Source organism: Malania oleifera, chromosome 3 (genome assembly GCF_029873635.1).
Source record: "Malania oleifera isolate guangnan ecotype guangnan chromosome 3, ASM2987363v1, whole genome shotgun sequence".
Classification (NCBI taxonomy): Eukaryota; Viridiplantae; Streptophyta; class Magnoliopsida; order Santalales; family Ximeniaceae; genus Malania; species Malania oleifera.
The window spans coordinates 34,443,963-34,516,051 of record NC_080419.1 but is presented as its reverse complement, the minus strand read 5'-3'; the positions used below and the strand labels follow the sequence as shown (position 1 = coordinate 34,516,051).

The 72,089-nt window shown below is 35.6% G+C and overlaps 2 protein-coding genes across 2 annotated transcripts; one reads left to right on the top strand and one right to left on the bottom strand.

Annotated features, from left to right (window-relative positions):
- The first annotated feature begins 33,711 nt into the window (after window positions 1-33,711).
- Window positions 33,712-36,284, top strand: LOC131150886 (putative protein phosphatase 2C-like protein 44). The gene is made up of 5 exons (XM_058101942.1): window positions 33,712-33,962; window positions 34,212-34,469; window positions 34,638-34,914; window positions 35,711-35,853; window positions 35,983-36,284. The coding sequence occupies exons 1-5, from the start codon at window positions 33,930-33,932 to the stop codon at window positions 36,118-36,120; spliced, it is 849 nt and encodes a 282-aa protein (XP_057957925.1). The 5' UTR covers window positions 33,712-33,929; the 3' UTR covers window positions 36,121-36,284.
- Window positions 36,285-36,515: 231 nt separating this feature from the next.
- LOC131150885 (COP1-interacting protein 7) lies at window positions 36,516-53,330 on the bottom strand. The gene is made up of 13 exons (XM_058101941.1): window positions 52,844-53,330; window positions 51,657-51,836; window positions 50,559-50,679; window positions 50,306-50,345; window positions 50,078-50,130; window positions 49,938-49,993; window positions 48,951-49,103; window positions 48,595-48,833; window positions 45,666-47,293; window positions 44,572-45,537; window positions 42,388-42,790; window positions 36,933-36,995; window positions 36,516-36,802 (listed from the first exon to the last, which is right to left on the bottom strand). Exons 1-13 carry the CDS (start codon window positions 52,900-52,902, stop codon window positions 36,735-36,737), a joined length of 4,029 nt encoding a protein of 1,342 aa, XP_057957924.1. The 5' UTR covers window positions 52,903-53,330; the 3' UTR covers window positions 36,516-36,734.
- Window positions 53,331-72,089: the final 18,759 nt, after the last annotated feature.

Below are 72,089 nucleotides of genomic sequence, written 5' to 3'. Positions count from 1 at the left end.
ATATATCTGTATATCTATATATTTTGTAATTCTGTAACTGTAATTATGTATTATGTATGTCATGGCTCAATATTCTGTATAATTTGTATTTTTATATATCATGGTTCTATATTCTGTATAACATGATTCTATAAAATTATGCATAATCATGGTTTTGTATATTTCTATATAGTCATGGTAAATAAAAAAACTGTATAGTCACTTTGTAAAATACTGCACAATCATGCTCTATAAAATACTATACAATCATGCTCTGAAATATACTACATAATCATAATTCTGTAAAATACTGTATAAGCATGATTTTGTAAAATAATGTATATCATATAACTGTATTTCTGTAAAATTTTGTATAGCCGTAGCTCTATATGTAAAACTATACAAGTTATGTTTCATAACTCTCTAGGCTATATAATCATGCTTCTGTAAAACTGTATAACATATTCTATAATATTCTAATATTTCTCATGCCACACAATCCAATAAAACTCTATAAATATGTTCTGTAAAATTGTATAATTTTCATTCTCTGATCAAATACTATATTGTACTGATAAAATGTCTAATAAGGCTGGCATAATATTATTCCCCTTACCTAACTATCTAGCTCTAAATACTACTCATAATTTCACACATGCGAGGTTTATAATTTTCAACTCCCTGAAACAACACTCATATAATTCCCAATCACGTAACTGAATTTACGAAAATAATTATCACATTCATATTTTCCCCAACTCCACATATTCAACATTTCTAAACTATAATTTACTTGAGTTCCTGGAAATATACCCACTGGGGTCCTCAACTCATACCTGCAGGGTCCCAAAAACACCCTAATCCTGAAAACATAATACCCCAGTTTTACTCCAAAAAGCATCAGTATATTCCCATACAACATAGAATCTAAACTCAGATAAGTTTGGCAATACTGAAAATACCCAAATATTCAACTTACCCTGGTTTTGGGATGGTGCCCAAGTTGGCTTGACCAACAATCTACTCTAGCAGACTTGAAAAGAATCTTCCCAACAGTAGCGTGGCGGCTTCTGATCGTCGAACCGGCGAAGAATGAAATTGGAATCGTAGAGAGAAGCAGAGGAGAATGAATTCTAGAGAGAGAGAGAGAGAGAGTAATTTTTGCATGAATTTCTTGCTGAAAACCAAGTTAGGCCTATTTATAAAATGCAGATTTGTAGACGAGACACATCACCTCATCGACGAGTCGATGAAGGGAGTTTATCAATGAACTCGAATCCCTCATTGATGAATTTTAGGCTCTGCTAAACCCCTCTCGATAAGTTCTCATTGACGAGACAAGTGTCCACGTCGACGAGTGCCCTGCGTTCGTCGATGTGAGCCTGTGAGTTCCTTTTGAAAATTTCCTTTTTCTCTATTTTATTTTATTATTTAATTGCTATAATTCTTCGGGTCTTTACATTCTCCCTTCCTTATAAAATTTCGTCCTCGAAATTTGCTTTCTGTATTGAACACCATCCATTGAGGAAAACGGACAACTTATTTTATTAATTACCCTCACTTATGGGGGAGGAATACCATGGTTAAAAAAGCAGTTCTGGGAAATTATAATTATACCCATAAAAGAAAATTTTCTCCAAAAACCAAAACACTAGCTACCCTATAATCTAAAATACAACTATACATTCATCACTCTATACATATTAAAATAAAACTGTCATTATCTGAACCATACTGACTATTACTATATCCCACTAAACATGTGTGGTTATTTCTGTTTGATTTCCTCCTCAAGCTCCCATGAAGCTTCCTCTATGGCATGATTCTTCCACAAGACTTTTACTGATTGAATTTTTTTGGTACACATTTCCTATTCCTTCCTATCTTGGATCTATACTAGTGCTTCTTCATATGCCAATGAATCTCTAAGTTCTATCTCTGCATAATTGATCACGTGGGATGGGTCTTGGACATATTTCCTCAGTATGGAAACATGAAATACGTCGTGTATTCTAGACAGAGTTGGTGGTAGAGCTAGCTTGTAGGCAACTTATCCCACTCTTTTAAGTATCTCAAATGGGCCAATGTACCTAGAGCTTAGCTTACCCTTCTTCCCAAATCTCATAACTCCTTTTAGTGGAACTACCTTAAAAAATACCCAATCTCCCATGTCAAACTCTTATTCCCGACGGCAAGTATCTACATAAATTTCCTGATGACTCTGTGTTGTACTCATTCTGTCTTTAATAAGTCGGACTTTATCATACGCCTGCTGCACCAACTCTGGTCCTAATACTCACCTTTCCCCCACTTCATCCCAGTATAACAGAGAACAACACCTTCAACCATAAAAAGCTTCATACGGTGCCATCCTAATATTGCTTGATAGCTGTTATTGTACGCAAACTTGACCAATGAAAAATACTGGGTCCAATACTCCCCTGAAATCCAGCACGTACGCTCACAACATATCCTCTAATATCCAAATCTTCCTCTCAGACTGCACATCTGTTTGAGGATGAAATGTCGTGCTGAATGAATACTGAGACCCTATAGCCTCCTGCAAACTCCTCCAAAATTGTGACATGAAACGTGGGTCTCGATCTGATACTATAGACACTCGCACACCATGTGATTGTACTATCTCTTGAATATATATTTCTACCAGTCTATCCATGGAGTAGTTAACTTTGATAGGAATAAAGTGAGCGGTATTCGTCAGTCGATCTATGACCACCCATATAGCGTTTTTTCCATGCTGCACTAGTGGTGGCCCTGTCACGAAGTCCATGAAAACATTATCCCATTTCCACTTAGGGATATAAAGTGATTGTAACTGCCCTTCCAGTCATTGGTGCTCAGCCTTTATCTACTGGCACGTCAAGCACTGTTTCATGAATTCAACAATCTCCCTCTTTATGCCGCTCCATTAGAAGGATTCTCGTAGATCCCTATATATTTTCGTGCTCCCCATATGCACAGTGTAAAGGGATCTATAGGCCTCTTCTAAGATCGTCCTCCTGATCTCGGCATCTACAGGAACACATAATCTGGCACAAAACGTCAGAGCTTCGTCATCCGAAATATTGAACTCCTCCCCCTGTCCGTCCTGTACTTTATCCATCAATTATGCTAATTCTAGATCACTCCTCTAGGTAGCTTTAATTCTTTCTTGCAAAGTAGGTTGTACCACCAGGTTGGCAAAAAATGCCTGGTGATCACCCTCCATCAGCTCCACACCTAACCTCTCCAAATCCATCTGGATAGGGTGCTGAATCTCCACTGCTGGCAATATTGCTCCAACTAACTTTTGGCTCAGTGCATCAGCTACCACATTTGCTTTCCTTAGGTGGTAGCTAATAGTGTTTTCATAATCTTTAATGAATTCCAGTCATCTTCTTTGTCTCATATTCAGTTCTTTTTTAGTAAAGAAATATTTCAAACTTTTGTGGTCTGTGAAGATTTTACATTTCCAACCGTAAAGATAGTGTCTCTAGATCTTGAGGGCATACACCACTATAGCTAGCTCTAAATCACGCACAAGATAGTTCTTCTCATATTCTTTAAGTTGCCCGAATGCATAAGCAATAACTCTCCCGTGCTGCATCAACATGCACCTGAGCCCCTTCTGGGATGCATCACTGTAAATTACAAATCCATCCTTTCCTGATGGAATAGCCAACACCAGGGCAGTAACTAGCTGTTAGAATTGGTGTATTCCCAAGAGGGGGGTGAATTGGAATTTAAAACTTCTTCACCTAGGTTAATTTATCCAACAACAGTATATACACAACCTATGGTCAGTCTATACAATTTCCAAATGCGTAGATAAGTATAATGTGGAAATTAAGTTATACACATCATTCATCCATAACATACATGTGCGGTAAGTATAAACTGCAGAAATATAAACAAACACACGATATGTTATTGGGGTTCGGCCAACTGTGCCTACGTCCCCGCCTCTAACTCGCAAGCCGGAGGATTCCACTAATAGCTCACTTAAGGTTGGAGCGACACTGTTTACAACCAGGTCAAATTAACACAGGGCTGACCTCAACCTTAACCAGGACAATTAGCGGGGCTGACCTCAACCTATACGCCTTAACAGGACGACGCACCTAGCTTTCCTAACTGGGTCTAAGCTAATCCGGGACTATTCCAAGGCTAGTCTCCCTCTTCAGGCCCATGCCTGGAAATACAACAGATGTGTATTACAATCAAAAGGTACAGTGATTGTGCTTTCGTGTAAAGTAGATGTGTACCCAAATACGCGCAATCACAAACACCACAATATGATTTAAATTGTAAGCTTAGTGTGGTTCAATATTTCAACTCTCAAAGTATTTGCTATCAGTGTAATGCGTGCGTGAGAGTATCAATCAAACAACCTTTGTATCACAAGATATTTAGCAAATAAGTTCACACAAAGATGTCAAGTCTCAAGTATATCAATCAGCAAGATATCTCAAGCATGTAAGTATTAAATGATGTATATGCTTGGTTTGCAAAAGATGTGTAATCTTGTATTCAGCGAATAATATATGAGTGAAAGAATATGACAACAAAGATCATAATCACACAAACAAATATCTCTTCAAATATTTTGCAATATAAAAGCGCAATAGATATTTGGAAGTGTTTGAAAAGTTTTTGCAACCAAAAACAAATACAATCTTCTCAAGATCTTGCAATGAAGGTGCAAGCTTAGAAGATCTAACAAAGTCTTCTTAGGATAGACTTATCAACAAAGTCCCCTAAGAATCCTTAGGTTTTGCTCTCAAATAAAATCATGCCAAGCAAATAAAACAAGGAGAGCAAACCTTTCAAAACACACACTTAATCCACTTACAAATGATGTAGGCACTAATAAACAATAAGCATGAGTGAATGGCGCTAAAAAATGAGTAGTATAGGCTTTTGGATTTTCAGAGAATTTTTCCTTAATCAAAGTGGCTAATCCATGCTAATTTTCTCAAATGATCTCATATATATAGGCATGTGAGAAAATATGACCGTTGGGGACCTACTGGGTATTATTAAGAAAGTTTAATGAAGTTTAAAGCATTTTAACCCTGTTTAAAAAATATTTAACTACAGTAAAAATCAGGGCAACCCGAGAGGTCCGGTCGACCAGGACTTATATGCTTCGGTCGACCAGGGGACTTTTGAACTGAAGGCTCAGTCGACCAGGAGAGGGCGATTTCTCAATTTTCCGAGGTTTGGTCAACCAGAACATTTTGAACTACCTGGTTTGGTCGACCAGATCGCTGGGAGTTCTCCCGAGGACCCTCCGGTCGACCAGGTAGTTGGAGTACAAAAAGGGTCGATCGATCAGATGGTCAAACTTTTGACCCCAGGGGGTTTCGGTCGACCAGGGATTTTTGAACTACCTGGTTTGGTCGACCAGGGCCTTGGTCAACTGTTGACCCAAGCCTGGTTCGGTCAACCAGGCCAAAATGAACTGTGCTGGCCGGTCGACCGAAAGTGCACCAATTGTGCATTTCAATCGTGTCTTGAAACGTACAAACCATAATCGAGTGTCTAACAAACATATATGCAAATTTGTGTGTTCTAAGGTCATTTATGTCCAAAATTAAGACACCGAAAAAGTTCGGTGTCGGTCGACCGAAACCCTTAAGGTCTCTCTATGGTCACTTTTAGTTCATATTTGGTTTTGAGCTTACGAGATAAATCATACATGTTTTGTGTGTGCTTATTACAAACCAAATATCCTAATTACTATTACAAACCAATTTGACTACTAAATATATATTACAACTGAAAATCACAAACTAATCTTCAAGCCTTAAGTTTTCACATGCCATCAGTGTGTCTACTAATATAGACTTGCACATGAACTAGTTATTTATTAAATACAAGAGTATTTGTCATTATCAAAACCAGGGCGTGACCTATAAGGTCAACATTCTCTCCCTTTTTGATGATGACATACAATTGACAAAAATATAGGGTTAAGCCCAAGAAGGCTCCCCCTCACAATATGCATCCAATGTATGTTCAAACATAAGTTCTTTTAGCCATTATTTTGCCTCTTTCCATCTTCCCCTTTTGTCAACAGCAAAAAGGGCCATTTAAATTAAAATCCTAGGCAATAAGTGATTATTACATTTATGCGTGATGAATTTTGGAAAGATTTTTGAAAAATTTTGACAGAGTGCCGTTTGTAAATCGGACTTTCCAAAAAAACATCCTGTATAAACGTAACCTATTTGAGTTTAAATTTCCCAGTAATTTATCGATAATTACTCAAACAGTTCAGTATGGTCCAATACAACAACTAAATTATCAATATGATCATGAATTGGACAAGTTGTGCAACATAGATGATAAACAATATAAGCATGCAATAGGGGTATGAAGTGAACACACAATTAATTATCTTTCACAAAGTCTAAAGCAAAAAGGATTAGTTATTTGCTAAGATTTGGAAAGTTTCCATGAGAGAGCTCCCCCTAAATCTATGTATACTATGAAATGTCTAGGAAGAATCTACTTATACTGACATTAATTATGAGAGTTCATTAAGTTTCTAATACAGTATAAGTAATGAAACAAATCGGACTCAAAAAGTTAAGGCCAATTAATAGTATAGGTCCACTGAGCTTGGTGAATTATAATTCTCTTCTCAAGGATGGGGCTTAAACTCCCCGATATAGTCTTAGGCATACATAAGTGCATTAATGCTCAATAATGAATTTCATTTAAGCGCATCCATCATATGTTCATTCTTCTAGATATTACTTAGCATGCAAGAGAATTTAGGCATTAAGTTCTTATTGATTTATTCTAAGATTGGGACTTAAATTCCCATGTATATTTGCATGCATGCTTACTTGAATTAAGCTCAAGGATGATGTTCTCTTGAGTGCATTTCTTACATACTCATCCTATCAAATAAATCCAGCATGCAACAAATATTAATCATTCAGTACATATGCATGACATATTGCATTTCATTTTAAAAGAACGATAGTCAATTAAGACTATACTCAAAGTTATGCAATTTTGAAAAAAAAACATGTATGTATATAATAATAATAAGGCAAGAGGAAAAAAAAAAGTTTGTGTTGAAATTTGATCTTGCCAAAAGTTTATGTAGATAAATATATATACGTATATAATTGTAATATACATCCCCTTTTTAATGTTTGCAAAATAGTGCTGGGGGTTGCTTGCTGGAAAAATAAGATTTTAATTTAAAGCAAGCAAGCATTTGTCAATAAAGCACATACTAAAGATAACCAAAAAACCAAAACCATAATGACCCTAAGAGTTCAACAATCACATGCAAGATCATATGGCAAGTACAAATAGTTGTGGCAATATAAACATGCTTCAGATTATGATTTTCAATAAAATCTTTTCATTCAAGTGCATACCACAATGAATTCATTCAAGATCTAAGCTAAACATATGGGTAAGCAAAACAGGATAGTAATTTAATTCTAGATGCTCCCCCTATCAATTTGAATATGTGCTTAGAATATTTAACTACTTATACTAACCAAAGAATAATTTCATTATGCTTAGTAGTATAAACCATCAATCCAAATCTTTAAAATCTACTATACTGAGTATTTGTCAATTACATGTTATCATTTGATTAGTATAGTTGTCCCTATAGACCATGGATGCATCAGAAAATATATATTAAGGCATGCAATAATGTTCATGACCCAAGAACATTTCATATCAAAGCATAAGCCTTTAAGCACTAGATATAATGTTTTGGGTATTCTCAAGAGCCTTGATATTCAATAAATGAAAGTGATGCATATGGATCATTTATCACTGCCTCTATCTTGCCTGGGTCAACTGCTATACCATTCCTAGATATCACATGCCCTAGAAAAACGACCTGCCTCAGCCATAATTCACATTTCTTGAATTTCATGTACAACTTTCTTTCCCTAAATACCTATAACACTAGCCTCAGATGATGTTCATGCTCCTCAAAAATTTTCAAATATACCAGTATATCATCTATAAAAACCACAATGAACTGGTCTAAATACTGATGGAACACTCGATTCACCAAGTCCATAAATGTTGCCAATACATTCATCAGACCAAACGGCATAATGAGAAACTTGTAATGCCTATAGCGGGTCCTGAAAGTTGTCTTTGGAACGTCCTCTGTTTTAACTCTCACCTGGTGATACCCTGATCGGAGATCTTTCTTAGAGTAGAATTGAGCCCCCTGAAGCTGATCAAATAAATCATCGATTCTGGGGAGGGGATATTTATTCTTTATCGTCACTTTTTTTATTTCTCTATAATCAATGCACATCCTCATGGTCCCATCTTTCTTCTTTACGAATAAAATCGGTGCTCCCCAAAGCGACATGCTAGGCTTGATAAAACCTTTTTCTAACAACTCCTGCAACTAATCTTTTAACTCTTTTAATTCTACTGGAGCCATTCTGTAAGGTGCTTTAGATATTGGTGTCATCCTTGGAAGCAGATCAATTGCAAATTCTATTTCTCGATCAGGTGGTAAGCCATGTAACTCCTCCAGAAAAACATCTGGAAATTCTCTAACCACTAAAATATCAGTAAGCTTTAATTCTCCCTCTAGCTTCTCCTTTATATAAGCTACGAATCCCTAACAACCACCCTAAAGCAGCCTCCTCCCTGTAAAGCCAACATTAACTATGGTGGGGCGCGCACACGTGATCTCATGAATCTGAATTCCTGCTCTCTTGGGGATCTGAAAATCACTTCTTTCTGATGACAGTCAATGCTAGCATGATTAGCTGCCAGCCAATCCATACCCAATATCACGTCAAACCCCTGTAGGTCTAGTACCACAAGATGAGCTAGTAGTACTTTCCCCTGAATGACTACAGTAAAATTCTTAAATACCTTTCTACACCTCACTGCAAATCCAGTCGGCGTGACAACAGACAACTCTACATTTAATAGTTGTGCCTCAATTCCAGATAATTTAGCATAACCCATACAAATGAATGGGTGGCACCTGTGTCAAACAAAACAACAACTTTATATGATAAAGCGGTGAAAATACCTGTCACAGCGTCTACGACAGTTTCTGCATCTCTCGGCGTCAACGCGTCAACGCATAAACCTTTGCTGGACTACATTCCTTTGTTGGCCGCCACCCCTGGGTGCCTGATTATGTCTCTGGATCTCTCTAGGGGCCGGTGCTTTATTTAATGACCACTGACACTCCCGTGCTATGTGTCCAGGTCTTCCACAATTGTAGCAAACATTACTCCCCAACCGGCATGCTCCTGTATGCCTTCTACCAAAAACGGAGCAAATAAGGTATACTTACTCACCCCGATACCCGTGATCTCCTCCATCCTGTCTCTAAACTCTGCCAGATCTATCTCCCCTCCAACGGCCTCGTCTAGAACCCATCTGAAATCCCAAAGATGCAAGTCTCTTTCTCTGACTCAAGGTCCCCACATCCCTCTAGCTCGGTGGTGCTGCATCTTTTTGCTCACTCTCCTCTGCCATAGTGGCCCTGTCAACTAGCTCAGAGAAGTCCTACAACTTTAAAACCACCACTTGTTTATAAATATCCTGTCTCAAACCCCTCTCAAACATCCTAACCTTTTTCACCTCATCTAGAACAATATAAGGGGCGAAGCGCGACAGCTCAATAAACTTCACTGTGTACTGCTGGACTATAAGATTCCCCTAAGTTAATCTCAGAAATTCTGCTACCTTCGCCTCCCTGAAGGTGGCAGGAAAATAGTCATCAAATAAGATTTCTTTAAATCAACTCTAGGTCATAACTACTGGTACCTTTCTCTGTTCCTCCTGTAACCTTATAGTCGTCCGCCACCTTTCGGCCTCACCTGTAAGTTTATAGGAAGCATAAAGAACCCTCTGCTCGTCGGTGCAATGGAGGACCATCAGTATTTTCTAAATCTCCTATATCCAATTCTCAGCCACTACAGGATTGGATCCTCCTAAAAAGGCTGGAGGATTCATTTTCGTGAACTTTTCAATAGTACAGCCTCACTCTGTTGATGGTCCTCCTTACTCTCTGGAGCTACATGCAATCTCAGCCATAACCTGCAAAGCCACACTACGTAAAACTGCGTCTAAATCCCCACAACTTACACTAGAGGGGCCTGCCCCATCATCCCCATTAGCATGAGCGCTACTCCCTCCAAGTTCCATCCTAAAAAGGAAAATAAACATAATCTGAGGACCCCGTCTACTTGAAATCTCATATCACCATTTAATCTATCGTTCTTACTCTCAATTTAAGATTCAGTCCAGTAATTTAGAAACACAACTCGACCATAGTTTACTATGACTTTCCTAAAATCATCACCCCAGGAAAGACATAGAAACCACAACGATAATTCTACTTCCCGATCATTAAACAAAACCCTAAATACTTATCTTCATTCGCCTAACATTGACTCACTAAATTCTTGATCCATTCCTATACTTTGAAATTTTTTCCACTGCACTCTATAGTCTACATAACCTACCAACCTAAGCTCTGATACCAAATTGTAACGACCTGAAATTTCCATCCATTTTTTTCCTTTTCTATATTAATAAATGAGCTCTGAAACCTTGCATGAGCATAGCTGACATCATCACGGCCCGAAGTGGGACATTGGTATCCTGTGCATTTCATATAACACCTAAGTAGCAGAAGAACATACATATCCAACATATTCCAAAATACAATACCAAAGTACCATATACCTAGCTACACATACACACACACACACACACATACATAACATTTCCCAAAAAGTCCCAAAACATTGTGGGCTCCACAAACCAACCCAAAACTCACCCCCAAAAACTACACCGACTCTACACCAACTCTACCTCTAAGCCGGCCCTGCTCACCTCTTTGGATTACTTGAAATGTTTAATAATTTTGGGGTGAGACACCTCTCAGTAAGGAAAAACATATTATCACCAATGTGTGACATATGACTTAGTTGGCAACATATCATTTAATTAATACAATATACAATATACATCAAGAAAAACATTTGTATAATAACACATGCTTATATTATATAGAATATGAAAATTTATGAGTTATCTATTTAGAAGTACTTCTATCTATAATATGTAATCTCTGCTTTCTGTGTGTACTATACATATCTATATATCTGTAAACTTTCCCTTGGATGGCTATGTGTCATGACTTACCCTTTTATGACTGGGTTGTGCGGCATGAAGGTGGGGCTAAACATTGGTTGGCCCTCCAATGCCAGCCTAACTGTATTCATATTTAGATGCCTATAGCACAAAAGGCCTGCTCCACCTGGTCCGGACGCCAGGGAACTCACAACTATACTTGAGGGCACAATCGATTGTATCATACTCTATTTGAGACGTATGATTGCACTGTCTATACTATATCACAACTGTACTGTGCTATATAAACTGCTGTATTCCATCGGGGTATGATACTATATAATAATATTTCTATATAAATCTAACTATTTTACCATGATTCTATATTTCTATATAACCATGATTCTATATCAACTGTATAGCCATGATGTTGTAATAACTATGTATATGTATATCTGTATATTCTGTAATGCTGTAATTGTAATTCTGTATTCTGTATGTCATGGTTCTATATTTTGTATAATCTGTATATCATGATTCTATATTCTATATAACATGATTTTATAAAATTTTGTATAGTCATGGTTCTGTATGTTTCTATATAATCATGGTAATTAAAAACACTATATAGTCACTTTGTAAAATACTGTACAATCATGCTCTAAAATATACTACGTAATCATAATTCTATAAAATATTGTATAAGCATGATTATGTAAAATATTGTATATCATATAACTGTATTTTTGTAAAATTCTGTATAGCCGTAGCTCTGTACGTAAAACTGTATAAGTTATGTTTCATAACTCTCTAAGCTATATAATCATGCTTCTGTAAAACTATATAACATATTCTATAATATTTCAGTATTTCTCATGCCATACAATTCAATAAAACTTTATAAATATGTTCTGCAAAACTGTATAATTTTCATGCTCTGATCAAATACTATATTATATTGAAAAAAATGTCTAATAAGGCTGACATAACATGTATTCCCATTACCTAACTATCTAACTCTAAATACTATTCATAATTTCATGCATGCAGCGTTTATAATTTTCAACTCCCTAAAACAACACCCATATAATTCCCAGTCACACAACTGAATTTACCAGAATAATTATCGCATTCATATTTTCCCCAACTCCACATATTCAGCATTTCTAAACTATAATTTACTTGAGTTCCTAGAAATATACCCACTAGGGTCTTCAACCCATACCTGTAGGGTCCCAAAACACTCTAATCCTGAAAGCATAATACCCCAGTTTTACTTCACAAAACACCAGTATATTCCCATACAACATAGAATCTAAACTTAAATAAGCTTGGTAATACTGAAAATACCCAAATATTTAACTTATCCTGGTTTTGGAATGGCGCCCAAGTTGGCCTAACCAACAATTTACTTCAGCAGACTTGAAGAGAATCTTCCCAGGAGTAGCGTTGCGGCTTCCGATCATCGAACCTGCAAGGAACGAAGTTAGAATCATAGAGATAAGGGGAGGGGAAAAAATTCGAGAGAGGGGGAGAGAGAGAGAGAGAAAGAGAGAGAGAGAGAGAGACAGAGAGAGAGAGAGAGAGTAATTTTTGCATGAATTTCTCACTGAAAACCGAGTTAGGCTTATTTATAAAAATGCGGATTCGTCGATGAAGCACATCACCTTGTCGACGAGTCTGTGAAGGGAGTTCATCGATGAACTCGAATCCCTCGTCGATGAACTTCAGGCTCTGCTAAACCCCTCTCGATAATTTCTCATCGATGAGACACATGTCCACATTGATGAGCCCAAGAAGTATGCTCATCGATGAGCGCCCTGCGTTTGTCGACGAGACCCTATGAGTCCCTTTTGAAATTTTCCTTTTCCTCTCTTTTCTTTTATTATTTAATTACTATAATTCTTCAGGTCTCTACATATCAACTCCACTAATTTTGCGTCATCCCTCTAAGCAACTTTAATCCTCTCTTGTAGAGTAGGTTGTACCACTAAGTTGGCAATAAATACCTAAGGATCACTCTCTACAAGCTCCACACCGAGCCTCTCCAACTCCATCTGGATTAGGTGCTGAATTACTACTGCTAAGTGTGTTGCTTCCCCTGATTTCGGTCTCAGAGCATCAGCCACCACATTTGCCTTCCCTAGTTGGTAACTAATGATGCAGTTGTAATCCTTAATAAGTTCCAACCATCTTCTCTTCTTCATATTCAACTCCTTCTGCTTAAGGAAGTACTTTAGACTTTTATAGTTTGAAAATATTTCACATCTCTCTCCGTATAGATAATGCCTCCAAATTTTCAATGCATGATTCATTGTAGCCAATTCTAGATCATGGGTAGGATAATTCTTTTCATATTCTTTCAATTGTTTGGAGGCATATACTACAACTCTACCCTACTGCATCAACACACATCTGAGCCCTTTCAAGGACGTGTCACTATAGATCATATAAACATCACCTCCTGATTGAATGGTCAATACCAGTGCAGTGATGATCCTTTGCTTCAATTCCTAGAAGCTTTGCTCACAATCGTCATTCCATTCAAACCTGACATTCTTCCTGGTTAGTCACGTCAAAGGCCCTGACAATCCCAAGAATCCCTCTATAAACTGATGGTAATATCCTGTTAGTCCCAAGAAACTCCTGATTTTCTCAATATTCCTCGGTCTGGCCCAATTCGCCATTGCCCCTATCTTGCTGGGATCTACTAAAATTCCATCTCATGATATAACATGCCCCAAAAATGTAACTTTCTATAACCAGAATTCACACTTGCTAAACTTGGCAAATAATTCCTTTTCCTTGAGCATTTGAAGTACTAGCCTTAAGTGCGTCTTATGCTCCTCAAAACTCCTCGAGTAGACCAGTATACTCTATCAGTCCAATACTGTTTTGATATTGACAAATCACTTGGTATTTGATCTGTTCATTGAGAATGTGAGTAGGAACATTACTGAGCATGCACGGAAGGTTAGAAAGTCATGGAAGCCATGAGGATTAAAGGATATACAACTTCACACAATCCATGGAACTAAAAGAGTAGAAGAATGAAGATGCAAGCATCAAGTTCAAGATTGTCATGGGAATGGATATTTAGAACTAAATGTATTTACATATTTCATATGATTTAATTCGAAGCTCAAAATATACCCTAGACTAACCTTAGGACTCATACATCTCATGAAAATATTTTAGGGGTTATTCATTGACTTAGAGACTCTATTTTAAAACCTCGCAAAATGTTTTATGAAGAAGCAAAGCAAGAAAGCAAAAATGGTATTTGAAAACAAAATAATAAGACTGAAGTTGGACTACCCAGACGACTGAATTTTTACTTCAGACATCTGAAGAATTTCCTTAGAAGACTTGAGAATTAGTTCAATCACCTAAAGAATTAATTTTGAAACACAGAACAAGCAGAACACCTTCAGACATCTGAACCTTCAGTTCAGTCGTCTGAGCTGCGACTTCGAAACACTAAATCCATAGTTTAGATGACTTTCAGAGCTTTAAGGAACTTTAGTCGTCTAAACCCAGGAGCTCAGTCATCTGAACTTGCAGAAACTTTAAAATTTTGGTTTTTAGTGAGAGAACACGCGAGTCATTTAAGTAATCAAGTTCATCCAATGGTCAAGAATTAACCTAGAGTCAAGAACACTTATAAAATCAACCTCTAAACCCTAGTGCCTCACTTTTTGCATATGATTGAGGAGCTTTGAACATTATTGCACATCTCTTGAGATTTTTGAATACTATTGCTAAGAATCATTGTCTGCACTGCAAAGAACACACATTTACTTGGGCATTCGCATATTCAAGATCTGAGCAAATACATGCGCAACCTCAGCTAAATCTAGGTTTGATCTTGAGGTTTGGAAATTATTTTATTGAGCTTTCAATTTTTATTAATCGATCATCTTCTTCATTATTCGTTTAGTAAAAAATCTTTTTAGGAGCAAGAAACTTATTTTCCCATAGTTATTAATTTGAAATATATTTTGGGAATAGTAATCTAAAGTTTGATTCATTTTGATATTCAAAGTTATATTTTTATTCAAAGAGATTTATTTTATTGGTGCAAAAAGTATTTGAAAAATATTGTTTGTTCAATCTTTGAAATACTCAAAGTCATACATTTATTCAAAGGTTTGATCTTATGAATTATTTGATAGCAAGAACTTAGATCTTCATAATATTCAAGAAAAATTTTTTTAATAAGATCACGTTCTGTATTCTTGCATCTAGTAAGTTGAACTAAAACCCTAAGTTCTCCAAAACATCTACTTATAAAATTATTTTGGGAGATTTGATCAAAGGAAAATTTTGTGACGGATATCATTCATATAACGATTAGATCATTACATACATACTGAGCTTCAAGTATTATCATATGAATATGTGTTAGGATTTCGATTGTACTCACTAGCTTGTGTACAAGCAATATTGAGTTTTTTCAGAATTCTAATTCTATATGGTAATCACGGTTTGGGTTGTGAACCGGGTGAGAAGGAAGTTGTGCCTCTTGTAAGTAGCTGATTGTAAGGGAAGCTGTTCGGATTAAAGGACGTAGGTCAGGTTGGATGAACCTCATAAAATCGCGTTTACCTTCTCTCTTCCCTTATTTTTTAATTTTCTCTTGCATTTCATTATCAGCTTTTGCATGGTTGTATGTTGATTTATATTATATGCACTTGATAATTAATTGGGTAAAATATAATTTATTAAGATAATAATTTGAATTAATTTCAAGGCCCTGCAGTTAATTTGTTAAATATTGAAAAGCGGATTAAGTGGTAAAAAAACTTAAAGATTTTTAAAATACCCAATTCACCCCCCTCTTGGGATTACACCTAAATTAACATAGTATGTCATCAATGAGAACCACAATGAACTGATCTAAATACTGATGAAATACTTTGTTCATCAAATTCATAAATACAACAGGAGCATTCGTCAGTCCGAATGGCATGACCAAAAATTCATAACGGTCATACTGAATTCGGAACGCTGTCTTAAAGATGTCCTCTGCCCTGACTTTTACCTTATGGTATCCAAAGCATAGATCAATCTTTGAATAAACTCGTGTACCCTGAAGCTGATCAAATAAGTCATCTATACGGGTTAGAGGATACTTGTTCTTAACCATTACTTTATTTATTTTCTTGTAATCTATGCACATTCTCACGGTCCCGTTTTCTTTTTCACAAATAAAATTGGAGCTCCCCATGGCGATACACTAGGCCATAAACCCTTAACATCCATCTAGGAGTAGTCTTCTTGCCTATATGGTTGACACTAACTGAGGCGGGGAACACACCCGTGACCCCATAAATCTGAATTCCTGCTTTTCCAGTGGTCTAAATATCACATCTTTCAGATGACAATCGATACTAGCATAATTAGCTATCAGCCAGTCCATACCCAGTATTACATTAAATTAATGCATGTTTAACACTGTTAGATCAGTTGATAATACTCTCCCTTGAATATCTACTGGATAGCCTCTGAGCACCCTACAACACCTCACCACTAACCCTGTCGGTGTAGCTATTGGCAATTCAACATCTAACAAATGTGTATCAACTCTAGACAATTTAACGTATCCCGCAGACACAAAGGAATGGGTGACACTAGAATCAAACAAAATAATAGCTTGACATGATAAAGTAGTAAGGGTACTTGTCACAACGTCGCCTGCGATCTCAGTATCTCCCGACGTCAATGCATAAACCCTCGTTGGGGCTAAATTCCTCTGCTGGCCTCCATGGGGCACCTGATAACCTCCTCAGTAAGGTCTGGGAGCAGGAGCGATACCACGTGATGTACGGCAATCTCATACCAAATGTCCTGGTCCTCTGCAGCGATAGCAGATGCCTCTCCCTTCTTGACAATCCCGCAAGTGTCTCTTCCCACATATCAGACAGACATGGTAGATTTGCATACCCTAAACCTCATGGCCCCTCGTCTCTTACCTCTGTCTCCTACCATAATTACCTCTCCTACATGGGCCCCAACTAGATCCCTGCTGAAAACCTGAAGGTGTGGACCTCTTCTTCTGTCCCTGCTACTTTGCACCCATCCGCTCACTGACCTTTGCCACAACTGCTCTGTCTACCAACTCAGTAAAGTCCTGCACTTTCAACACCACTACCTGTTTATATATTTCTCGCCTCAAACCTCTTTCAAATTGTCTCACCTTCTTTGTCTCATCGGGAATGATATACGAGGCGAAGCGGGACAACTCTATGAATCTTGTCACGTACTACTGAACTGTTTGTTGTCCCTGCTTCAAATTCATGAATTCCTCTACCTTGGCCTCTCTGGTAGTGACCAAGAAGTATCTGTCGAAGAAAAAAAATCTAAACCGGCACTAAGTCATAGTTATAGGTACCGACCTCTATTCCTCTAACAGTTTTGCAACAGTCCACCATCTCTCAATGTGTGGCAACATGAGTAATATCGTGCTTAAACATAAATTGTACATTATATATATATATATATATATATATATATATATATATATATGATAAAATTGGCTGTATAAATTCTGAGTAAAACATGATTCATCACATCATAATAGATAACATACTAAGTTTTGTAATCATGTAAACATCTTCTATAACTGTACAATACTTGAAATAATACCCAAGATGGATAGCTAGCTGATGTCATGTCTTACCCCCTCACATGACAGGATTAAGTGGCCCGTGGGCGGGACCTAGTAATGGCTGGCTGACCATGCTAATTCAAACATCTGTCTGTAAGTACGATGGGCTTGCCCCACCTGGTCCGGACTTCTAGGGGGACACCTGCACTACACTGAAGCCACATTGCCTGCCATCTCCCACACTTTATCTGAGATGTGTGATAGCACTAACATAAACTTATACTTGAACGTAATCTTATAATATAGCTACGGTATCGTGCTCTAAAATATAGACTAAGTTATCCGGTTCTGACAACATATAGTACAGTTCATATTACTGATACATAGTTATTTCATATTTTAAAGTAATATCTGACATGATAATATTTTCCTGCTTTCTGACATAACATGCATAAATCACGACATCTGTGCCGACTACATCATAACATATAAATTACGGCATCTGCGCGAGCCATATCATAATATATAAATCATGACTTCTACACCAGCCATGTCATAACATACTGAATATGAAATTTCTGCTCTGTTTAACATAATATTCTTAACCATAATTCATGTACTATTTTTATGGTTTTTCTAAAAACTGACGTAACATGCTTATTCTTGAAAAATCATATTATTCGGATATAACATAATTTTCATAGAAATCCATACTCATTCCACACAAATGTGTGTAATACTCTAGACATAAAATCTGATCTAAAATCATATTTTCTGATAAAATGTATTAAATCTATTTTCCTGTTCAACAGCAGTATTCTCAAACATTATACTATAACATAGATAATTTCTAAAAATAGATGTTGTATATTAATAAATAATTTTATGAAAATACTAACTTAATTTATCCCCTTACCTGGCTTATTGAGAATCTCGCAAATCTAACCAAACCTACTCCTATGTGTTCCCAGCTCAACATCCTGAAATTTACATTTTCTAACAAATCAACAATTGCTAGTATAATACCTTTCTACACATTCCCCTCAGTTCAGTAATACCCAATAATTTATACTGTTTAAAAATAACCAACTTATCCAGATTTTGGGATGGTGCCCAAATGCTCCAAATCAAAATTATGATCTGGCAGTATTGTAGAGAATATTCCTAGGAGTAACGTGGCGACTTCCGATCATCAAACCAGTGAGAATCGAAGCCGAAATTCTAAAGAGAAGTCAGAGAAATGGATTTTAGAGAGAGAAAGAAGGTTTGCATGCAAAATTTTTGCTAAATCCAAAGTTTGACATATTTATAGAGTGTGGCCTCGTCGACGAGCCACGTCACTTCATTGACGAGTCTAAAAATAAAGTTAGTCGACGAAGACTATGGGTTCATTAATGAAGACTATGGGTTCGTCAACGAGCCTGCATGTCTTTAAACTTGATCTCGGTTTCTCTTCGTCGACGAGACACGTGTCCTCGTTGACGTTCTCAAGAAGACCACTCGTCGACGAATATTCTGTGCTCGTCGACAAGACCCTGCTGAGCCCCCTTGGAAAAATCTTTTTTCTCTCTTTTCCTTTATTATTTAATTTATATAATTCTCTAGGTCTCTACAATCTACAACTAAATCAGGGTTCATGGCAGAAGTCAAAGTTGCCACAGACAAGTTCAAGAACTTCTTGGACTTTGTTTTTGTTTGCAGTTTCTAAAAGGGAGACGGTCCCAACCAAATGTCCCAAGATCAAGGTGGAGCAACGGATTCATGTTTTTGATTTTTTCCTGAGGGGTGTATATTCGCCAAGGTGGAGATTATCATGATATATGGCTCATATAAGTGAGTGGAATGCATGCACAAAGAGAAAATATGGTGAAAATCAAGATGCTGGTATCAATAAGGGAAACCGTCGATGGAAGCCTTGTAATCGTCGACGGTTTGGCCCAGTTTCAGAGAGATTTTGCTCTCTATCTGTACTTATTGACGGTATGTCTACAAACCATTGACGGGTTGGCTAAGCAACTCGGCACAGATTTTTTAAATTTTGAATAGGGATGTTAAGTTGGTTGGGGTTTAGAGGGAAAGTCTCTAGGAACTCTATTTATACGTTGTCTATGATGTATTTGTAATGGTTGTTCGTGTCTTTGACACAATATAGTAAAAAAAATTGTCAATTGCTCTCGTGGATGTAGGAATTGCTTGAACCATGTATTTCATTGTGTCTTTACTATTGCTTTCATTACAGTCATTGTGATTGTTATTTCTATATATTTTACCATTGAGTGTTGCATTTGTTTGATCCTATATTTCATTGTGCAATTCAATTTCCACAACATGCCTCACACTCTCTTGCAAACCTCTCCTTGCCCATTTTTGAGTTAACCCTAAAAACCTCCAATTACCTTTTTTCAATCAGTATAGATACTGCAAACTTTATTTGTAAGTCTTTGGAGCAACTGTGAGTATTGTGCATTGTCTTTATTTGAATGGTGGCATGATCTCTTATATATGATGCTCACAAATTTCATGGACACCGCTCTTTACAAACAACTTGGACCCTTTGCTTGTCATTTCTTTCAAATTTTATGGAGAACTTGTTTTTGCAAGTATACTACCTAATAATTCCTCAAATGATCTAAATAGCATCTCAACTTTGAATTGAAGTGCTTCCATGTCAATCTCTGCATTGAACTCACTTCACCTTCTTGAATGGCCACATACTAAGTTAGAGTCAAAGTTAGAATTAAAGTTATATGCATAATGGAGGTCATTTGGCCCATTATAATTTTACTCTGACTCTAACTTTGAGTCACCAACACCAACACCAGCACCTTCTTCTCCCATAATTTTTTTCTCTTGACAGTTGGATTAACATGAATTTCAAACAAATCCTCATCATCATTTACATTATAATAGTATCATGAAAGTCATTTTCTTTTTCATTTTCAACATGTCATTAGATGGTTCATTAATATGTTTTGTAGATAGTTTATCAACATTCTCAACAAGCGGTTCATCAACATTCCCAACCCATGGTTCCCACTATTTGTTAGTAGATTGTTCATCAACCTTATCAGCCCATGGTTCCCTCTCTTTCTCAACAGGTGGTTCATCAACCTTCTTAGCACATGCACTTTGCCTAACATTTTCACCTTCTTCAATATACAAATCTAAGCACCTATCTTTAGAAATCCTTTCAACCATTCGTAGCACACCCCTATCATTTTTATTTGGCTTTAATACTTTCAAGCTATCATTTAGATCCCTCCATGACATTTCCCAATAAATAGTTCTTGAATTATTGTTACCACAAAGCTCCTTAATCATGTCTTCATTATCCAATAATAATATTTCATCACTGTTTACCCAATCAAAGTAATCAATCTACCAGAAGAATAGACGTTCTCACCCTCTACTAGTAGTAACTCACCAACATAATGAAATTTCAAAGTAAAGTATTCATCTTTGTTGCTCGGTCGAAGTAAAAAACACATTCATTATCAAGAACATATATTCAAAAATAGTGGTCTACGACATATGTTCTTAAATGCACCTTAAAATATAGGAGAAAACATATTGAAATACATTAAAAACTAAGCATTATGTATTTTATACATATCCAAACATAGGTCAAGATTTGATAGGAATTCCTTTATTTAATAAATTTCCCAACCCAAGGCTATGGCGCATCACATGCCAACATTGACCTACACATTAATCTACAGTGCATCGCATGCCAACAAAAGCAATGATTTTGGCAACCAACATTTGTATTGGGGGTTCCAGATTTACTGTTCTCCAACACATGACATATAGTTCTTTAAATCGACCTAACATCACTCGAATAAGAAATTTTGGGTTTCAACAATTTCAAAACATCAAACTTACTGTAAAGAGACAAATGTCTTCAATCCAACCTTCAAATTGGAGTCATATCTAAGAGAACTTTATACCTACACCGAAGACTATCAAACAAGGGGTTAGGGTTCACTCATGTCATTGAAGTTCGTGGATTGTGGTTACTTTCCATGTTGTGAAGGCAATGCTGAGTTATGAATTAGTGTGTGCCGATTGGAAAATGAGGGGGTGATGACTAGGACGTCAACGAGGCATTCCATCTCGTCTCCCTAATGTCGGTTGCTTTTTTGTTAACATTGAACAAATCTAGTAATTTTGATGACTTCAATTGCAGAATTAAAGTGCAGTGACCCAATCAGATTTAAGTGACAAAGTTGGCTACCACAGTTGCCTTTAACCCTGTAGAACGCATTAAAATTTTATAAACAATAAAAGATAATATATTTTATTAAGTTTAAATTATTGCTTTTGTTTGCTTTTTCAATATTACATGTAATTTTATAAGATATATGTTATATAAGTAGGTAAAAATTGCAATATATAGTATATGATATTGTATTTATGTATACTATACTACTAATGCAATACAAATATAGTATATTTTTATTTTATGAAATTATTCTTCAAAAATTTATCTCTTTTTTTACTCCTACAATTCAATTAATTTTTTTTCTATGTTTTAACATGTTATTTCTTTTGTTTTTGTTTTCTTGTCATCTGAGTCCAAAATCCTTTTTTTTTTTTTTTTAATCTCTTCGTCCCTTATGGGCATCTTTGCCACATTCATGTAGTAGAGTTTATTAATGATAACATTCCTTAGGCTTATAAGGGTAATTTTGTTATGAAAATTACCAATCATTCAAGTGACATACAAATTACAATAATCTGTTAGATTTTTTATTTTATTTTTTCGTTAACAAAAGGAGCTTTTTACAATCAAAAGATAGTTTGGGGAGTGTGTCAACTTTAGAAGCTTAAGAAATATTTGTAGTAAATGGTAATTTATTGTAAGTGTATCTTTCTCAAAATTTTATAAAAATCATTATCAAACCCCTACATCCTTTGCTATTGCATGATTACTACAAATCTTCCTTAAGCTATATGAGGTGTAAGTGGCACATGTGATTCATTATCATATGTGTAAGTGAATCACATATGGTTTGCCTATTGCAAACTCTAATTGGACCTGGTTAGAGGAAATAATATGATATTAGTAGTCATACACTCACTATCATTATAGTTTTTTTCTTTTCTTTTCTTTTCTTTTCTTTTCTTTTTCTGGGACACGCTTTTAAAAAAAAATTTAAATAAGATGTCAAATTTAACTATGACAATAAAGAACTCAAGTTTCTGATAGTTACCAAATTTGTCACTGAACTATTATTACTAAATCTAAATTTTACCAATTGGGACTAATAAAATAGCTCGATGCTTGACGGGCGTATCTATAACATGTACGTTTGAATCATAGACTTAAATGATGACCCATATAAAATTTGGTCAACTCAAACCCACTTTAATGAGATAACGGTTAAAATAGGATTTGACTTGATAGATGGGCGGGTGTGGTCAAGATGGGTAGGGTCAAAATGGATAGGATCATTTATGATCCATTTACCCATTTATAACCCATTTATATAAAATATTTGATATATTTACGGTCCATACCCATTTAGACATGCATTAACCCATTTATCCATTTCATTTTAAGGCATGTGAAATCAATTGTTAAATATCAGATAAAACTCATACCTATTTTTAAAAATTATCATTGTCATATCTTTCTGCCATCTTTGAAGGTTATTTGATTTATTAATTGATAAAAAAAATATGTACATAATAACGTAAACGAGTACATGAATTTTTATTGGTTGGCATAATCAAATCAAAACAATTGAGTACACTCTTAATTGTATAATTACGTATATATTTGAATTGAGGTGTCTATAATTACAAAATTATGTATAGATTTTTAAATTATAGTATCAATTAAGCAATAAATTATGTAGCTTAATTTTTAATGGTAATTGTAATAAATATTATAATTATGTATCTATATAATTATGGATACATCTTATACAATCAATTACCTAATCACGTACACGTATGCATGTATATTAATTAGATTAGAAAATCAAACCAAATCAATTACGTACATATATAATTGCATTATTACATACATGTTCAAACGGAATTGTTCATGATTATAAAATTATGTCCATATATTTACAAATTATAACATTGACTACATAATTTTATTAATTATATAACTACATAATTACGGACATATTTAAAATGAACCAGTTATTCATGCATATGAACCATACCAATTGCGTACATATATAATTGTTCATAATTACAAAATTATATACATAGATTTTTCAAATAACAACATTAATTAAACAATTTTGTAATTTAATTTCAAATAACAAATGTAGTCAACAATTAATATAATTGCATATCAATAAAATTATGAATATATCTAATTTGAACCAATTATGTAAAGTACGTACATGTATGCATATTAATTAGTATGAAAAATCAAAATAAATCAAATTACTTACATATAATTAATTGCATAATTATGTGACATATTGTCACCAAGTTGTTCATAATTATAAAATTATGCACATAGATTTTCTAATTATAATATTAACTATGTAATTATATAATTTAATTACAAATGATAAGTATAGACAATGTTATAATCACGTATCGACATAATTACAGACATGTCTAAACTGAACGAATTGCGCAATTACAAACATGCATACACATTAATTAGTTTGAAAAGCAAGTTAAATTATGTATGTAATTATATAAATGTTCAAACAGAACAATATATGATTACACCGCGCACATAGAGATTCAAATTATAATATTAGTTACTTGTAGCACATTTTTAAATGTGATAAGTTTAAATAGATTTATTACTATTATAATTAATAAGGTTAGAAATTTAAATAGGTTAATAGGCTAAGTGGGTAGACCCGTCTAACCCATTTAATAAATGAGTCTAAATGGGCCACCCGTTTATGATCCTTATAATTACATGGGTGTACTCGAACCCTTTTATTTATGATAGTTATGGGTGAGTGGGTTAATGGGTATGAGTAGTAATTGTCACCACTAGATCATATCAAGATACTTATATTTTGAAAAATATTTTTTAAACTTTGTTTTTTAGGAATTTTTTAAGTATTTACTTTTCAATTAAGTTGAAAGGGAATTAATGGGCTGAGGCTTGAGAAGACAAGTGTGCATTCTTTTATGATTTTATAAAATATTTAGGACCAATTTAGTTGTGAAAAATAGCTATTATATTTATTAATTTTTTTTAAATATATATAATATTTTTTTTTCTTTTGCAATTTTTGTATGAAAAAAATGAATAATAATTAAAATTTTTGACACTCTTTTCTAGTTAAAATAGTTGTATTTTTTATTTCAAATATTTCAAATAATTACAAAAATGGCACCTTTTTTTTCCCAATCTCTAAAATTTATATTAAAAAGATGAAAAAACATCTTTTTATTATTCTTCTAGAATTCTAATTCTTATGTCGAGTACATGAGTATGAATTTGGATCTTAAACTTTAGTATGTGTAGACTATGTATTGAGTTTCTTTTATTTTCACACAAACGTAAATTCAAATCTAAAATTCAAGATCCCAAATTCTATCTTATATAATTTTTTAAAAAAATTTTAAAAACTTATCTTTCATGTAATTATTGTGATATCTGGAAATAAAAAAAAAATAGTTTGCATATTTAAAGAAACTCTTTATTTTCTACCTTTTCAATATGAATCTTAAAAAATTAAAAAATAAATTAATATTCTTATAATTTCTTGAAAAACAAGACAGGAAAAATGTTTTACACAACTAAACGAGCCTTTACAAATATGTAAAACAAATTTATTACGATTTATTAATGACTAATAGTTTGCAATATATTAATTATTAGGCGAGTTAAATTATCCAAGGCTAAGCCGTAAGTCGCATCTCTTAATTATGGAACTCAAATTAAACCCGTTGACTCTTTTTGTTACCTCTATGGCTATTTACAAATCTACCTAAAATATTATCAAAAAATATTCAATTTTTTTCAGTTAAAAGGCTGCAAAATAGGGTAATTATAAGTGATTAGGCACTCGTTTAAATCAATGATTATGATCTTGTGATGGGCTGGTTTGAATTGTTTGGCATCTATTTTTTGGGTTTATTTAAATGAGGAAAAAATAAAGTTTAAACTCATAACTTTGTGCAAGTCAAAGTTCAAACTAGTAACTTTAATTATGTAAGATAACAATTATTGATAATCAAGTCAGCTTTTAATTCACTTAGGCATCCATTTCAAGTGGGTAAAATCCACTATCCCCCCTCCCCATGTTTTTGAAATAATACTACACAATTTTTATTATAAAAAATGTCTAGACACGTTTTACTTTTTAGAGTTAATCTTGCCATTAATCGCTAAATCTACATACTTATTCTAATTAAAATGTCTATTTTGCACCTTTCTTCATGTCGGATAATAAATGTGTAGTTGTTCACCTAAAATATTGTGGTTTATAACTATTTGTGTGTAGACATGTGGCTTTGTGTGGGTGCATATGTATTTTTGCATTTGAATATTGCTTATTTTGGTTTAGTATAAACATGTGTAAACATTGGTACATACACATTTATGTACTAGGTCTAAGTGCTGGTCGAATTAAGTTTGCACATTGTTAAACTTGATTAAGCAAGCAAGTTACACTTGAAATAGGTTAGAACTTGCTCTACTAAAGCCATCTAATTGTATGTAAAATATTTAAAATTATCAATTTTACACACATGCAAACACATACATACATGTATATGCATATAGAGTAGAAACTTGAGTGAGAACATGAAAACTTATATGCCAAGTGGGAGGGTACATGCCCAAATCTAGAATAGTCAATCTAAAGAGAATAATTTGATATATAAAATTTACATTTACATTGTGTATATTGTTAACGATGGGAAAATTCACCGGTGTAAGCCAAAGACACATTAGCAAGGTTACAATGGTAAGTAACTTTATCAAATTTTGTTAGGTTTGTAACGCCTCAAACCCGAAACTAGAGTCCGAAGTGTTCTTTGAAGTATAACTATGATACCACCTTGTGATGCCCCGAATCCGCCAAGTGGGGCCCGAGTGTCTCGTGTTCCGTTTACTTGAACCTAACTATATATCAGCTACGCAGCAGAAATAATAACTCCTCAATAATATACCAGAGTTTCTACATCTATACAACCTCAAAAGTATAAACCAACATCCAGTATTCACAAATATTCATAACTCTAAAAACATAAATATATTACAACCTCAAAAATTATAACCAAAATTTATACCCTCTCTTTCTTTCAAAAATGCTATACTAGCCCCGAACTCACTAAGCTCGATCACGCGAAGGTTCTGAAAAAGATAAAATTCAACTATCGGGTGAGACACATCTTAGTAAGGATAGAATACATTAAATCAGTGTGTGACAATCATAAGGTTTACATACAACATATATATATATATATATATATATTAAATTAGTGTGTGACAATCATAAGGTTTACATACAACATATATATATATATATATATATATATATATATATATTCATTATTTTCAAATGAAACCACAATTATGATATCATTCTCTATTCCTACTTAAACACATGTAAGGTATTTTACCAACAAGAATTCCCAAGGATAGGGGTGATTACCCGCCCATACAAGTAGCACCCCTCTACTCTGATACCTTGAGCAACCTATGGTCACAACTGAAGCATATCAGGGCACTTACCTTACTCAGTAAGCTCTCAGGTGGTTAGTTTATCTCGTACTCACACATTCACGCAAAGGTTTACTGATAGAAGTTTCTGAGAATAGGGAAGATTACCCACCCATACAAGTAACTTCCTTCTACCTTAATACGTTATGCAGCCTAATATAGTTACATCTGATACATATCAGGGCACTCGCCTTTCTCGGCAAGCCTTCAGGCGGAATGTATACTTCGTCTCAAATACATACTATAATACAATATACAATATATTTCTTTCTTTACTTTGTATATGTTATCTTTGTATTATTCACTTTACATTTCACTTTTCACATTCACATTCATATTCTACATTTCTCATTCGTATATTCACGTTTGTTTTCACATACTCTGTTTTCATATCATTCTCGTCTACTGTTCATATATTCGTTGTTCTCATATCTGCTATTCCCATATCTGCTATTCTCATATTATCAATGGTTAAAACAACAATTATGCATTTAGAACTCTCTATACTGGTGAAAAATCATAGTCGTGATTCCACCCCATGACGAGTTGTTCGGTTCGAAGGCTGGACTTAACACTGGTTGACCCTCTAGAGTTAAATCAACCACATTCTATAGTTTGTAGGTCCAATTGGTTGTTCCCATACTGGTCTAGACTCTAGGGGGACACTACCTTTCCCAGAAAAATCAACCATCCCTTCTCCACACTCTCTATAAGACATGTGGGTGCACTAGCACTTCCATAAGTTGTTCCTCCTTTTATTGCTTGATTTCCCTTTGATTTTGGACGCAGGTATCCATAGAGATGTCAAGGATATTCTCTACAACTGCTGGATTTTTATTTGACCCTTGTATTTTTGCGTGTTTCTATATTTCCTTGAATTTTCCTTTATTTACTTGTATTTCCCATGTATTCTAATGTATTTCCCATGTATTCTGATGTTAATAAAATTTTGTTATTTTTAAGTTTTGATTAAAATTAGATGTCTACATGTCCCATATTCTATGCTTAAGTAACCTTCTTTTACTCCTTAGCCCTATCAGCCCCCCTAGCCTCTTTTAGCTTTGTCTCCACAACCCACATATGTTTCTCTTGGGCTACCATCGAAGACTTCTCCTCGATCATGCACACCTCTACTACCTCCTACTCTTCTGCTAAACGTTCCTCCTACAACTCAATCTACTTTGGTATCAACTTATTAAGTTCCTTGTATTTCTTCTTACAAGCATTCCTAATCCTCCTAGCTTGGAAGGCTAAGTTTTAGACCTTAAGTGTACCCTATAGACCTCTATTGTCTTCTAAATATGGAAGCAAGTTGAAGAGTAAGATAGATAAAACATAGCAAAAATGCTTCATACTTACCTTCCTAGATGGTGGATTGCATAATTGAAGAAGGTCTTGGAGTTTACCTTACCTACATCTTTGGATTTCTATAAGCAAGCGAGAGAGAGAGAGAGAGAGAGAGAGAGAGAGAGAGAGAGAGAGAGAGAGAGAGAGAGAGAGAGAGAGAGAGAGAGAGATTCCTTCAAAGCCTCCTTCACATTTGTCACATTAGACACAATAAGTCTACCTTGCTTGAGCTCTCACTAGGGTAAGAGGGTCTTAGCCATAATTAGAGTCAAGCTAAGAGGGTTTTGTATATTGATTTGAATTCCTTTCTGATGAGTCCCTAAAATACATGATTTTTTACCCTCATTTTCCTTTGTTTATCCTTATTTTATTATGTATTTACCCAAAGTTATCATTGTTCAGAGCTATGCAAGGTTTGTTTGTCTTTTCAAGAAAAACAGGTTAAAACCATGGAGTTAGGCATTACAAGAAGCTAAGGAGAATTTGGAGGATTCAAAGCTCGAATTCAGACATTCAACCAAGCTCCAAAAGCTTCAAATCATGAATAGACATGAAGATGACACTCGACCATATGGCACGACCAACAAACCACAGGGGCAACTTAGTTTTCCACTGCAAACTCCAAGGTTCAGACTGAGATCAGAATGCTGCAAGGTTCGACCAAGCGCGCGACCAAGTGACACCCTCAAGCGACCACATTGAGATACTAAGATAGAACTGAAATTCAGAAACACCGAGAGTTTCGACAAAGTGTTCGACCAAGAGACCTTAAGGGAGGACCATGTTTAGATACTGAGATTTTTTGAAGATCGAGATACTGCAAGTCTTGACCATCAGCTCGACTATCAAGACCTTGAGGCACGAAAAATTCTTAGATATTGAAGATTCAAATCCTTGACTTCTTGCAAGATCTAACTAGGGTGTGCACAAGAACGACAGAAGGGCGACTTGGTCGACAGCGACGATATTCTGCCCGAAATTTGCTGCAAACTTTCCTAACTTGTAAAAAAACCCTTGTAAACCCTATAACCTATAAGTATTCACTACAAACACAAGTTCTGGGTTCCTTTTTGGCCTCTCTTAGGTTAGTGACAAACCTAGGAAGTCATTGAGAGCCAAGTTAGAGTAGGAGTATAATAGTTTCGATTCGTATATGGAGTATATGATGGTCTGTGACAACCAGCGACATTCATATAACAGTCGTGTATATTAGGATCTCCTCTTGTACTTTTGACGTTAGTGACAGAAGTTTTGAATGATAAAGGTATGATCTTTTTACTCATGCTTTCATTTACTACTTTCAATTTACCGTTTTCCATTTACTTGTTGTGTGTTTGATGAAAGATTACAGATAAGGATAAGCACTGCTACATATAAGTCAGAGGGAAATAGTCGGCTACGGAACCGCATAGGTGTTCGTTATCATTGAGACAGGGTATACTCCAATTCCTGACCGTACTCTGGACGGTTGGTGTACCCTTGCTACCCTGTGCCCTCGATCGCCCCTCTCCTGCTTTGGCCTGCTCGGGTTAGTCCTTCTATGGAAGTCTGGATGAGCGTAGTTAGAAGCATGACGTCCAGCGTCTGATTTGGACCACAATATCGCTTTGTAGGAGCAAGGTAACTTAGAAATTTACTTGCTTTTCAGTAGTTTAGATTTATTTGCTTTCAGTTGCATGTTTTCCAGTAGTTGTTAGATAATCACCATTGCAAAATACCATCTTTCACTTCTTTTTCATAACAAGGCTTTAGTAAACTAAATTGGAAGTGGTTTAATAACTGCGTTTGAAGTCTCCGTGGATCGATACCCGACTTACCCACTTTCTACTAAACTTGGGATAGTTAAGTTTTATAAATATTATTTTTGGTAGTTAAGGACCCAAGCCTTGGGGAGCCTACCACTTTTTATTTGGCACAAGGGGAGCTTCCTCGCTTCCCACTTTGTTGTTTGCTCCTTGTCAAGGGCTTCTACCATGACCTTCCCTTTAGGTTCTTAAGAATTCTTCATAGGGATGACCTTTTTTACTTCATTATCATAATTTTGTTGAAGGCTAAGAATCTTTGCATATACTTCTATCTTGATATACAAACACCACATCATTCGATAGTTTAAAAAGAAGAATAAATGCAAAAACCTACAAGTTAAAACTGCAAATAGCTTAGACTACTTACTATTTGAAAAATAAAGAGCTAGAAAGTTTATCTTCATGACCAATTCAACAATAGTATTGGATGAAATCTTTTTATGGGAGGATTGTGATGGAATTCAAGTTTATCCCTCTGGTTATACATTAAGCTAGGGTTTCACCCAACCTACAAAGAAGAAGCATTCTTTCCAGCCCAAGATTAAGTGAGAGGTTTTGTATAGTGGATTAATCCCCATTTAGGCATTAAAATAAAACCGATCCCTCTATTGGGGGTGGCTTTTCAAGGAAAAAAGAATAATATTGGGACTCAAAGATCTTTTTCTACCACCTCAATGCAATTAAGAATCCTTTAGCCACTAGGGCTAAGTGGGAGGAAGTGAAAGGTGAAGAGAGGAAGTGAAAGGTGAAGAGTAGGCCCAATAGAAGAAGTGAAAAGAGATATGAAGCCCAACAAGGAATATCTCCTCATATAGTTAATTTGAATGTGCATGTAATAGAAGCCCAATTAATAAGAGAATGAAAGGTGCAATTTGAATTTCTCAAGGATTTTGATTATAGTCATAAATAATTATGTGTTGTCCTAACTCAAGATACAAAAAGTTTGGTTAGCTTCGAGGATTCTTAAAGGATCTAGCTACTAGAACCCAAATTCTCCAAGGAAGGAGGGATTCAAAGGATAAAGAAGATGCCTTAATCTTTAAGGAGTGGTAGGGGACACATCAATAAGGTCAGCCCGACCACTAACATGTCAACTAGACTATCTTGTTCAATGACATGTTAGTCAACTTAGGCCAGCTCACTTGATTAATGAAGGAAGCCCTAGTTGAATATCACTGGTACGCCCTTAATAATGAAAAGTATGATTTTCAAATATCAAACATTCGCTGCATTGAAAGGGTAAGATTTAAATGCTTCCATAACCACACATACAAAGTGATAATGAATAGAACAAAAGGCCAAAAAAAAAAAAAAAAAATACTAGATCATGTTACACAATCTAACTTAGCCATCTTCTACATAAGAATCAAAAGCATCCTTACCAGCTGAGGCATTGGAGGATAAGTTCCAAAACCCCCTTTCCAATATGGTTTTATTTCATAGGTTGTGGAATAGAAACAACAAGAAGTCTCGTATCAATATGCCTAGATTTTTGCAACAACATATATACTTATAAAATATTTATATGTTTTCCATTTTAATAATTTCAAATATTTTTGAATATTTTAAAAATAAAATATGTATAGTATTTGGTTTGACCTAATATCTACTTAATACTAATCTATTCTCACCCAAGTTGCCTAATAATAATGTATAGTATTTGGTTTGACCTAATATCTACTTAATACTAATCTAGTCTCACCCAAGTTTCCTAATAATAATGTCCAACATAAAAAATAAACAAGTACTTATGTTCACACATGTGTAAGCCTATGGACAAATTTTTTATTCATGCCCAAAGTAAAAGGTTATAATATTCCAGGTGAAAATTAAAATTTATTAATAATTGTGAATGAAGGACAAGAAAATATTTAAATTATTATAAGCATGTAAACTTAATGATTAACCAAATTATGACATTACAAATTATGAACAATAAGCAATTTAGGGAAATACTTTTAATTTAAATTCCTAAAAATCTCTATAACTTTTAATTATTTTCATAACACCCACTCTCTCTATTGAAAATTTAAGTTTTAGTTGTATGCAATATGCATGAATTTTAGTCCGTGACGCTTAAACTTTCATGTTAAACGTATCAAATTTAAATTCCCGAAGGGATGGGAAGAGATAAGGGATAGGAGATGGGTTGCCTTCTTATGAGTAGTTCCAAACATTGCAGGCCTCTAGTGGATCCGAAATATGTGTATGAATTTCAATACAATTTAGTACAATAGTATATTACATTTTTATTCAAAAGCCAAATAATTCTAAATCCAAACCAAGAATTCCATGCTTCCAAAACACTATAAAACAATTCCTCAACATTGATCGTTGTCATATAGGACCTATCTGGAATATATATATATATATATATATATATATATATTATTTAAAAAAAAAAAGGAAAAAGAAAATAGTAAGGAAACTACTTTTCCATATTTTAGCATCAAGAAAAATGAAGAAAATTATATATATATATATATTCAATCAATAAATAAAAATTTAATTTAACATATTATTAATATTTAATTTTCTTAATTTTAAATATATTAGAATAAATTTTTATTTTTAATAGTGTTTGATATAAGGAGGAAAATAAATTTTCTTTCCTTAAACAAAATTATAGATCCAAACCAACAATGAAAACATGGATACAATCCATTGCATGCCTCTAGTGGGCTAGAAATATGTATGTGAATTTCAATCATTTAACACATTATTAATATTTAATTTTTAAAACTTTAATTATATTAGAATAATATTTTATTTTTAATAGTATTTGATATAAAGAGAAAACATAATGAAAAATAAATTTCCTTACCTTAAACAAAATTCTAGATCCAAACCAACCAACAGAAGTAATTTGACCAACTAATATTAAGAATTACAAAACTTTATGTGCTCTTGCTTGCTTCGGTCTGCATTTATTATTTATAAAAATATACAATCTTAAAATAATTTCATGATAACTCATTTCCCAATTGAATAAAATGAAATTATATAAATAAAAATTGACAACGGCTAGTCAAATATGAGAGAAGGGGAGTTCGACTTTTTCTCTGGTGTAGACCGTAGAGCTCTATAATGTTTTAATTCTGAAAAGCACAGACACGACTTTCTACCGTTACATCTTAATTTTTATTCAAATCAACCTCATAAATACAATCCTCATTCCTCCCCAGAAAAATATCCGAACTTGGAAAATGCCCACACTGAAGTCTCAACCCCTTCACCCTCCAAACTCCTAAAAACCCATTAAGCAAAGACAGCAAAACTTTCCTTAAAAGAAGAAACCAAAATTTTCCTCTCACCTTCTCTCCCGCTCCCCGCCTTCCCCCATCTTCATTTCAAAATCTTCACAGTTCCTCAAGAGAAGATTTACATTCCTTTTCATCTGATCAGAAGGATGGGGTTAATGGGTCGTCATCTGAAGCTGAAGGTAATCTCATCATCATCATTGTTATTATTGTTTTTTAAAATAAAATAAAAAATTGGAGTAATATGCAGTGTTTTCCGTGGGTTTCAATTTCTTGCCTTGGAGGCAAAATTTCCAAATGGTAAGTTCATAAGAAATGGGGAATTGAGATTTAAAGTCAGACCGCAATAATGTTTGATTTGGTTTCGAGCTTTTGCTTTACCATTTTATGAGAGAAGAAAGCATATTTGCTGAGCCCGGGAAGCGTTTCAGCTGAGGCGATTTCTCTTGGGAGAAGGGAGGGCAAATAAGAAGCAGCCTTCATGGATGATGCCCGTTTCGCACGGATACCATGTCGTGGAGGATCCGTTTAGGAACGGGTCGGATGAGGCCGGGTCGGACTCGGTTGTGGTGCAGAGGGAGCAGGTGGAAGAGCTTGAGCTTTGGTTTTTCGGGGTGTTCGATGCCCGGATCGGCGACGGCATCACCAAGTACATGCAGTCAAATTTCTTTGACAGGAAGCTCAAGGAGGTACCAGTAACATTTTGCTCTGCCCTGTGACTTAAAATTAGTATATAATTTTTTTTTTCTTTTGTCCTTAAATCAATGTAGTTAGTGAAATGAGCCAATGGCCAAATCTATCTTTCTTCTTTTTCTTCTTTTTCTTCTTCTTCATCTTCTTCTTCTTTTGGGTTTTAGTCTCAGATAAGGAGGAAGAGCAAGGAGACGATGAGAAGGGCTCATCTTGGGGCAAAGGCAAAGATTAGAGAGACGGAGGATGAAAGAGAGGAGGAGGAGGAGGAAGAGGCAAGGAAGGTGGGTTCAGCTTCTGTGATGGTGATCAATGGGGAAAAGCTTGTGATGGCATCCATGGGTGACTATAGAGCTGTTGTGTGTAAATACGGCGTGGCTCATGAGATCAGCAAATGGCGCCAGCAAACGGCCAGAAGACACTGGTACCGTAGATTCATACCAGGCATGCAAGCTTCCTCTAATTCTTCATGGAAAATCCCACTGTTTGGTAGGAAAGAGGAGAATAGGGAAAGGGGTTGGAAGGAAAAGCTGAGTGGGAAAATTATCCCGTTTTGTTTGTTGGTAATGGGATGTAATGAATCCTTCTACCCCTTCCAAAGTCAATTTCGTTTTTTTCTTACAGACCTTTTTTTTTGGGGGCGTGGGGTGGTGTCGGGGAAGTGAAAAAGATTAATTACATAATTAATCCTTCAAGTTGCAGTGGCACTTAAACCTCGATTTTGATTTTAACTCTTTAGATTTGTAATTAAATTATTGTGTGATTTTTGACCGTTAAATTGGCTTTAGCCTTCATAAGGAACCTTACTTTTTAACTCATTTGAGTTTAGTCAAAAAAGTGATTTAAAGGCTTAACAGAAGTGGAAAAATAAGTCATGTACAAGGTTCTTCCCTTGTTTCTTGCATCTGTTATGTATGTTAGCCAATTGATGGTGGTCAAGGATCAAGTTGCAATTTAATTACAAGCAAAGGAGTTAAAATATCATTATTAAAATATTAGGGATTAAAGTACAATTAGACTAAAGTTCAAGGAACAACATTGCAATTTACCCAAAACAGGAAATAAACCTACTTCTTTTTTTGCACCCATCTCCCTCTTCTCCTCTATCAGACACACTGCTTGGTTTCTTTGATTAAGTTTGTCATCAACATTTCTGCTCTGACCAGCAAAAATACTTGCCTTCGTTGATCATCTCCTTAACCACATTTCATTCTTTGTGATTATAACTTCCTGATATCAGGTGCAATCCGTATGCCGAAAGTGCGCATCCTATCGCGCGATCCCACAATGAGAACCTCCAAAAGCTCAGAACTTGTGGTTGGCGCTGAAGAAGTGGACTCTGAAACTGAATTTATCATCTTGGCAAGCCCTGGCATCTGGGAGGTAATACATGGTCACACGCCAACTCAAGAAAAACTGTTGTAATTTTCATATTTGACATTTTTCTGTGATGCCTTGGCCATAATTTTCACTGCAAAACAGCAGCAAATAAGGTTTTAAACTGTTGCCCAGGTAATGAAAAACCAGGAAGCAGTGAATCTAATCAGGCACTTGGAGGATCCACAAGAAGCAGCTGAATGTTTAGCAAGAGAGGCTTTAACCAGAATGAGCAGGGGCAACATTTCTTGTTTAGTTGTTCGCTTCGACTGATAGAGGCATAGTGAAACTGCTGAGTGCCAAGGGCGCTGTAGGAGAGGAGAGAGAGAGAGAGAGAGAGAGAGAGAGAGAGATCATTGTAGTGAAATTTTGTGATCATATTTGAGAATGAAAAAAGTTTCAACCAGCATGCTGACCTACATGGCATTCTGCAGAAATGTGCCCTAGCTGGCTGCGGAGGGATCATCCCCGTTGCATGCTGCAGAAAGAGCTACAAATTCCAATTTTTATTTTTTTTTTAATTTATTTATTTTTTGAAAATTTTGGAGTTCCTGAACTTATTCATGGCCAAGAGATGCTTTTGAGCACAAAAAACCAATCCAACTCCCACATCTCGATAACATGTGCAAGACTTACAAAGAGTGCCATTCAATCAGATGGAGGAAGAGTTGCAAAACCAATTCACCATTTTGGCATTTGAATGGATCTGAATTTACAATGAAAAGTTTTTACAACCTTACAAATAAATAAGAATAGAACTGTTCTGCCACAATAGAAAAACCGCAAACAATAATAGACCACGATCTTTGTAACAGCTGCCAGATAAACGGATGCAAAGAAAGAAAGAAATCCTGCTTCATCATCCTCAGATTTGACAGCAGTGATTGTCATGTCATCAGCTTCTTTCCACTATTCTTGCTACGGAATGGTGACAACAAAGAGAAGGAGCGAGAAGCTGTGGGCAAATGAGTTGAATGGAAATAAATAATCCCACTTCCAAATTTATCTTACAAATAAATAATCTTTATAGAAACAATAAGAAAGCAAGGAATGTCATTTCAAATGTTTGCATGGCCAATGCTTACCCTTTTGGGAAGCAATGGCAGTGGGGGTTTCATCGTGTGAGATCAGATTCTTCAATGTATGAACTGCATTGACACATTCAGTAAAAGAAAATCAGCTTATGAAGTAGTTTTAATAGAATATGACTGACTACTGCTAAAGTTTAACCCTATTCATTAAACCAAAATCCTTAATCAAAATTATTCAAAATTTATACTGCAGAATCAGCCATACTTGCATCCTTAATCAATACTGACATCAATTTTACAAATCAAATTTTACACTCACAATTGCTCAGGTGAGCATACTTCATAGCAGAAATTGAATTACAACGGGTATGTTTGAATGACACTCCATTCCTCAGGAACCATTATGCTCCAGATGGCACTATCTTCCTCTTTTATAGGAGTGTTTTTACATAGTATATTACCCAGCATGCCCATTGGTTGTGGCTGTATAAGGAGATGAAGGCAATCACATTTAAAGAGCGAGTTTTATGTAAAACAGATGTAACAATCATTTTATCACTGCCATAAACAGAACAAGTTTTTATCAGAATCAAAGCGAAGAATCCATCTTCCTCTCCTGCCCTGGACATGCACTTGCCCAAAATGTGTCTAGGGAATCTACTCGAACTTTCATTAATAAAACATTGACCACCTTCCTTGATTATAGACATACACAACATTGTGTTGCCTTCCCCCATATTCATAACATCCTCCACCCATGCCCCCACAAAAAATAAATAAATAAATAAATAAATAAAATCCAAAAAGTAAAAAAAAAAAAAAAAATCCTTGAATAACAACAAAAATCCTATGAAGGTGCAATTTGATTCCAAGTTTGTCATGAACCGGCGCTAAACATTACTCACCGTAGTATTTTCAATCCATTGTCATTACTTTTTAGTTTCAGCTACCTGTGAGATCTTCCTCTCTTGTTATTTTTTTTCTTATTAATATTATTATTATTTTTACAATAGTTGGTTAGTAATAGAGATTTTGTGCTTATGATTTGTAGGCTTAATATATGCATTTTTATGTTTTTGTGTTTTTCATTTGCAAATCTTGGAGTAAACAAAATTTTTCAAAAAATACTACTGCACAGTTTTTTCATTTTTCTAGATTCACACCCATAATTGTATGCTTTAGATTTTTTTAAATTGTTTGTGTTTCTACTAGTCGTAGGGTGTGCTTTAGAAAATTATCTATGAGAAATAAGTTCATAAAAAAAAAATACTCAAATGTGTACTTAGCCTACGTAACACAGATTATCTTTGTACACATAGTTGATCCCAAGCCCGGATAAAGGAGCAGTGTTGTGTTAGGTAGCTGATAGTGAGCGTAAAACTTTGTCAAATCTTATTATCATGAATCCTTACCAGATTCGCCTACATCAAGGGAATAGACCAAGTAAGTACAAGTTAGCACAAGAAACTAAAATTAGATTTGCAACTTACAATATAAGGACTCTTACGGGCAAAAATATGAAAATAGTGGAAATAATGTTTAGAAGGAAAATCAACTTAATCTGCTTTCAAGAGACGAAGTGACTAGGAGAGAGAGAAATTGAAAAGTCAAGATTTAAACTTTAGTACATTGGTAAAGAGGAACATAACAAGGTGGGAATTATTATAGATAAAGACTTAAAAGATAATGTAATAGATGCTAAAAGAATAGGGAATAGGATCATTAAAATCAGGATAGATTTAGATTTGGAGATAGTGAACGTCATTAGTACGTATGCTCCCCAATTAAGTTTAGCAGAAAATCTTAAAAGACAATTTTGAAAATATATGGATAGTACTTTACAAGAAATACCAATGTCTCAAAAGATATTCCTGCTTATTTGAATGGACAAATTGGAAAGGTAATATAGACTATGAGAGGATACATGGAGGCCATTAATATGAAGATAAAAACGAGTCTAATGATACAATCGTAGATTTTGTCATGTTTTATGATTTGGTTATATTGAATACTTGCTTTATATAAAGAGAAGAACACTTTATTACTTTCAAGAGTAGGTATAATAAAAATCAAATAAATTTCTTCTTAACTAGGAAGAGGGATTGTCTATCTTGTAAGAATTATACAGTTATCCCAGGTGAAAGTTTGGCTACACAACATAGAGCCCTAGTATTAGATATACACATTAAAAATGAAAGAGAAAGAGTAACATAAATCAACACAAAAGGACTAGATAGTGGAGCTTGAAGAGCAATAATATAGTAAAATTCAAAGATAAAATGATCAAAAAGTGTGATTGAGCAACATGGGATAAGGTAGATGCAAATACTCTTTGAAATAAAATGGTTAATTCTAAAAAAGTAAAAGAGGTTTTAGGTGAGTCCAAAGGAAGATAGATAGTAAAGAAAGTTCGCAGTGGGATCAAAAAGTCCAAAAAGTCGTTACAACAAAAAGAAATTGGTATTAAATATTAAAAAAAAAATTGTAGAAATATAGAAAATCTTGAAAAATATAAAGAGACCAGAAAAAATGCAAAAAAGACTATTAGTGAAGCTACATATAGAGCTTATGATACTTTATATACTAGAATAGACACAAAGGAAGGAGAAAAAGACATTATGTTGAGACCGAAGGAGCTCATGGGTGAGCTAGATATACATGGGTGAACATCAACTTGACCCAAAAGCTTAAGCACCCATCATCCACTCTAATTTTCCAATGTGGGACAAGCTCACAAGTAGAATTCTCAACAATTTCTCCCCCTCACTTGTGAGTTCCAGCTGCTCCTCCTTGAACGGAAACCGTCTCCCTTTTGGGAGTAAGCCCAATTCCGCAACAGTTGCTCAAGTGGGCCTTACCACTGGCGTCTTACGTGCCTCCAAACCAATCCTACCTCCCACGTCTTGACCCTATTCGGATCCATCCTCAAGCTAGATGATCCTTATTGGCCTCGGTCACACACTTGGTCCTCCAACTGTTAGCACGTCAAGAGAATTAACTTCATGTCTCGACTTTTATGATGCCACTTACCCAGAGTTACGAACCGTCGGCTCTGATACCACTTGTTAGGAATCTATGAGCAATAAACACACCAAAAAAATAAGAGACACCAGAAATTACGTGGTTCGGTCTAAATTGATCTACGTCCACGGAGCACACCACAATACAACCGTAACATCCTGCAGTGCATAGATATTTCCCGCCACTTTTTCTCCTTTCATCACTATTAAGTCACCTTCACACACTTTCATTTCTCCACATTCAGACTTGTAACAATATCCATTACAGTCTAAAATACCCAATGAAATAACATTCTTCCTTAGACCCGATTCATGCTTTACATCACATATAATTTTACAACACCACCATACATTCTGATTTTGACATTTCCAATAACAAATACTTTGCATGAAATATCATTTTCAATCAAAATACAACCAACATAAACTGACATGTAGATGTCAAACCATTTTCTAGGATAAAAGCATATGATATCTAAGATCCAAGAATTACCCATGAGGCACTCTGCACCCGATGAAACACATAGCATATCTTTATCACTACATTCTGAATCTTTCTCCACTACACTTGCAGATTTTGACGAACCCTTAGACATATATTGGCATTCTTATTTTCGCCAAACTAATGTCATAGTATTCTCATCCATGACGTGATACAACACGTCATAAGCCAAACAAAATAGAATGATTGCTCCCAATTCACTCCAAGTCGCTGCATCCATGTTATCCGATTGAATTTTGTATAAACCTTTCACCATACCTTGTTGTACCACAAGATCCTTAAATGTAGAGGCCAAAACAACAACGCTCTAATACCATTTGTTGCGAAAATAGGGCCTCTTCCAACAATGCACAGCGGAATAACGATATTGTTGTAAAAGGATCAATCATACACTTGCATACAATATAAATGGTGAATATAGAATCATTCCACAACCATAGCAACATAAAGAAAGCAATAATAAGAACAACGACATCAGGAATAACGTGGTTCGGCAAAGCCTACATCCACCGGAGCAACCGACAAGAGATTTCACTATATGAAGATCAAAGATACACAATACAATTACATACAATGATCTTCTCTCCTTCTCTTACCCTCTCTCATTCTCTTACTTTTCAAAATATGCCCAGAAGAACATATATAACCTTGGAGGCTTCCCTCCTAATCCCCAACCGTCACAATGTTTACATTCAAAATTCAAATATTTTCTCGCAGTCCAGAAGCACTCATTGACGAGACAGAGAAGACCACTCATCGACTAGTCTATCCACTCGTCGACGAGTCTTTAAACTCTGAGATTTTCTGTCTCTCGGTATCTCCTCGTCGACGAGTACTCGAGATTTTCTGTCTCTCGGTATCTCCTCGTCGACGAGCACAGAGTACTCGTCGACAAATCTTTGCTGCTGCCCTGCACCAATAAAACATCCATATGTTTTTCTTCCTTTGTTTATAAACCCCCGAAGTATAAGAACCACGCCATAAACAATAGCCATGGAACCTTTCACCTCCTCCGAGTCAGTCCTATCCACATGAAAGAATTGTTCCATGTCAAATAAGAACCTTAACCAAGACCCTGGCACCAAAACCCTAGAGACTTCACTATTAATCTAGACGGCACCTTTTCCTACATGACTAAATTGCATCCTTGACATATGGATTCACCAAATTGAAAGATTATCACAACAATATGAGGAAAAACATTTACACATGAAAGAGTTCTTATGAAAAACCCTTACAAAGTAACACAAACGACATCTTGAAAGTGGAAGATAATGTTGCCTTCCTTGCTCTACAAAAAATGTCCCAGGCATGTGTCTGGAAAAAAAATATGTAAAACCTTTTTGTTGGTATAGCATTACTCCTAATGCTATATTTGGTATACATAATATTCTGTAAAAATTAGTAGTATAATCACCTTCCTCCCCTGGGAGAGGGGAGAGCATGCATATTCTGAAGTATATCCATTTGTTAGAATATGGACCAACCCACTCAAAGCCACATTGGTTTTTGCTTATCCTTTTGTTCCTTCTTTTACAACTCTATGCAGGTTTTCTCGGGCTTAAGAATGATTAAATACAATGGTAAGAATTTTCCAATTATATTTGGTGTGAATATGATGTAAGTTGGCAAGCATTAGGCACAACCAAAGTCTGGCCTCCTGCTCCCCACTTACCCTGCAATAATTTATTTTTTTCCTATAAAAAATTAAACAAAACACATAAAGAGTCAACATCTGAACAGATCCTAATGAATCCAAATGTAAATTTTGCTATATTAGGATTGGCTTCAATGGTGGGAGAAAACCAGCAAATTTGGTTCATGAAGACTGGAATGCATGCTGAGACAGAAATGAAACTGAGATTTTCTCCAATTATTTAGCAATTACTATTGCACTCATGTCCAGTGAGGCTTACAAAAATTAAGCACTAAGTGTATTTTGTATGTCCCTATTTATGAATGCACAGAGGACTGAAATCAATATTACCTTCACTTGAAGATGCAACGTTGGCTGCATTATCACCTGCCTCAGAACCACTAACACTTGCATTATCTGATTCAGCAAAATGGTCACCCGTAGCAGAGCTATGGTTCTTCCTTCCAAACTTCAACAGTCGTCTAAAACCTTTTGATGATTCCTTTACCAGAGACTTCTCAAGGGCTTCAGGAATTCTCTCTAGTTTGAGGTTTTCAGAATCAGATACAATTGCTCTTGTAGTATCAGCCATTGTTGTTGGCATCTCTAAGCTTGTTGGGGGAGCTTTTCCATATTCCGAATTTCCAGTGCATGGCTCTTCTAAGGAAGAGACCCGGGCATAAGGGGCTTGATAGGGTTTTTGTGCAGTGCTGATGCTCGAAAAATGTGGTGATTCCTTTTCAGCATACTTCACCTGAATACAGGAGTCCAGTTTCATATGGGGGAAAAAAAAGGGAGAGAGATGAGAAATTTTGCACGGTTTCAATATTACATGACAAAACGTTGGTTACAAATAGACATAAGGAGGAATTAGATAGGTCTAGACTGGAACTCATATGGGAAGCAGTAGACTGTACCATTACATTATGGAGCAGAAGATGGAGAAAAAATACAACAGCCAGGAATATAGATTTACTGCCTCCAAAAGTTCCAAGAGAAATAAAACAATCATTGATATAGTTTTCCCACTAAAAGACAGGTTGAAAAATGGTTTATTTCTTTGCTGATTAAAGACATACGCCAACCCATAATATAAGTCATAGAACTGATTTTGCAGATCAAACAGTCATTTACAGCCCTCACATGAGACTTAAAGGTTTCTATTCCCACCACATGGGAATAGTTAGCACTAAGTCATACCCCTACTCCCCCTGCAACTACTGCTATGCTACAATTGAGATAGTGGATCAATGCCAAGGTTACATGCTTAATATTCAAACGAATCTATATTTAAAAAACTAGGTCAATAAACTATGTAAGAAGTCAAAACTTTAAGTTCACTGCCTTTTCTGGCATATTGATGAGAGAAACTGAACACAGGTTCTTCCAAGGGAGTGTATCCTACACTTGAAATATAGTAGAAACATTTATATGTAATTCAGTCAACCAATCACAAAACAGCATATGATGAATTTTCTCGTATGAATAAGGACATGTGTAAAACTCATCAAAACTTTTATATATAATTGGTTGGTGGCATCAATGAACAGGCGTGTAATGTAAAAACTCTCTTTATATGTAGATGCTGACATTGAAAATACATCAAATGCTTTTCAATGTGCAGTTTGAAAACCACAAATATTTGGATGGAGCCTTTATTATGTGAAAACTATTTTATTTGCAAAACTGCTGAGTAATTAAATAAATCCTCACAATGTATGAAGAAGAAATATAACATCCTTTAACTACTTGTACTTCTATTCATATCTTGTTTAATATTTTCTATTTAATCCATTTGATACTTGTTGTTTTATGCATGTGCCTGTGTATGAGCGTATGCCTGCCATATCTTATCTCAAAATTACGGAAATTTCCACATCTACACATCCCCACATCTGTATCCCATAACCCTACATCTGTATCCATGTGTCATAGAGACAATAAAAATAATTTTGCATGTGCACACAAACACGCGCACGTGCACACATATGAGGGTCCCTGTCATATCTTATCACAAAATATTGGAAATTTCCATATTTTTGCATTATTATCATACCCATGACCACATCCTGCCCATGCTTGCTTAATAGACAATCAAATAATCTTGCTTATTATACTGCACATAACAAGCCCGAGACTTACAAGCATAATAGGATGAAAAGATGAGATTGTCAAAATGTAATATTATGCTATACTTAAGTTTTAAACAAAGACGGCAGGCCTTGGCCCAACAGTCTTACACCCAAACCTGAATTAGTCACAGACAACCTCTGTAAATTTCAGGAAAAGACTGCATGTATCATGCTCTCCCCAAACTAATATGCCATGGAAGCCTTGTGCAATGAGTGTTGCATTACTTTTTTTTACGATAATTTTTGTGTACACACTTGAATTACAGAAATGCAAGATTCAGTGATTAATTAAACAATATACCGCTTACAGATTCTAAGGAGAAATCCACATCCACTTGAACTACAACATACCATAAACAATATTTTGATGACCAAAGTTATTTTTGAGTTTCACCAATCCTACCTCGTGAGAACTGGGTTGCTCCTGCAATTGGTGATCAATAGGTTCTCTATCAACTACATCCATGTTGAGTGGAGAGACTGGTGCACGAATAGCTGCATACTCTGACACTATCTCAGTTCTTTCTCCTAGTATATGACTATCATAATCTCCCAGAAGCATCCCTGCCTTTTCCTCTGATGCATGTGCAGCTGGAATGGTTGGCTTCCCACATTCAAGCATGACAACTGTTTTCTCAATAACTGGGTTGTCATCCATGTCATTATGATGTACAATATTGTCATTATTCTTGTTGTTCAGATTGCTACTTGCAGTAGTCATGGAAGATTTGCTCTCATTCACCTTTTGTGTCATCTCTTTTGCAGCGGGTTTGATCTGGGTTACATTTGAAGGCTCTTTGGATGTTCTGACCTTCAGTTCTGGAAGAGTTGCAGCTTTAGTTCTATCAAGGTTCATAATAGCAGATATTTTCATGCTTTCAGAATCATTCGATAATTTTGGTTTTGATATAGCTTCAGTGTTTTGCAGCTTCACTGAAGAAACATTAAGGCTACTGCTGCTCATTTTAGGTTCGGACAATCTTCTGATTCGTGCCATGGATGCCTTTGGATCAGGTGTGGTGCTTTTGTTTTCTTTCTTTGGCTGAGGCAAAGATGAAGCTGACCGGCTTAACGTATTCCCAGCCACGCTGCCATTGTTTGACCTGCTGGCTTTAGAGGTTTTTGGAGAACTGCTTGATGCCAAAGAAGTAGCTCTCATGGAGGCTCTCTGTAAAGGTGACGATGATCCAGGCTCTGAATCACTGAATTTTGACCCTTTATGTGAACTTGGGGAAAGTTTTGTTGTTAATTGTTTTCGGGATTGCTGTGAGTGCATTGGTGAAGAAGCAGGGATTGAACTGCTTCTTGCAGCAATTCTCTTTTGTCTCTCCATCTTCAAAGCTTCCAGTCGTTTAATCTCTTCCTTTTCCTGAAAAAAAGAAAAAAGAAAGAAACTGCTTAGACATGTTCTATACAAAATCAATCACTACACTTTGATGCAAGTGTGTTCTAACTTTTCAATACAGAACTAAGCATCAAATAATGTAAGTAGAATACATTCTCTTTCTTCAATTTCTGAAGATCAGCTTTGAAGGTTCTTAGCCTCTCAGCACGTGCCCGAGCTTCATCCAAAGGACTCAATTTTGAAGGTTTCCCTTTCCTTGTCGCACCCATTATCTTCTTCTTATCTGAAGCATCTGGAGTAACTTTTGGCCTCTGATCCTTGCCCAACTTCTTAGGCACTTGCTTGACATCAGTCACAGCTTCCTTATTCCTGTTACCAAGTGCCGTGGTATCAGCATGAACCTGCATTTCATAGTCTAAAGCAGGGTCATAGCTAACACAGCTGGTCTCTGCCCCACGCTCAGGCACCAAACTCAAATCATCTGGCTCATAATTGACTTGGCTTCCTCCTCTATTTGAAAATTTGTCCAACTTTTGAAGCGTTAATGGGAGTTCTGAATCAATGTCGATGGCATTTCTCTCATCAATTCTGATTTCTCCTAGCAAACCAGACCTCAATGGAACTATGAAGGATTCATCAGCCATACTATGTGTTGAGGTTTTATCCAAGTGATTGGTAGCATGCTCAAATGTTAGAGCCAATGGATCTGAGGAAGAACTTGAAAACTCTGGCTGCCTGTCTTGTCCATGAATCATGAAATTATCATTTGCAGTCCTCCTATATCCACCCCTTCTGCCTTCTATTTCTGTAAACTCCACATTTCTTAAATCAGCAGTGGATCCTCTACCATCACCAGACGTGCTCTCTATTCTAGAAAGGTGCATTTCATCGTTTGATGGCTTGAGCATGCGTGTCACATTTCCACTGATGCTCTGATATTCAGATATACTCCCTTCTTGCATTTTTCCAGTATCTTGCCCTGCAATAACTAAGAGATCTTCGCCATGCCTAATTTGCCGCCGTTTCCCTTGAACCTCCTTTTCCATTGCAAACATGCCCTGGTCGACAGCCTGTTTATCTTCATCAGCACTTCTCAGTAAGCAATTCTGAAATGCTTGCCAGTGTCCACCATCAACCTCCTTTTCACAAATTGTGTCTTTATCAAATGAATTCAACCTCTCCACGGATTTTCTTTGGCTTCCTTTATTTTTTGAAGATTTTGAGTGATTCTTATGCCTTATTTCAGTTTCTACAGCCTCCAACTCTCCTTCTCCATCAATTTCAGAGTCAGAAGCTGATTGTGATTCACTATCTGAAGAATTCTGCTTGTTTGGAGTGATGTAATTAATATTCCGAATGACAACCACACCAGAGTGCTTCCTCCCTGAGCGGCTAGCCTTTTTTCGAGGCTCTTGATCTTGTGATACTTCTTTTTCCAACTCCAAATCATCACGTGATTTCGTTTTAGAAGCATTTAGCTCCCAAGGTTCTGATTCAGTATTGCTTTCTCTACTATCCATAGAATGCCTTCTCTGTCCCATTCTTAGACCAGCATTAGATCTGAAATCCTCCACAGATTGATATGGTGGCTGAAAATATGGACTGTTCATGGGGTAGTTTGGATAGTAAGGCATGCCTTGCACAGGATATGATTGAAAAATTGGCATTGCGGCAGCTGGAGAATTTATGGGCCAGGGAGGGAAAATGGGATGTGGAAACTGGCCTTGCATATATTCTTGATTGCCTATTGGTACTTGGTGATCCGTAGGAGCCTTATCATCTGAGCACACAATAATAGACATAAATATCTGAACTTAGGCAATTAACTGGTAAAAAAACCAATGCAGGAAATGCAAAACAATAAGAATTATACAAAGTATGAACGAGAAGTGAAAAATCCATCTAATAAGAAACTCCATTTATAATAATTTTTTCACAAATATGTCCATTCAACACTTTTTGAGCCCCCAAGGAACAAGCAGCAATTCATTTTGTTTAAAAGGACTAAGATGAACATGTCATACCCACAACATATTAGTGTTCTTGCACAAAACAGTTTCAAAGATTAATGACATTTACAAATGGAAGTTAAACTGACAAAGAATTGTTCCAGTAAAATCAATTACAAACCTTGCAGATTATGGCATTAGTAACCTCAGCATTAATGTTAACTATCCATCATTGCATACTTGGGAATCAAACAAAATAAAATGTGGGGAAGGAATGCAGCATCAAAATCTGTGGTTACTTCTATAGTTCTATTAAACTTCTATATAGCCTCATTAGGAACAGGGTACTTCCCATGAATCTTTGAGTAAATAACAAAGCTATGGGGTCCTGAATGTTGGCAGCTGCAACCAATCCCATTTATCTGCCATAGAAAGTACAGGTTTAACTGCCCTCTGTACACCATGTTTGAGAAATGAGTATGTGATGATTGCAATTTATTATTCTTTGAAAGCATATCACTAGGTGATCTAGAAATCTAGTCTTGTCTCATTTTTTATACAAATGCAACAGAAGTAGCTCCCCTCCCCCCCCCCCCCCCCCCCCCCAAACAAAAAAACAAAAAACAAAAACAAATAAACAACAAAAAACTTTTCCAATTAGTCAAAGAAAGCCCCTAACTATGTCACCAGCCAACACCCCAAGGATACCAGGAAATCAACACTTTATCCACTAACAAATTGGAAGACATTACTTCATCTTTGAAAATCTTAGCATTCTTTCCAACCACAAAGTCCAAAAAAGAGCATATAAGGCACCATTCCACAAAATTCTCCCTTCTTGATTCTATCAAACCCCCAAAACGTCACCTGCAAGAAGTTGTACACTGCCAGAGCAGTCACCACACCTCGCTAAACATGTAAAACACAAATAAATAAATACTTGCTCCATGTTGGAGCTTAACAATTCAACCACTGATCATCTTAGAAAATAGAAATGAGAAATAATGACTTAGAGAATCAAATAATAGTATAGATTGATTCAGAAGATGACAAAAAATATGCTATTTTCTGAAATAATAGTCTACAGAATCAATTAAATATTTATGTTTTGAAGTGTATAACTCACTCATACCTATACTTGCATCAGTGTTTGCTTTCCCATTATTTTCTGAGGCCAAATCACTACGGGATTCTGGCCATCCTTCCCTCAATTCCTTCTGCTTGCTGGTCACATTAGAAAGCATAATGCCTGATGCATTCATGGAAACAAAGTCTTGTCGACCAGACATTGCTTCAGCTGCTTCAATTTCAAGCCATTGCCCGGTCTCATGCTTCCCTTTCCATAAGTCCATGAATCTTAAGCATGCATCCCTGTTAATTTTTTATCAAAAATATTGCCACCAATAAAAAATCTGGAAAAAAAGATTGCTTTCTCAACCAATACAAAATGTAGAATGCAAAGGGACTGAGAAAAGAGATTCTGATTACATCAAACGCAAGGCTCCAAAGCAGTCAGCAAATGACATCAATGCTGCCATGTGATCAATGTCAAAACCAGCAGCCACAGCGCGTGCAAAGGCCATGCCTTGCTCTTTCTGCAGTGCGGTCTTGCGTGTCTCCAGGACTCTCAAAAGCTGAACTCTAATTAAATATAAATTCAAGAGAGATGAAAATTCAAACCCCTAATATGTTTCTAAAGTTTAAACCAGTCACCCAACCAAAAAAATAAAAAGGCAGCATATGTATGTGTATGATAGATGCCTAGGTTTCAGATGAATCTAGTCACTACTGAATGAGGTTTTTACACAGTTGACTTGGGAAACTTTTGGCATACTTGCAGATGACATGTGTATTATTATCTTAGTAGTTATTATTAGCAGGCACTGGCACAATTGTTAAGCTTAGAAAACTTTTTTCCCCATAAAGCCTAGGCCTAGGTTACCATCAAACGATTCAAACCTCAAGATAAGGCCCTTCCCGGGCCCTGAATGGCACGGGAGCCTGGTGCACTCATTAAACAAATCCTACCTACACCTATGTTAAGAGTTTCAGAGATGGCAACTCTCCAAAAAAAGTGACTATATCAGCATATTTAGAAATGTGTTTTATATAACATGTGTGACACACTTCTATATGTGCATTTGTTTTACTTTTTCTGATAGACCATACGAAGTTCTATCAAAATATAGAGCCACTGAAATTACAGTAGAGTGAGCATGAACAGTTCTAACTACTTGGTATTGTGGCGAAGACCATGATAAAGAAAATAAAATATCCTTCTTGTCACAATCACACAGGCATTTTAACCATATATTAGCACCATGGACATGTCAATTGACATCACTATGCAGTCCCTAGAAGTTAAGAAATGTGTTATGGGCTAAAATAAGCTATCACATTAGTATAAGCCTTCAACTAACAATTGAAATTAATTGCATTGATAGTTTTGCGACTCATGTAAGCTGTATTGTATACTTTGAATTTCCCTCCTGTGTATTGGATCCATTGGCTTCAGGTTGATGTGAACCAGGCTGCCAGATATCAAAGAAACAACGTATTAATAAATTATACCAAGAAATTCATTGCAAGATGATTTGTATTTGGTGCTCAGTTACCTTGTAAAGGACAATTGCTTTCTCTTCATCAGCATCCAATACTGGCTTGCAGCCTGTCCAAAATGGTTGATGGTAATTCAAAAACATAACCAAAATCATCAAATTTTTAGCATTTTAAAACATAGATTATCTGAAAAAAACAGTGTAAACCAGAAACAACAAAAGCAAAATTGGAACACATGAAAAATAGCACAACAAGACAGACAGCTTTGACCTTTTGATATCTACCTTCAATGCTCTCCACAGATTTTGCCTGATGGTCTTCTACCTGTACAACAGCAAAACAGACATTGATGTGGCATAAGCGATGTTGCATCTCAAGATTAGTTGAGTTTTTCATACTCAATAAAATTTAACAAAGCAAGGGATTTCACATCATTAATATTCTTGTGATAGTTTTCTAGGGATGAATAGAGTTTTACTAACTGCAATTGACCCTTCCATGACATAGAGAATACAGAACGTGATAAGAGTCACTCACAGTGCTCAGCCCTATATCACAGTTGCTTTGAATTGCAATTGCTTCCTGAATCTGTAAAATTTCAGATTCTATAGTATACACCCGTTCCAAGACCTCTGGGGTGCTCACAAAACGAACAAACCTGTAAAAACCAACATAAATTAGATTATTGTGATTTCCCTACAAAAAGACAACATCACAAAAGAAACATTATGGTTCAACAGACCAATGTAACCTCCACAGTAGCAAAACATACAAATGCCCCACACATAGCAGCTACATAATAAGAAAAATGACTAAGAATTTCTAAAACAGGAACACAAGCAAAGATTCACATGAACATGGCCATCATTGATAAAAAAAGGCTAGGTTGTTAGTTGCGGGCCAATAATGGATACAGCATGTGTAGCCCAATTGCGCATGGAGGCAAATAAAATATGGATAATACCCATTCAGTGAATAATTTAATAAATAGAAGATAAACATGAGCAACAAGAATTGAAGCCTGGACATTGGCTTTAATACAATATTAATTCATAACTTGACCTCCAAGCTTAAGATGGTACATTATGGGTCAATTATGTGTACATCAAACCTAAACAAGTTCAATCTTGTTTGATGATTTCTGGACACTCCTTGACAATATAGTGCAAATGACAAAAAAGATCACTCCATGGCTCCGTACATCATACATAAACAAGTTCAATTGATGATTTATGGACGCTCCTTGACAATATAGTGCAAATTACAAAAAGTTCACTCAATGGTTCCTTCATTAAATCAAACTCAAACTATCCGCTGATCCAAATTTTGTCATAATATACAACAAGTCCTTTAAAAAAAAAAAAAAAAAGGAAAAAAGCAATGTCCTGGATGATTGACTAAAATTTTGGAAGGTAGATAAATCAATGTATTCTAACAGCAATTCTATACTATCACACTCTATATCCCCCATGTTCTAACCACAAAATTTAGGATGTTGACTCATGATCCACTCAATCAATTGATTTAGAAAAAGTCAGTAATGTATCAACATCATGGATGATATGGTTGCAGAGTACGGATATAGCAGGGGGAGGATGAGGATGATGAATAAAATCATGAGAAAAGCATACAAACCTCTCCACCGTGCCCTTTGTAAACCAAGTTGCATCACTACCAGGTTCTGGTTCGAGTACAATTGAATAACCTCCCTTGGCAATCTGATCTTGGGCAGTCTTCAAGTGAGCAAGAAATGGATTCAGCAAACCTGAAGCCATTTTCTCTGTCTTTCCATTTGCACTGATAATTAAATCACACCTGATACAAGTTTCAAGTCGAGTCTCAGGTGTGAGTCTTTCATGCAGGTGAGAAGTGAAAATTCATATGGAAGCTTAAATGAATTTGCAATCACCCAAGCCGCGATTGATACTCATTTTAATCAAAATGTAAGCTTTAAAATGCAGGGACACTAATAACATTAAGCTGTACAACTAACAAAAATTGATACAGATATGAAATAAAGAAAAATAGATGATTTTGTTATATCTAGGGGAGCTCTATCAGCACACACATAGAAATCATATACATATGTTGAAAACTGCCTTCAATTCAAAAGCTTGAGACATTGGATTTGGCCCAAATGCATAATTATAAAACACGCACACATCCACTTCCAGCAGAGTAAAACTAGCATTTCTTAAACGAATATTGCTGAATGAAATAAATGCCCAATAAATTCAAGAACTGCTGCAGTTCAGATATATAAGTACCATCAGTTTATCAATTTCTAAGTGCTTTTCTTTTGTTCTTCAAGAGGCTACGCAGTGGGGTTAGCCCATCCCCCATCCCAACTCCCTCCCCAGTTTTCCCACACCTTCCCAAGATTAGAATCTAGAACTCCAATGTGTAAGTTCTACGCACGATGGCCCCTGGGAGATGTAACAGCTTTTCATTTTCTTTTGGCCATCATTTCTGTGAAATATACACACTCACCCAAAAAAAATAAAAAATTTGGCAACATTTAAAAAAATTAAATAAAAATAAATCGATCCACTCCACGTTTCATAAACAGGTGACGAATATGACCAGCAACACCACAAACTCAAGATTCAACTCCTATCAAACTTGTACACCTCATGGAAAGATTATCGACAGCAACGAAAATTAGTAAAACTAAACTACAAATGCCACCAATATCATACTCGCCTAAAATATCAAGTTTCTAAATGTCCACACACTACAGCTCAGATCATTGAAATTAACAAGTAAAGAATCAATCAAGTAACCCTAATAATCCGCATTAGACATTAATCAACGATAATCACCTGGTACGAGTGGGTGTGAGCTGAAAAAAAGCAGTGTTGAGCCGAGTTCCAGACTTCATTGATGAACCAGACAGATCAAACCAGCTCCGAGTTGCTCAATCCGTCCAGAAATTTGCCTTCAGCAAAGGATCGAATGATCTCAAATGTAAGACTACAAAACCATCATATGCAGACAGAAAAAGAAGCGATAAGCCACATGCTTTCTTCAGTGCCTTTAGTCTTCCGTCAATAAATTAGGTTCGCTTTCAAGCACAGAGTTCAGACTTCAGAAGAAAAGCTTCACAAAGAAACAACTCAAAAGCTGTTGCTTTAATGGCAGAAACAAAGACTCCGAGAGAGAGAGAGAGAGAGAGAGAGAGAGTCCAAGCATATGCTGCTGCAATGGCAGAGAGCGAGCGTAGAGAGAGAAAAGGATCCTAAGAGGGGGCACGAGAGAGAGAGGGAGAGAGAGAGAGAGAGGGGAGGTGAGTTTTCGTTGAATCCACCCAAAGAAAAAGCAGGGGGAGATTGAGGTCATTTACGACACTTCGGCAGAAATTGACAGGTGAGGTGGCCACAAGGGACAAACATTTATCGCCCAGCGTTTCCACATTTTACCCGCGAAATTACAAAAAGGCCTGATTTTTTCAACGGTAATGAAATGCCAGTGGTGAGAGTTGAGACTGAGGACGGGGCGTTTAGGCTGCGGCTTCGGCTAATTTGCGCCGGGGGTTGGGTTTTCTAAGGGAACAAGAACACGCTCTCTACCATAATTTGGAAATTGAGAGGTTAAAAATGGGCTTTTCCCTTAATGAGGTCATTTAAATTTATTAATATAAAGAACAAATTGTCAGTTGGAGTCTCAAATGTTTATTAATTCTTCTTAGCAGCAAAAAATGTTTCTTAACTTTTGAAAAATAATTTCAATAATAATAGTTATTATTATTTATGACAAGTTTGATCAGTATAAAATTTTGTCTAACTTACTAAATTAAGGAAATCATAGTTTCAGAAATTGAAAACAAAAAAGAAAGAGTGACAAATGTGACATTATTTTTTTACTTTTGAAAAAAAAAACATTAATGGCAATCTGAAAAATACAATAATGTTTTATTTGTTATATATTAAATAATAATTTTATTCTTTGATTTTACGATAAAATACAATATTTATTAGACTTGTGATATACTTTAAACACATTTAAGAAATAAAAAATCTTAATTAACAATCATAAATGATTTAATAATTATCATGTAGGTTGTTAATAGAAAAATTATTAGGCTCTCTAAACATATCACATTTTAGAGGTAGATTTTGAATACTTTTCCACTCATTTGCTGAGTAAATTTTTCTTAAAATCACCTAAAATATAAAATGTGACACAGATCATGCCATACAGTTAAACATGATAGTTTAATAATTATTTGAAATTATAAAAGTTAATATGTTTTAGGACAATAGACATTGACCTCCCCAGATCGACAGAAACCTCTCTCATGAGGTTTATCAAAAATACACTAACATCCCTTTATATTTTGCAAAAGAACAAATATTTTAGGGAATGTTCATGTCTTTTTTTTTTTTTTTTTTGGATTATGCATCGGGTTTCCACGTGTCCATATTACGGTACACGTAACTAATCTCGCACCTCTTGAAGCCGATCCCACAACTCTAAAGGGAGATAAATTTCAAGAATTCAAGGACGGAAACGAATCCGGAATGGTTTGAACACCTGATCTTGTGAGAAGTATTCCCGCAGCTCGCACTACCACCTGAATCACACCCTGGTGGTATGTTCATATCTTTTTGACAAATTTCAAGAGAGGTCCGTGACATTTTTGAAATCTTGAAAAAAATTAGTGATAGTTTTGAAATTTCAGAAAAAATCTTTATTTTTTACTAAATTTAAAGGAAGGTTTTGAACAACTCATAAATTATAATTATAAAAGATATTTACTAATTTTGTACAGCTAATTATGAGACGGCACGGGGCGGTGTGGAATCACAGAGGTGAGACAACCCATCATGAGGAATCTTACCTATTAAATAATGGATAATGAAAAGGTGATTGATAATAGGTAGCCCCTACGGGGACCACTTGTCCACATTAATGTAAATTATTACTGTTATTACTGTCTTTTTTACTTTTTTTTAGCAATTTTCTTATTATATTAATAATTACTAAATCATAGAATATCATTATAAAATATCAGCATATATAAATATATATATATATTATGATTTTCTTAACCTATGATCTTTATTTTTTTAGCAATTTTATTATTATACTAATAATTATTAAATCATAGAATATCATTGTAAAAGATCAAAAATATATATGATTTTTAAGTGAGCATGATTGTTTAACTAAGTCTATATATGAGTAGTTGGATATTTTATAAAATAATATTGTATGTGCCATAATTGCGGTTGTTATATGCCTAGAAAATTTCATTTCTTATTCTTTTGATAACTTGAGGACTCCAGTTATTATCGTGTCGCTTTGGACACTATAGTGTGGCATTAAATTCGGGGAGTGAAAGTCACCCGCCCATTGATGTATCTACTAATTCACCAACGTAATGCCACAAAAAGATAAGTTTTATTTATTAGATGTGGTATGACTTGTGATGCATAAAATAAATTTTATGTAATTTTTTTAAATTTATTAACTATTTATCAATATTGTCACATGCATGTGTTTAAAAAATAGATATTGGTTTTTTTTTTATTTAAGAATGACGGAAAAATCTATTTTTAAAATACATTTTTCATAATTAAAAGTTATCATAGATTGATATATATATATATATATATATATAAATTAGGAAATAAATGCACTCATACCTCCTAAATTATACCACTAATTACCAATGTTTTCTTAAACTTTTAAAATCAACAATTACATGTCTCCTAAAAAATTTAAAAGATAACGAAGTTAGCACCCGCTAACTAAAATAATAAAAAAATTTAAAATAAAAAAGTATTAGTAACGATTTGCAAATCCATCTCTAATAAGGGGTTAATAGTGACGAATCTCCATATTCGTCACTAATACTATGAGATAAATTTTTTTATTTTTTTTAAATAAAAGAAGTATTAGTAATTGTTCTCAAATCCGTTACTAATAATGTGCTAATAGTGACGAATCTACAAATTCGTCACTAAATATTATGAGATAATTTTTTAAAATTTTTAAAAATAAATAAGTATTAGTGACGGTTCCAAAATTCGTGACTAATATTGTGAGATGATTTTATTTTATTTTTTAAAAATAAAAGAAGTATTAGTGACGGTTTCCAAATCCGTCACTAATAACGAGCTAATAGTGACGAATCTTAAAATTCGTCACTAATATTGTAACATATTTTTTTATATTTTTTTAAAATAAAAGAAGTTAAGTGACGGTTCCCAAATCCATCACTAATAATGGGCTAATAGTGACGGTTCTTCAAATTCGTCACTAATATTGTGACATAAATTTTTTAAATAAAAGAAGTATTAATGATGGTTCCTACATCCGTCACTAATAATTGTCTAATGGTGACGAATCTCCAAATTTGTCACTAATATTGTAAAATAATTTTTATTTTATTTTTTTTAAATAATAGTAGTGACGGTTATTTAATTGTCACTAATAAAATTCTTTTAGTGATGGATTTAAATCGTCACTAATACTGCAGAAATCGTCACTAATATTTTCCCAACATAATTTCTGCGCAAAAAATATTTTGCCGCGATATTTTTTGATTTTTAGTAATGAAACTATTAGTGACAGTTTAAAATCCATCACTAATAGTTTCGTCACCAAAAACCAGTTTTTTGTAGTGTTTGTAAAGAAGCATGATTGTAATAATATTATATATTTATATGTGAAATGGCATGGTTGTGTTACTTGTTGATTTCAGTTAGTGTTCACTGGGATAGGTGTAACACCCCTAAATTACTACCATTATTATTATTTCCACCTCTGATACCATATATGTATATCCCAAACATGCATATATGCAGTGGAACTATCAATATTGAGCCAAAATACAATATACCAGAGTTCTAGTGTCATCCTCTATATATATATATATACATAGACCAGTCTCCCAAAAATACAACTATAAACCCAGGTGTACAGAAATATCTCTACACACAAAATTTACTCTCCAGTACTTCCAATACCCTCTCTCTCTCTCTCTCTCTCTCTCTCTCTCTCTCTCTCTCTCTCTCTCTCTCTCTCTCTCTCTCTCTCTTTCTAGGTCCTACTCTGGAGCTCTAGGCTCGATCCTCTCGTGGCCCTAAAATGTTAGAATATATTTGGGTGAGACACCTCTCAGTAAGACAGATAGGTTATTATCACCGTGTGGCTACATGAGTTTATATAAAATAATGTACATTTTAATTAATCATTAAATCAACTAAAAAGAACTGCATAAAATTGTACTTGCATACACACACACACACACACACACATATATATAAAGAACAGCCTCATAGGGTTTCCTAGCTAACGTCATGCTTCCCCCCATGATTGGGTTGTGCGGCTCAAATGCTGGACTTAACCGAGGCTAGCCACCACCAGGCTAAGTCAAAAATATATGTCTGTAGTACGATTGGCCTACCGCAACTGGTTCGGACCCAGGGTGGTCAACAACTCTACGCAGGCCCAATCAACTGTCAACACCTACACTACCATCCCAGGTCAGTGTGGTTGCACTCACTCCTTTAATATTGTAACTACGGTACCGTACTCTATACATCAACTATCTACTAGGGTACTTAATTCATATATATTACCATTTACACAGTAATATATAATATCAATGTAACGAAATCCTCATATCCTGCCAACATTATATTGGTATATATGTATAACGAAAGAATATAATGAACTCCTCATAACCTGCCAATGTTATATTCAACTAGCATTATAACGAACTCCTCATATCCTGCCAACGTTATATTGCAGTTTCCATATTACTACTAAAATTAGGCAATATAACAAACTCCTCATATCCTGCCAGTGTTATATTGTCATTTTCATATCAATAGTATCAAACTCCCATTTTTCCATAAATCAATAATCAGCTAGTAAAAATTACATCTCAACATAAAATCATTATTCTTAGTTTCAGCATAAAGCATCATCCGGTTAAAACACTCTTTTGGTGTAAAATTTCCATTCTTAGTTTTTCAGTATATTTAAATATCCAGATAAAACTTATCTTAGTATAAAATTCTCATATCCAGTCATAACATAAACACATAACATAGTGATCAAACCTACAAAACATCATACTCATGCCACACAATTTTGTCTAATAAATATAATATTATATCCACCCAGGAAATATATAAATTTTTCTAAAAATCATTTCCCACATGCTTAGATAATCAGAAAATCAATATATATATATATATATATATATATATATATATTCAAAATTTCCTGACATAACATATCCCCTTACCTAACTTACTGAGAGACCTGTTAACAACCCCAAGTCTACACCCCACGACGTTCGAAACTCAAAACCCTGAAATTCACATTTTCCCAACTCAATAAACTAAACCCCATAATTATTTATCATTCAGTATTTTTCCTAAACCCCAAATACTCTAAATTAAGAATTAAACCCTAAAATACCTTACTTACTATGGTTTTGGGGTGGTGCCCCAGATCCAAATCAACAATCTACTTCGATTAATTTGTAGAGAATTTTCTCACGAATCTCGTGGTAGCTTCTGATTGTCGAATCGGGCTAAAATTGGACAAAAATGAAGGGAGAAGGGATGAGGAGCCGAAAGTTAGAGAGAGAGAGAGAGAGAGAGAGAGAGAGAGAGAGAGAGCAGATTCTACGCTGAAAATCTGATTTTTGGCTATATATAGACTGCTAACCACGTGTCATCGTCAATGAGACACGTGTACTCATAGGCGAGCCAAAGAAGGGAGTTCGTCGATGAAGACAGTGAGTTTGTCGGCGAACCCTGAATAGTCTGAAATTCATGCTCTCAGTATCTCCTCGTTGACGAGTGCAGGGCACTCGTCGACGAATCTTTGCTATGTGCCCCTTTTAAATTTCCTTTTTCCTTCTTTTCTTTCTCTTTTCCCTTTTTCATTCATTATTTTGATGAATTAATTTTTTCGGGTCTCTACATTCTCCCATTCTTATAAAAGTTTCGTCCTCAAAATTTGCTATTCATCACCTTTCCATCCTTAAAGAAAATACCTCAATTTTATTAATTATCTTTGTTCTAGTGTCCTGGAGCACGGGTGCCCCGAGGTGGCGAAATAAAAATGTATTTTAATTTTCAAGGAAAAATAGGAATATCGGAGTCACCACTAACCTTTTAGTGTGGTTAGAACACATGATTACTACCCCGTTAGGGGTAGAATGGATCTACGTTACTAGAGCTGGGGTCGGGAGTTCGGTTACGCAAGAGATGGTACGAGCACCCCCTACGCGCCCGTTCTTACGAACGGTACTTAATTAATTTAGAATTATCCCTAAGTTAATCTAATAAGTCTTTCAAATTATTCCTTGCAATATAAATAAATAAATAAATAATACAAGAATATACGTAATATATAAATATATACATATTCCCTCATAACTAAGGGTGCGTAAAGCCCGAAAGCTCACACCCTACCATTAAAATCATAGGGATACTCACACGAAAATAAATAATGAAAATAAATACCACAATACATAATACAAAATATAAATACACCAAATAAGCAAAAATACTAAAAATATGTAATAATAGTAATAATAAAAAATTAATAATAATAATAATAGTAACAATAATATATCACATTAATGACAGCACGTATATAAAACATATTACTATAATAATAACCCTATAATAATAATGTCATATTAATAATATAATGCAATATTATAATAGTACCACATAGTAACAATATCCTAATAACACTACACAAATAATAATTTCATAGTAATTGTATAGCAAATACTAATAATAATAATACACCACAATAATATCGTAACAATAATACCAATAAAACCAACCCTAAATATATAACATGGAAACACATAAAGCCCTAAAATATATATGTAAACATACAATAATATATATGGAAACAAATCAACCCTAAAATTAATGTACATATGCAATAATAAATATGGAAACAACTAATGTAATTATGGAGACAAATCAACCCTAAAACTAATATGCAAAATGCAAAATAATAAATATGGAAATAACTGAAATTATGGAGACAAATCGACCTGAAAATTTACATGTAAATAAACAAAAATAAATATTGAAAACAATTAATGAAATTATGGCAACAAATCAGCCCTAAACAATATATATAACAATAATCGAAAACCCTATAACAATATAACTGCCCTAATATACAATATACCACAAATATGTAACGATGGCAAAACTATATATCATGAATACATAATAACAGTAACAAACTAACATGATAAACTATACATGATATGATAAAAATAATAAAACACAAATATACATGCCTGATAATCATACATATATGTATACAATAACATATAACAATATATATATATATATATATATATATATGCTGGGTGTTTTCTGTCTGTGCACAGTGTGCGTGTGTACTGGGTTGGGGCACAGTGTGTGTGCGTGTGTGCTTCTGTGTTCCTCTGCGTGTGTTTGTGTGTGTAAAAGTGTGTGTGTGGTGAGACGGGCTCACGGCTGGTTATGGGAGAGACGGAGGAAGGCTGCTGTGCTGCACCTGGGTGCCGTGAGAAGCAAGGGTCATCGGAGTTGCTGGGGATGACGATGGAATTTTCTTGATGCCGGTGGTTGCGGCTGCGATTTTGTACAGCTACTGCCCTGCGTGCAAAGGAAAGAGTAAGAGAATAGAGTGATGAGGGTGAGAAGAGAGTGTGTATGGCAGAAAAGGCTCCCCTGCAGCTGGATCTAGTCGAAGGTAGCTTACAGTGGTGGTTGGACTGTGTGGCCGGCGCTGACAGCAGGCAGCCGCAGGCAGTGCGCTGTGGTAGTGCTCGGCTGCTGTGTGGGCGGCTTGGAGATGGTCGTGGCTGGTTCCTGCTTGGTGTGGGTGTTGCAGAGGCTGATGACCGCTGCTATTGGAGGAACATCGAGCACACCGGAGCTGATGTTGATGAAAAGTCGTTTGCTCTAAGATGGGCACGAGCATGAAGATGAGGAGAAGTTGGTCTAGCCGTAGGGTCTGCTGCTGCTGCGATCGCCGGAGTTGATGGGAGTGGTCGGAGTTGCAGAGTGAGGATGGAGAGATGATGGCTAGAAGCAGTGGGCGTCGAGAGGAATAGCCGTGATGGATGGTTGGGGTTGCTTTGCAGCGTGGAGTTGGATACAACGACGGTGATGAAGGGAAGGTGGAGTTGTGGCTATGGGGGATGGTGATGGCTGGGTGCGAAGGAAGTAAGGGAGAATGGGTCTTTGCAGGGAGTTTGGCTACAAGAGAAGGAGGTTCCTGCGAAGGGGCCTCTGGGCTTTTTTTATTATTTTTTTTATTTTTGTGTTTCCTCCGGCTCTCTTGCAGAGAGATGTGCAAGAGAGAGAGAGAGATTTGTGTCTATGCTGTGCTCCCCCCCCCCTCCCCCCTTTTTCTGGCCGTGTATCATGAAAATTTATAGAGGAGGTGAGGACAATCCCCTCTTAGGGTTGTCGCCCCTCTCCCCCCTTCTCCTTAGCGTGTACATTTTAATTGGGTCTAGCCCGCAATTTCCTTTGGCCCAATAAATTTGGGTTGCCCTAAACCTAGTAAAAAGTAGACTTAAATTCCCGTAAATAAAAGGATCCAGACTCAAGTTAAAATAAAAAACTACTCAATAAAATACCTAATTGAAAGACCTCATCTTTAAAATTTAAAAGGGTCAGTTTAAAATTTAAAAACTCAATTTACAAACTCATTTTTTAAAAATTAAGAGACTCAAATTTTAAAACCAAAAGGACTCAATTAAGAAAATTAAAAAATACCAAGACTCAGTTTAAAATACTCGGGGCTCAATTAAAATATTTGATCTTCTTAATTTTGAAAAGAACTCAATTAAAAGCAATCGGGACACAAATTTGAAATAACCAAGAATCAAATTTTAAAATTATCGAGACTCAATTTTTAAAATGACTGAAACTCAATTTTATTCAAAATAGCCTAGACTTAAATTTTTAACATGACCGGAACTCATTTCTTAAAAGTAGTCGTGACTTGAAATTATGAATAATCGAGACTCTATTTTTGAAAAAAAATGGGACTCAATCGGATCCTCCCATTCCTGGGATTCAAGGTCAACTTCTTATGACATCGGGTCTTCTCAAAATGACTAGGGTAAAATTGGGGTGTCTACAGCTGCCCCTCTTTGTAGGCTTTGTTGTTTCAATATAACAGTAAGAACTCTCCTACATTATTTGTAGCAACAAGCCTACAAAAATAAAAGACACCTATTTTAACCAGGTCAAACAACTGCCTAAAGCTTTCAGATCAACTAGATGCAGTTTGCTTTTGCCAACTAAGGATGAGAAAATTTAAACTGGACAAAATGGGAATGTGGCACAACTCTCTAGAAGTTAGTGGATAGAATCTCTGAAAAACGGTTACTCCATTGGGGAATGATCAATTGGGTGTAAGATCCCGATTACTCAGGTGTAGGGTCTTGAGTCTTTGAAAAATGGTTACTTTGCTGGGGATGATCAATTGAGTGTAGGGTCTCGAGGACTTCTCAAATATAGGATTCTAAGAGTCCGATGACTTTTCAATGGGAATTTTGGTGAATGATGGCTCGGGTGTAGAATCCCGATTAGCAAGGTTTTTGAGGATAACTTGTGCTGGGTGTAGGAACCCGAGCTATAGTTCACGTAGGGTGACTTGCACGGGGTATAGGAACCCGAGCTATAGTTCATAGAGGGTGACTCACATCGGGTGTAGGAATCCGAGCTATATTTCACAGAAGATGACTCGCATCTGGTGTAGGAACCCGAGCTATAGTTCATGGAGGGTGACTCGCACCGGGTGTAGAAACCTGAGTTATAGTTCACGGAAGGTAACTTGCACCGGGTGTGGGAACCTAAGCTATAGTTCACGAAGGGTGACTCGCACCGGGTGTAGGAACCTGAGCTATAGTTCACGGAGGGTGACTCGCACCGGGTGTAAGAACCTGAACTATAGTTCACGGAGGGTGACTCGCACCGGGTGTAGGAACCCAAGCTGTAGTTCACAGAGGGTGACTCGCACTGGGTGTAGGAACTTGAGCTATAGTTCACGGAAGGTGACTCGCACCGGGTGTAGGAACCCGAGTTATAGTTCACGGAAAGTGACTTGCACTGGGTATAGGAACTCGTGCTATAGTTCAAGGAGGGTGATTCGCACCGAGTATAGGAACTCAAGGACTTCTCAGATGTAGGATTTTGAGATTCTGTCGATTGCTCGAGTGTAGGATCTCAAGGACTACCCAGATGTAGGATTCTGAGAGTTTTATGACTGCTGTGTGTAGGATCTAGAGGACTTCTCAGATGTAGGATTCTGAGAGTCTGTCGATTGCTCGAGTGTAGGATCTCAAGGATTGCCCAGATGTAGGATTCTGAGAGCCTAGTGATTGCTCGAGTATAAGATCTCGAGGACTTCTAGGATGTAGGATTCTGAGAGTATGTTGATTGCTTGAGTGTAGGATCTCGAGGACTTCTTAGATGTAGGATTTTGAGAGTCTGTTGATTGCTCGAGTGTAGGATCTCGATGACTTCTCAGATGTAGGATTCCGAGAGTCTGCTGTTTGCTCAAGTTTAGGATCTCGAGGACTTCTCAAATGTAGGATTCCAAGAGTCTGCTAATTACTCGAGTGTAGGATCTCGAGGACTTCTCAGATGTAGGATTCCGAGAGTCTGTTGGTTGCTTGAGTGTAAGATCTCGAGGACTTCTCAGATGTAGGATTCCGAGAGTCTACTGATTGCTTGAGTGTAGGATCTCGAGAACTTCTCAAATGTAGGATTCTAAGAGTCTACTGGTTACTCGAGTGTAGTTTCTCGAGGATTTCTCATATGTAAGATTCTGAGATTCTGCTAGTTGCTCAAGTGTAGGATCTTGAGGATTTCTCAGATGTAGGATTTTGAGATTTTGTTGATCGCTCGAGTACTGTAGGATCTCGAGGATTTCTCAGATGTAGGATTCTGTAAGTATGCTGGTTGCTCAAGTGTAGGATCTCGAGGGCTTCTCAGATGTAGGATTCTGAGAGTTTGATGACTATTTGATAGGAATTCTAGACCAATGGTTAATGATGACACGGGTGTAGAATCTCGAGAGCTAGATGAATTGTCGAATTGAAGCTGAATGCTTGGGTATAGGATCTCAAAAGCCAAATGAATTGATGATTGCTCGGGTATAGATGAAATTTTGAATTGATGATGAATGCTTGGGTATAGGATCCCGAGAGCCAGATGAAATTTTGAATTGATGATGAATGCTCAGGTATAGGATCCCGAGAGTCAGATGAATTTTCGAATTGATGATGAATGCTCAGGTATAGGATACTGAGAGCCAGATGAAATTTTAAATTTATAATGAATGCTTGGGTATAGGATCCCGAGAGCTAGATGAATTTTTGAATTGATGATTAATACTTGGGTATAGGATCTCGAGAGCCAGATGAGTTTCCGAATTGATGATGAATGCTCGGGTATAGGATCCCGAGAGCTAGATGAATTGTCGATTTGATGATGAATGCTTGGGGTATAAGATCCCGAGAGCCAGATGAATTTTCGATTTAATGATGAATGCTCGCGAATAGGATCCCGAGAGCCAAATGAATTTTTGAATTGACGATCAATACTTGGGTATAGGATCCCGAGAGCTAGATGAATTGTCGATTTGATGATGAATGCTCAGGTATAGGATCCCGAGAGTCAAGTGAATTTTCAAACGACGATGAATGCTTGGGTATAGGATCTCAAGAGCCATACAACCTAATTTGGTCCTAAAGGCTGGCGCCCCAGTTTCAAGTGGATGCTAAAATTTGGGCTAGGGCCGATGGCCCCAGTTTCGGAGTGGAAGACTTGACTAAGACTTGAGCCAGTTGCCCTAGTCGTAGGGTAGATGGATTGATTTGTAGTTGGGCCAGTTGCCCTAACCCCTTCTTTTTTTTAGAAAAAACATGGATTGCTTAACAATGATGACAAGACAAATGTGAACGAATGATGTTATGCGGCGTATGCATGTTGCTACTTATGATGCTAGAGTGCAAGGGTATGTTGCTATATGTATGCATTTTTTTATTTTTTATTATCATTTTTTTTCTATTTTTTGTGCAATGCATGCAATGCATGATGATGCATGAAAAGTATGATAATGCGTGAAATGTAAGGTAACACATAAAATGCATGACAATGCATGAAATGTAAAGTAATGCATGAAATATATGGTAATACGTGAAATGTATGGTAATGCATGACAATGTATGAATCTTTTATCCCAATGCGCTTTTGATCAATAACCTCATCTTTTATCTTGATCATGTTTTTGAATTTCTGCATGAAACTTGCTGCATTTGAATAGATCTATAACTGATATTGACTCAATTTTCTTGATTAATCTTATCATTAAGGTGATGGACTTGGCTCAAATGCAAATCACAAAATCTGCCCCAGTTGAATGGATCTATAGCTGATCTTGACCCTGTTTTCAAATTCCAATCTGATATGAAGGCGCTTGACTAGGTCCCACTCAATTCTTCTTAAATAAGCAAATCTTTGAAACTTGACATGACTTTTGCCCCAGTTAGACTGCTCTTTCTCCACAGGGATCTTCTTTATAGAAACTACTGGTGATTCTGAAATCCTTTGACTATCCATCCTCCTTTAAAGCTTTGAAGAGTAAGAAGGGTTTTTTTTTTTTTTTTTTTGATATGATGACGCACCAATTTCCCAATGAGCCCATAACAAACCAAATTCTGATCTTGGCCATATTTTCAAATTCCCATCTGACATAGATGTCCCTAAATATGTTCCTCTGAAACTCGGCATGACACTTATCCCAGTAGATGCATTTGTAGCTGATCATATCCGTCTTACATTTTCTCCACAAGGACATTCTTTGGGTTGCATCCTTAATGTTTTAAAATCTCATAGAAATTTAAATAAATAAGCATGCAATCAGATAACTCGATCTCAATGGGAATATGGATGAGATGCACAAACTTGCTTATTTTGCTTGATTTTCTGTGCTGGTTAAATAGGAGACAAATTTTTACCAGTACTTGACACTAATGTAACTTTGCTAGCTTAGAGAATCATATCAATGGGCAAACCCTTTTTTTTTTTTTTCTTTTTTTTTCATTTTTTTTAACCTCATAACCATAACTCCTCCACTGTATCACCACTTAGAGATTCATTCTGACTTATTTCAAGCTTATTTCAAACTCTCTATCTTGAATTATAACTAGCGTCTTATTAAGTAGCTTGATCAATATTCCAATCTCAGGATGGACTTTAAGACACATGACGAAATGTAGGCTTAGGATTTAGGTTTCATCAAGAACAAGGAAACTAAGGCTCAAAAATCCCATCCCATAATAAAAATTTCAGTTCTAATTTGTGGTGTCGTATTCGCAAAGTATTGACCGAACTTGTCATTTGAACAAGCTGCCTACGTACCTTTTCAAGATCAGGTCATTACGTAGTTCAGACTCAACAATGAGTCTGACAAATCATTTAAGACAACAACATATACCAATCTGATCAGGACTTTCATTTGGACAGTAATTAGGCTAGGGGTATGGGTTAAAGAAGAAAATAGTTAAATAAGGCTCAAAATCATCAATTTCATCAAGGGTAATCTAGTCAAAGATCACATATGTGGTATGTCGCTTATTTTTATTTCTTCTTCCTTTTCTTCTTCTTTCTCTTTCTCTTTCCCTTTTTTTTTCTTTTTTTTTTTCATCTTCTTCTTCTTATTTTACCGTAACTTTTGTTTTTCCTTTTATAAACGAATCTTAACTTCATTTTCATTTGAACTTCATTTGGGACTAATCTTTTTAAATCTGCCCTAGTGTGGGGTGTGATCCTTTGACGGGTTAATTAAGAAAATATTTTTTTAGGCTCAAAAAGGGCTTGCAAGGGATTTCTTCTTTGACTTTATTTTAAGTAGCAAAAAAATGGCCTGTCATCCTTTTGGTAATGCTTATTATCTCAAATAACTTGCCAAACGCTAGGGAACCCAAAGTCAGGTTAAATTTTTGGTGAACTAACTTTTAAGAAAAAGCTGGTTTAACATTCAGGCTCAACTTGGTTAACAAATGGTAAATCATTGTTTGGTTCTTTATAGGAAAACTGGTTGACCAAAGATAGTCACCCCTTATTTGATCAGAATATAATCATTATACTATTAAGACACCAATCATAATTTAGAAGACAAAGACAGGAGACTTTGTTCGTCGATTTCATCCAGAAAATTCATTATAAGGCTTGATAAGTTGTTTCCGTCTACTTCTCCTACGACTCTTCATCATTTTGAAATCCTCACCCAATAAGACTCCTTGACAACATCTTGAAGTGGGGTCCTTACTAAACTTCATCTTGGAGGCTTTTCCTTTATACATTTCTTTCCTTTTTTTTTTGGCCCCATTGAATAGACTCCTGAAATCAGCTCATGGTTCCAAGTCTTTTCTACTGATAAAATTATTTCCTATGTCACTTTACACAAAATACAAGAAAAAATGGACAAAATTTGGCACAAGGTAATGGTTCAAGGAGGATGAAATGAGATGAGACTGAAAGACATTCTTATTTCATTCAATTTCAAAATGATTTAAATGAAAAGCATGGATGCATTCCTCTCGTTATCACCTTTAAGTGATCAAGCATATCATTTCCGTATCATGTGAGCTTACTTCTAAAGTTGAATACTAATCAATCTTCCAACCCGATGGCATTTATTACATTCTTACTATGATCATGCAACGAGTACCCATGATCCTAACCTTTTTCTGTAGAGAGATCGTCTTGCTCTGCTTAATACTGGAATCCCAAATCTTTATTCTACCCCCTTGGACCATAATTTTATAGATAATTGGAATGTGATTATTGATCCATTAAAGATGACTATGCATGCATGGTTATGAAATTGAGCATGAAATTATTGTGTTATGCAATGAGTGTTTATGCATGGGTATACTTAGTGCACAAATACATACAAATAGGGATATGAACATGTATGCAACCTATCGTGTATGGCTATGTGTGAAATTATGTATGAATACAATGTAACCTAAATAACTACTTTACCAGAATTCTGAAAAAATCCCACTAATGAAAGATTTCAAGATTAAGATGACCATTGATGGGCCACAATTTCAATTCGATTCTTCCCTCAACCGTTCCTTTCCCTAATGAAGGCCCATGTACCTTAGATCCTATGAAGGGTCAGATTATGATATGAGTTTGGGTTTGACCCGGGCTAGTCAATGCATTGGATTTGTTCAATGCAGGCTTGTGGACTTTAATGTGCACTTGGACCTCGAGTATTTTAAAATATGGGCTTCAAGCTATTTTATGATGGGATCAGACCCTAATTGAAAAGGAATTGGCTTGGATTTCTTAGAAAATGTTGGCTTGGATTTGTAGGTAATAGGGTCAATACCCACTTTTGAAATCTGGGTTAGACCCTTTTTGAAAATCAGGTCTGGGCCGAGCTTTTGCTTAGGAAAAGGTCGGGCCTATGCTTGTTTTTCTTAAAAATTTAGGCCCGAGTTATTTGAAAAGGGTTGGGCCGACCCATATTTTAAAATACTTTAGGCCAAGTGCTTCATTTTTTGAAAGGATGGGCCATGGTCTTATTGTTGGGCTTTTTCAAAATACTGATTAAGTAGTATGTATGTCTAAAATGGATGCAAAATGCATAATATAATACAAAGTATCTCACAACATGTATACAACAGCCTATACGTGGAGAAGGATGTGGCTCCTGTCCCGACTCAGGGTAGGTACACCTATTTTATAGGGTTTCTTCATGGCTCTATCCTAGTTAAGGGAAAACTATGGACAAGTACGTGTGGGTAGGCTCTAATAATCCCTATTGACAAAAAGGGTCCCAGTTTGAAATTTCATCCTCCCCCATAGGGGTCCGGACAAAACTCGCACTAAGCGGGGTGGTTCACGGGTCCCATCAAGCTTAAGCTACGAAGCGATAAACGCTATTACACCCCTATCTAATCTTAGTAGGTAAAGCTCGCGTATAGAGCGTGAAAGTGTATGAATTCAATTTTAACCTAATCCCGCTACCCCACATGCATGTACATGCTATTTCAAAATTAATCATATACTTATTTAATAACCATAGCAATAGAGTATTTACAGGCGATCACATGCTTAAACCATTATGGAAACAAATATTCACATTATACCACGGATATTAAACGTTCACTTTAAATTCAGGATGGTTATAAATATAGTAACAAACATTCACATTGAAGCGAGGATATTCACATGTATGGGGAATAAATGTTGAAATTAGGAATAGCTTCCCAAGAGAGCGGGGGGGTGAATTGGAATTTTTTTTTTTTGATAATTTTTAAACTTTTACTTAAGATACTAAAGAAAGCAGAACTGATAATTGATAATCACACTTTTAGAATACTTGTAATTTAAATGAACAAGCCAATCAATAAAGTCAAAACAATTCAATCACTCAACCAAGAATATTAATGCTTTTGTTAATTTCCCTGTGAATGTTTATCACCTTCTTTGAATAAGCTCTTAGTTATGCACTTCTCTTGATCAAGATTTCCGCAGATTAACCAATGTACTCCCTTTTGGGTTTCCGCAACCGGTTAATCGAAACGTACTTTCTAAATACTAAGAGTCTTTGTTTTTTTCTCTTTAAAACCTGCAACTTGCACTTTTAAATTATACAACACAGCAAGTACAACATGTAAAGTAAAGAAGAGAGAAAGACACAAGATTTTTTACGAACTTTGGCTTCAACACAGCCTACGTCCTCGCCCTTGGAAAAACACCGAAGGGTTCCACTAGAGCAGTTCGTTACCAGGTGGAACAACGCCTGTTTACAATCACTCCTTGGCTAAGGCTAGAGCTCGCCTTCTCCAAACAATATACCCTTGTTTGGTCAATGATCCAACAGCCTGGAATCGTCCAAAATATACAAGAGAAATATCAAAAGCTGGTGTACAAGAGAAGCTCACACAAAGAGCAGATTAGTACAAATCAAAACTATGTACTTCAAAAGATAAAATATCAAGAATGAAATAAACTTTTGAAGCTTTTCAAAGATTTCACCAAAATCCTTTTCTTCAGATGAGAAATAAGTAAATCTTCAGGATTTGATGAGCAAAAATATCAGAACAACAGTACTTTCAGCTTTGCAAGAGATTGATCAAAAGAAATTTTGAGAGCAAGAAAGCTTTGAGAGATTTTCAATGCTTGGGATGATTTTTTTTTTATTCACAAAACACATTTATAGACTCTCAAGTAAGTTTCCTTGTTGTAAAAGTTTCCTTAAAGAGTTTCCCAAGATATTAGAAAATTTGGGGTTCAAACGGCTATAATTTAAAAAATAAGATTTTTAAAATTTTGCCTGTTGAACAGTGTTCAGACGTCTGAGGATTCGATGTCAGACGTTTGAAGTTCTTGAAACCCCTTTAAAATAGAACTAGATACAGGGTCAGATGTTTGAAGTCAGAGTTCAGATGTCTGAAGTTAGGGTTCAAATGTCTAAAATTGCGAGTTCAGACGTCTGAACTGCTACTGCCTTTTTCTGTCTTGTTCCATAAAATCTTCAGACGTCTGCACTAAAAGTTTAGTCATCTGAAGTCTTTACTTCAGTCATCTAAACTGAAAAGTTTAGTCATCTGAGCTATCAAAATCCTATTTTATAAAATATCTTTCTTTAAAACTGATTTGCTTTCTTATGATCTTTATAAAACTTAATTCAATATACTTAAATAGGTCCTTAAATCTTTATAATCTCTTGAAAAAGCTTCGAAATATATTTCAAATGATACTTTAACTTTTGAAATACTTACAAATATGTTTCCTAAGCCTTCATAAGACATCCTTGAGTTCTTTTTCATGCTTTGCTCTTGAGGTTCTTTGAAAAATTTGCTTGAGCTTCAAATATATTAGATTCTCTTTGAATCATTTGAGTAGTTGTCCCATACTTGATTTATACTTGATCTTCTCTTTAAACCATACTTGAGCTTGTACTTGAACTTTGCTTAAACCACAGTTGAGCTTATACTTGAACTTTTCTTAAACCACACTTGAGCCATATTTCCTGAAACACAAAACTTAACCTTTTCAAGTTAAATAGTCCTTTGTTTGTTATCACCAAAATCAATTGAAAAACCTTTTTAGGCCAACAATCACCCCCTTTTTGATGATGACAAACAAGGAGTAAAGATAAAGATTTTTGAAAAAATGAAGTACTCCCCCTTACTATAAACATTAATAAGCAAGCCATATAAAAATGAAGCACTCCCCCTTGCTATGAAGAACCATCAAAAAGTCATTGTTATAATCAAAAGACAATCAGTACAAAGTAACAATACATAGAAGTTTCATTTGTTCCCATACAAACACAGAAATACAACAAAAAGCTGCTTTATAGCATGATTATAGACAATTTGAGGTACATAAGACTTGATTCTTTATGACAAACAAAAAATTGCATAATATCTAAGCTGAGTAACTTCTAACTATTCTTCTTCAGAGCCATCCCCTTGCTCTTCTTCTTCTTCTTCCCCTTCTTCTTCTTCTTCTTCTTTAGAATTTCCTTCTTTTTCTGTAGAGTCATTATCATCATCATCATCATCATCATTTCCACTCTGAGGAGCAGAGCTAATATCCATGGGATCACTTCCCTTAGAGGATTTGGTATGATATCGTTCTATATGAGTGACCCGTTTGTCAAGTGATGTGACCTTTTCTTTGATATTCTGAAATCCAGTGCATACTTCAGAGGAAAAACTAGAGAAATCCTTTTGAAAGGATAAGAACCAAGAAGGTGTATCTGGAGATGAGCCAAGTTCCTGTGTAGAAGAGGATTGAGCAGCTGTTGATACTAGTGCAGAGGCTGAGGCTGAGGCTGAAGCTGAAGCTGCTGCAGATGCAGGTGGTGCATGTGTAATCCTTGCAGCTTTTAAATACCATCCGAAACTTCCCTTGTCATATCCCATTTTCTTGAGAGAAGTTTCATTAAAAAGATCATATCGTGTTCTTTTTATGAAAAACTCAGAGATATTGGTAATGTTAAGTTGAGTAAAGAGGAGAGTAA

Bases quoted from the DNA above. Each gene is read 5' to 3' on its own strand.
- LOC131150885 (XM_058101941.1), bottom strand. From the start codon at position 52,902: ATGAAGTCTGGAACTCGGCTCAACACTGCTTTTTTTCAGCTCACACCC. The intron at 50,680-51,656 runs GTTTGTATGCTT...TGGTTTTTACAG, and splicing joins ACAAAGGGCACGGTGGAGAG to GTTTGTTCGTTTTGTGAGCA. The intron at 47,294-48,594 runs GTATGAGTGAGT...TTGTGTGCTCAG, and splicing joins AAACACTGATGCAAGTATAG to ATGATAAGGCTCCTACGGAT.
- LOC131150886 (XM_058101942.1), top strand. From the start codon at position 33,930: ATGGGGTTAATGGGTCGTCATCTGAAGCTGAAG. The intron at 33,963-34,211 runs GTAATCTCATCA...GAAGCGTTTCAG, and splicing joins GTCGTCATCTGAAGCTGAAG to CTGAGGCGATTTCTCTTGGG. The intron at 34,915-35,710 runs GCATGCAAGCTT...TCCTGATATCAG, and splicing joins GTACCGTAGATTCATACCAG to GTGCAATCCGTATGCCGAAA.